The sequence below is a fragment of the Centropristis striata genome, chromosome 21, assembly GCF_030273125.1.
Source record: "Centropristis striata isolate RG_2023a ecotype Rhode Island chromosome 21, C.striata_1.0, whole genome shotgun sequence".
Lineage (NCBI taxonomy): Eukaryota > Metazoa > Chordata > Actinopteri > Perciformes > Serranidae > Centropristis > Centropristis striata.
The window spans coordinates 8987286-9054232 of NC_081537.1; the positions used below are offsets into that span (position 1 = coordinate 8987286).

The 66947-nt window shown below is 38.7% G+C and overlaps 3 protein-coding genes and 1 pseudogene across 4 annotated transcripts; 2 read left to right on the plus strand and 2 right to left on the minus strand.

Annotated features, from left to right (window-relative positions):
* Positions 1–609: 609 nt before the first annotated feature.
* neurl2 (neuralized E3 ubiquitin protein ligase 2) lies at positions 610–3513 on the minus strand. Its single transcript, XM_059324906.1, has 2 exons — positions 1521–3513; positions 610–725 (listed from the first exon to the last, which is right to left on the minus strand). Exons 1-2 carry the CDS (start codon positions 2296–2298, stop codon positions 610–612), a joined length of 894 nt encoding a protein of 297 aa, XP_059180889.1. The 5' UTR covers positions 2299–3513.
* A 2127-nt stretch (positions 3514–5640) lies between these two features.
* Positions 5641–24402, plus strand: tex2l (testis expressed 2, like). Of its 2 annotated transcripts, XM_059324004.1 has the most exons (13): positions 5641–5743; positions 9231–9333; positions 10446–11850; positions 14360–14560; positions 15019–15343; positions 16358–16635; positions 18155–18304; positions 18413–18512; positions 19111–19243; positions 20510–20647; positions 22068–22277; positions 23741–23861; positions 23955–24402. In XM_059324004.1, the coding sequence occupies exons 3-13, from the start codon at positions 10477–10479 to the stop codon at positions 24126–24128; spliced, it is 3204 nt and encodes a 1067-aa protein (XP_059179987.1). In that variant the 5' UTR covers positions 5641–5743; positions 9231–9333; positions 10446–10476; the 3' UTR covers positions 24129–24402. The 2 variants fall into 2 exon arrangements, with proteins under 2 accessions (XP_059179987.1, XP_059179986.1); XM_059324003.1 differs by lacking the exon at positions 9231–9333 and having other exon boundaries at positions 5646–5743.
* An 18658-nt stretch (positions 24403–43060) lies between these two features.
* LOC131959925 (NADPH oxidase organizer 1-like) lies at positions 43061–45638 on the plus strand (annotated as a pseudogene).
* A 7731-nt stretch (positions 45639–53369) lies between these two features.
* On the minus strand, positions 53370–55898 carry LOC131959926 (NADPH oxidase organizer 1-like). The gene is made up of 8 exons (XM_059325145.1): positions 55824–55898; positions 55636–55716; positions 55451–55523; positions 55075–55258; positions 54782–54984; positions 54571–54678; positions 54194–54311; positions 53370–54006 (listed from the first exon to the last, which is right to left on the minus strand). The coding sequence occupies exons 1-8, from the start codon at positions 55896–55898 to the stop codon at positions 53370–53372; spliced, it is 1479 nt and encodes a 492-aa protein (XP_059181128.1).
* Positions 55899–66947: the final 11049 nt, after the last annotated feature.

Here is a 66947-nt window from a genome sequence, read left to right on the forward strand (position 1 = left end):
GCTATATCTTAGATCAGGTTTTTAGGTTCAAGGAATCTTTTAAATAATTTTAATTGAATTACTCACTTTTTAGTGTACTGGTTTCGAGTATTATATCATGGCTTGTTTTACTCTAATTACTGTCATGATCTTTTATGCTGGTGTGACTTCAATTGGAAATTATTAAAAATTTTACAATACGAATAATTAAAACACTAACAAGCACTACGAGTAGTTTTACTATTTTTAAAAAAAGTTTTAATATTAATGTTTTGATATAAATATTGTTCCATGTGCCTGTTTTGATTTTTTACTTCAAGCACCTCTAAATTTCAATGCACAGCTCTGCCTAAAACTTACACTGTAAGGAGGAAGTTGATTGACACAGACAGACGACTTAACAAATACTCATTTATTTCAGTTCACAGTTGTCATCTCAGATGAATCATGTCAGTGTTATAACTGACTGGCTGACAGATCAAGGGCGTAACTGTCAAAACACAGCTTTATTTTGTAAATGAAAACATCATAAAAATAATTTTTCTCTGTAGAAACTGTGGGAGAGCTGAGACATTGTGTTTCTGTCCATTGCAGGTGTTTATCATTCATTCACTTGCAGTAGTTTTCATATTATTCATACTTGCAGTAGTGCTTCAGTGCTTCTGGCAGCTCGAGCCAGTCAATGGCCATCCTGTGGACTATGTGTTTCTGGACGGCTTTCCGACACAATGTCTGCAAAGACTCAACTGAAGCAATTTGGAGAGAGGACAGAAACAGAAACAATGCAGATTAGCAGAATAAAAGTGGTGAAGAAAAATGATGTAGACATTTTAAAGCATGGACGGATTTCTAAATGGGGCCATGGACCAGAACCTATGTATGCATGTAGTGACTGAGATGGAAAACAACCACAAAGAGACACAAAGCAACCACAGAGAGACGTGAAGCAACCACAATCCGAAGCAAAATGACAACGGAGACAGAGCAATCACAAAGAGGTACAAAATGGTCTCGGAGAGACTCAAAATGACAACAAATTGATAGAAAACAACCACAAAGGGAATCAAAAGGGCCACAGTCAAAACAACTACAAAGAGATGCAAAACGACCACAAAGAGGCACAAAACAACCACAGAGGGACTCAAAACAACTACAGAGGTACAATACAATGACAAAGGGACTCAAGATGACTACAAAGGGATATAAAAAAACCACAAAGAGGATCAAAAGGGCCACAGTGAAAACGACTACAAAGGGATGGAAAACAACCACAAAGAGGGACAATTCATCTACAAAGAGAGTCAAGAGGACTACAAAGGGATATAAAACCACCACAAAGAGACTCAAAACAACTAAAGAGATGCAAAGCAACCACAGAGTGAAACCACAATGAGGCACAAAATGACTACAGGCAACATCTCTGAGTAGTTTCTGTTTCTCTGTTGGTTTGCCTGCAGATTGTTGCACAGTAACATGCCTGTGCCCAAGGGATCTGTTTTTAATAATCCAACCATAATTAAAGGTATCACTGTGACACTCACATCCATACTCCACCTGGACAATTCGGACACACTTAGTAGCAGCAAAGATGTCCACCACAGCATGGGGAGGTGGGATTGTGGGGATCCCCTTTGCAGAAGCTCCCATGTCCTCACCATTGATGACAATGTGCATATCACCCAGGTTTTGCCCTTTTGGCACATACAGTACTCCTATCCGGCTACGTCTGGCTGTGGGAGGCAAGGCGTTGGTCTTGTACAAGTCATCCAAGATGTGGCTGAAGCATCCAGGCCTGCTCCGTCCGACCAGCTTGTCTCTTGGGATGCGAATATTCTCAATGTACAAGTGAGAGTCAGTGAAGAAAGTCTTTGGTTTGCTGTCTCCTCCTCCATCTCCCTCGCCTCCAGGTCTCTCTTCACCCTCCCCTCGTCCGAGCCTGTGGCCCCCAGCCAATCCTCCGTCTCCAGCCTCTTGACCGACTGCTCCAAGTTCCTCTATGATCTTATTGTGGTTGCGAGTGATTGCGAAAACCCAGCTGTCACCTAAATCTACCAGGTCTGGGATGGAGTATTCAGGTACCACCTCAAGGTTCCCGGGGTCCCTGGCAGTCAGGCCGACCCGGAGGTGGCCGCACCAACCAAGCTCCTTATCCTCGATCTCTATGAGAAAAATCTCCCCGGGCTTCAGGGGGTGTTTGCTGAAACACACTGCATTTGCAAAGCTCTCCACACGAGTGGCCTGGGTTCCTGAGTCGTCCAGTCGGACATTTGTACCATGGATCGGGTGGAATTCCATAAACTGGTCAGGAACTGGCTCCATTTTCAGTTGGACAGTTGTCAAAAAGCACAACAAACAAGACGGAATTACTGAAACTATCCAATCAAACAGTCTTGCAGTGGTTTCGCACTACTGCCCGCCAACACGTGGTCATGGTAAAGGCACAACAACTCTCACGGACAAGATCCCTGCTCTGCTTATCAGTGGGCCACTCAGAGAAGCTTCTGGTAGAGGGCTATTTTTGAACAGCTGCATATGTCAACAGATGGCAAGGTATGTGTGTGTGTGTTGGGGGGGTGGCCAACTTGCACATGCCCACAGTAGCACTCTCGTCACACTAGACATGCACTAAGATTGAGGTGGGGTTAGTGGGAGCAACAATCACCCCGGGCTCCGGCGCTCATTCAATTTCACAAACCCATGTAGTGAAGTAATAGCTGCGTAATTATCATAATACCATATGCCAGGGAGATATGTTAAACAGCAGGCCTTTTATAGCACCACTCTAAATATAGTCACGCAAATACAGCCTAGATTTGATTCTTATGTAAAGCAGCAATTTAAGTAATATACCAGGATAGAGAGCACTTGGAGATTTATCACGATAATGGAATGATAGCATAACAATATCAAAAGGAATTATATTTTAATAAGGAGATACTTTTTATAGTCATCATTAATGACTGAGAGTCAAGGCTCCTGCACACTGTTTTTATCAGGTCATATTAATTATACAGTGTGTTAATTAAGAGCTTCTCAATACCTGCTACAGGCCTCATCAGTTACATAACAAGTCTAATTTAAAGTAATTTGTAGATAGAAAATTAGTTCCTTGCAGGATTTGGGACCTAGATCACTGGCCAAGATTAGAGCTTTAAAGTGGCACTCCATAACTAACATAATAATAAGAAAATATGCTTTTTTTTTTTTTACTTAAAAATGAAAAGATATATTTGTGTGAGAGAAAAAAAAAACTAACTTCAATATACTCAGGAGTTTTGCTGCTGCAGCCTTACTTGGTCTCATATGACCAGTTAATTATGGTGTGACTGCTAGCAAATATAACACAAATACTGATACCAGTGCAGTATTATAAATTAATGGTTCATATTTTTTGGAACATAGTACAACACCTAAGAACCCCAGTTTAATGTGTTCGCACCACAAGCACTAGGAACAATCGTAGCTCTTAAATTGCTTTTTTAAGAGATGTTTTTGTAGCACCTATTTTTTCCAGAGTAGGCAAACTTCCAGCACAAGAGGAAGCTTGAGTGACGTAAGTGTATGGTGATTGGTTTACATTTTAATTGTTGGCTTACTAGCTAGCCACTAAATTAGCTATATATGACAACTTAATGTTTGATCCACAAACTTTTGTTCCAGTGTAGGAAAGTGCATTGCTATCACCAGATGACTACTTTGTTTAGCTCATTTTTTAACCAGTTCCACTTGAAAGCATGAGGGAATTAGCAAGCTAGCTAACTAGCCAGCTGTTTGCCAGTTAGCTAGCTAGCCTGGTGATTCGGATTCAACACGGGAGCTCCACCTCACTCCCTGCTGCTACTTTGCCTGGAGGAGAGCAGACGGCAGCTAACTACCCAGCTAACTATCCGGCAATCCGTCTCCAGACCTACTGTCTGCTCTCTTCAGGGCAAAGTAGTAGTACTGCCAGCTGTGGGGAGTGAGACAGAGGGATTGTGGGGTGTGCTAGCAAGCTAATTCTTGTCTAATTTGTGGTTTCATAAACAATAAATTAATGCAGCTATTGACTCAAGGTTTTTGGTTGTTGGGCATGGTTGTGGGTTGGTGTTTAAATTGGCTCTGCAAATGCAAACAGAAAAAAAGGCCTCCCCAGTCGGCATCTCCTGTCAGGGAGTCCCCAGAACTATTTGGTCCGAAAACATCTTCTGTTGTAGTTGTGTCCCTGCAAGGTCTAAGAAAGCTCCAGGGTTTTGATGTGCTAGTCTGCTTCCATCTTCTTGACCAGATTTACAAATAGATGCTGATCTCTCTGGTGTCGACAGCTCATCTTCATCCCTTTCTCAAGGTCACCAAGACACATGAGCCTGATGTATCTTGTCTCCTGAGTGTAGAAAATCAATCTAATAAACAAACTGCTCTGGGGTCTCAAAACCGCTGTTCTATATCCAGGGTCCAGCACATATTCTGTTGGTTGGCCAAGCACGTCAAAGTCCATCTCCCCCCAGGGTAGAATAGCCACTGCAGCTACCAGACCCAGAGACCACATGTCGATGGCCTCATTAAATGGAAAACGCTGCATGACCTCTGGTACTTTGGACCAGGTGGTCTGCCACACAGACACCAGGCTGAACACCAGTCACAGGACGTGCCAGGCCAAAGTCAATAAGTTTGACTTTCAGTGGCTGCTGCTGGCTGTCCAAAACCATAATGTTGTCATGTTTGAGGTCAGCATGTACAATTAGCATGGCCCTCTAGTGGGACAGAGCTGTGGTCAGCTGGTGTGTGATTGGCCACAGCTCTGTCCCAGACAGACCCTGGTTGTTTCTGTCCTCCATGTAACTGTCAGGCTTTGATCCAGGAATTTTATAAACTTTTTTGAGGATCCTCCCTGCTGGAACAAATAATACAATTAGAATAAAAGAGGCTGTTCTGTACATATACTGCATACATTTCCATAATATGTAGTCTTGGGTGATATTGTCAGTCATGCCTCTATCCAGCCAGGCTGTTCAGGACCACCTCCTCCAGTCAGTGATGGATGGGGGTTATTGTCTCTCACCCCAGCTGCAGCCTGCACACCACTCGCCCAGTTCTTCATATTGTCATTTCTAGGGCTCCTTGTGTGTTTTATATAGGTCAGAATGGAGGGAGGAGAAGAGAAAGAGATTGGGGGGATAAAATTCATTATTTTATCCTCTTTTTCCTGTCTTTATTGTCACAAGTTTTTTTTTAGTTTTTTAAATTTCACATTGGGCACATTAAGAAAGCTATTAGGAACAAAAAAAAAACACCTTCATTTTGGACACTTCTGCATTTGATTATTATTGATATACTTTTCATTTTAGTTTTGCATGTTTGCACACTATAACAGATTATAATACTGTATAACCCTGAGGCTGAACTTTAGCCGTCCATGTATTTAGTACAATTAAGACAGCATTTACACTCTGGATGCACAGTTGTGTGGGTGAGTTTTGTGTGTGTGTGTGTGCGTCTGTTGGGGCTGCAGGACTCTTAATCTGGATTATCATGCAGCGCGGCCATGCTTTTCATAATCAGTTGGGTGAGCTGTGATTCTCAGCAGCGCATGACACATCTGGATGCAGGCAGTCGGTGAAGGGGAGGTGTGTGTGTGTGTGTGTGTGACTATGTGTGAGAGAGAGAGAGAGAGCGCTGAGACTCCTCACTGCACAGTCCTTGCGCACACAAATGGAGAGGGAACCAGCAGAAGACATCCCTGAACGGCGAGTTTAGCCACATTCCAATGCACAGAATTATTTTTCATGTAAGTATGTATTTTTCATCTCATTATGTTGTTTGCAAAAAAAGTGTGCACTGATTGCATTCTGCAACATTTTCTCAGTTTAACTTCTGCTGTCGTGTCTGCATGCCACTCTTGTCTTGTGTATATGAGTTATCCACAAAGAGAGAGAGAGGAGGCGAAGATGGAAAATTCTCAATTCTGTGACCTGAATTTTAGTCGCGTATATACTGTTAATAAACACTGCACAAGTTGGGGACCATATGCTGTTTTGTGTGCATTCATATCTTATTATATGGTCATATTGTTTATGGATTGGTTGTTTGTTTTGTTTGTTGTCATATGTTTTGGTAGTTTTTAATATATTTGTTTTCAGTAACTTAGTGCTCAGTCTGCCCACAGTTTACCCATTCTGATGTAAGGGCTGCAACTAACAAGTATTTCCATTATGCATCAATATGTCAGTTATTTTTTAAATTAATATAATTATTTTGTCATTAACATGAAAAAAACGCTTGTTATAACTTCCCAGAACCCGTGCATGATATTTTATCTGCATGTTTTATTTGACTAAAAATTCAGTTAATCAATTTCTCTTATATATAACAAAGAAAAGCCGTATATTCTCACAGTTGAGAAACCAGCAATTGTTTGTTTTAAACATGACAGATTACACCTGATTAGCATAATAGTTGCAGATAAAAAAAAGTGTTATTTAATTAACTCCCTAATCGTTTAAACTTTGTTCAACTGATCCAAGCGCAGCTTCTACATGAGATGATATACAGTGCTTCAAGAAATCATTCAAGATGGAAATTACTTGATCCTGTGATTCTGGAAAATAATTGGTTGTTTTGATTTACCCGCTAGACCTAGCATGTGCTTTGATTTGCATTGACACTATAGGTTCTTATTACATACCCAGTATAAATTAAATGATTAGAGGGTGCAGACAGGGAACCTACAGGCTTATGTTATATGCCCATTTTATAATAGTATGTTATGAAAAAGGAGCCGAATTATATGTGGCCCTTTCACCTACACAAAAAAAAGAAGTAAAAAAATTCACACTATACAATATTACATACTTCTACTGTGCACATACAGGTGGAAAACTACAATACATCTCATTGATGTTCAGTGATAATGAAATAATACAGATGAGACTGACAGGTCTGAAAGAAGCCAATGTGGAAGTGCCTGTATTCTTTCTAATGGCCAGCAGGGGGCGACTCCACTGGATGCAAAAGGAAGTCATATTGTATGGGAGTCTATGAGATAATGATCCTATTTCTCACTTGATTTTTTACCTCCGTGAACAGTTTCCTAATGAGCTTGAGTTGATTCAAGTCAAGTTAAGGTCCATTTAGAGTAAAATAGACTATAAATCACAGCTAGCTTTAGGGCGAGGTAACATTTTGGTTGCCTGAAAATGCCAGACCCAGAGACCACATGTCATATATATATATATATATATATATATATACTTGCTAATACTTGTTTAGATATAGACATACACAGACATACAGTCTGTGCTAACTGACAACTGAGAGAAAGGGTTGCATTTTATTAGGGTTTAAAATCCCCCACAGGGGTTCCCATTGGTTAACATCTATTTTGAAACTCATCACTCAGTCAGTGACCTGCTGCACCCTGTTCCGAAGCATCTGCGTCTGACTTTAAGCATATGAATAAGAGCACTGATAGCGAGGGACTCTGAAGGATTGTGATGTTACTAATAACTACAATCAACACTGGGTCACGGAGATGAGCTAGCTTGGAAACACACCCCACCAAATGTTGGTTTAGCCCATAATCCGGCTGTGTGATTTGTCAGATTTCACAGTAAAACCCTGCATTAATGTTAATCTGAGATTGTTACTGTTCGTGTCTGATCAGAGGGTGGCACACAAACACAGACACACACACACACAGACACAGACACACACACATACACACACACGAGTCACAGATATTCTGTTAGGCTGATGCTTTCACTGGTTGGGAATGTAAAGGATTGATCAAACACGTTGCAGTTGCAGTGCTTTCAGAGCAGATGTGTGCTGTGTTTCGTGCTACAGTTGTCACATGATCACTCTGTGTATCACACGCAGCCTTATGGAGCAGTTAGGGGCTCTCCTTGTGTTGGAGTGTATCATGCTTTTTGGACCTGAAATGACTTCCCACTAGAAGCCCAGGCCACAGATGACAGGCTCTAGGAGGCGAAGCAGATATTAATAAAAATAAAAGCAATTACAGTACCGCCTTCACCTCGCTCTTCCTTCTGCTTTTGCCTCTGTTTGGTTGTCCTTGTCCTCCCCGAGTTTTAATCAGTACTACACAGTTAAACCAAACACCCAATGGAAAGAATGAGGGGAGTCAGCCGTGACAGGCACCCAGTTTGCAAGATGGGTTGGTTTTTTAACAATGTATATCCACTTAACCAGAGTAGTCAGTTATCATATACAGGACTGTAAGGTGAGTAAAAAAGGAGACAAAGCAAAATAAAGCATTCAGACATAAAAAGACCCCATAATAAAATAAAATTAAAAATAATAATAGAAAAAATAAAACAAAAACCCCACACTGGCATTTCCAAGACATAGAGTAACATGTATTTTAAAATTGGCTATTTATGCTGCCATAAGGGGGTGTCGTGATATACTGGTATTGACAATAAACACTTTTAAAACGGAGTGCCTGATTTATCGATAAGATAATTTTACTATCCACATTAATTGAATTCCAACTTAAAAAATACATATACAACATATCAGTAATTAGTGAATTTTACCCCCTCTAAAATCTAATGGAACAATCTCAAAAATACCATATCGGTCAGGCTGTAGGCTAATTTAAAGAATTAGATATTGATACCATGTTATTAATATTGTGTGTCGTATACGTCATCTTGAAAAATTCTGTTTCTTTCTGTTCTCATATTATGTGGTTATTGTTACACTCCCTCTCCACCTACCTACACCTAAGTGTAAATAATTTGCCGAAGAATAGTTAAAAAAACAAGAGACTTAGATTAATTTTCTTTTATTCTATAGCATGCTAATGTTAGTATTAAGCTCATAGCGCTGCTAGCATGGCTGTGGACTCTTATTTGATACTGTGTCACCGAACCAACATGTTGTAGTTTTAAACCCTCTTTACAGTGTTTTTTGTAACACTCAATGCACGAAAGATGAAGCTTAACTTGTTGATTTGGTCCTTACACTAGGAGGAAAGATTTATCTCATGACCAATTGCGATGATGCGATGCTATAATACTGACTTGGAGCTGTAGTGATTTGCTACATTTGGATTAGTTTAAAAAATAACCACACAGCAGCATCTGGAGTCCATATAAAGCAGCTTCCAAACTAGCTTGACAATATGGCAACATTGGCCTGTTCTGTTAGTGTTCCACAATTAGCTTGGACGAAACAATGCTAGCTTAACGGTGGTTTAGCCTGTCTGCTGTGCGTGTGAGTGCATGTGTGTGTTTTCTGGCACTTTGCAGGTCCGGGTCCCTGTCCCCACCCTTTGAAAAGCTGTGAGGAAGGTCTAATGCCGCCTGGCCGCATGTGTGTCTGTGAGGTTTATCTCCCCACCGTCCATTTTGGGTGAGAGCAGATTACTCAGAATCCACCAGCTGCTGTGGAATTGGTTGAAATTGTGCCACACAGCTCTGTAATACGGTTACGTAAATGGCACCAGTCAGAGGTAGGGGTTTAACTTGCATGAAGAGCAGGGCACTTGACCCAGAGAGACAGCGAATAAAAGGGTCGCCACTGGGGCTTTGTGCTGTTTCCCAGCTTGTGTCCAGTGATGCAGAGCTGCTCTTTTATCCCACTAAATGACAGCTGATAGCACACATCGCCTCTCTGTTCACTGTTAGATTTGGTGAGCATCATTTTGACAAGTCATTATGTGGTGGCTTTATAATGCTGCTGATGCATGAAAAACGCATGGAGGGAATGACAGAGGACATATTTGAGCTCCCCTCACTATTTCAGGGTTACATAAGTAACTCTTTTAACAGCTTGAGAAGACACCAGAAGGATGGCTGTGACTCAGCTGACAGTTAGCTCTGTTGGGGGTGAGACTGGCTGGTGAGACACTAGTTGTATCCTTAGGGTGATGGCGTGCTAAATACTTCTTTCGGGAGTGTGGTAATGCCTTTTTTTCATGAAAACATTGTGTTTGTCCAGAAATAACAGTTTCAACCAATCTTTGTGTTACACTGAAAAGCTGCATCTTCACCCTATGCCTTTTCATTTCATATTTATGTGTGCATAAAGCTCATAAATCAAATGAATTTTACATCCAATCAGCCCCAAAAGACATTAGATCCAAGCCTGAGCTGCCCTAGTTTGTGGAACATTTGGGGGGAAACAGACTGTCTTGTCTATTTTTGCATGCCTTCTAAAAACCCATTCGGTATGTGGAGCGACAGCTATGGGAGGGAGGTGCTTACTTGGATCTGATTCATGCTTGCTAGTCTTCAGATTAATGTAGATTTCCACAACTCTTCAGAGCTCAACTACGTGACATTCACACGTTAATGCGGAGTTGGCACTGGTAAGCAGTTCCTGTGAAAATGAGGCACAAGCATAGAAAAGATGCCAGTCCTCTCTCTCCATGGCTCATTCTCTCACTGCCTTTATTTGTTCCGCCTCCGAGGCTTAATAATGTAGCTGACCGGGTTCTTTATTTGTTCTCTTTCACTGACTAGGTGCCTTGGCTGTGTGATGTAAAGTCACGAAATGGCAGAGAGTGGAACAAATGGGGAAAGAAGAAGAGAGGATAAAGGGAGAGGAGGTGGTGGACCTCTGCAGGAGCAGGCTCCTGGCCTCGCCCCCGTCGCTGGGACCAAGAGGCATCTCCCTCGAGGGATTGTGATCCAGCTGACTGGGACAGAAGGAGAATGGGACAGCCTGGACGACAGTGAGCTTATCTTCTCCCTTGACCGCGATGACGACTACCCCTCTATATCTCTCTCCAGGGAGAGGCAGCTTTCTGTTGAGGATGACAGAAAGTTGCAGTCCCAGGCCTTCCACGTCCCCCTTTCCCCCTCGTCTCCTGGCTCTCTGGGCAACTGCTCCGCCACTGGCCCCAGCTTCCTCTCCCCAGGCCCTCCTTCACCCACCCACCGACCTCTTTCAAGCCTGGTCAAGTCTCTCTCCACAGAGCTGGAGCTCAAGGAAGGCTCCACCCTCAGACCGAAACCATTTCTCAGCCTCGTAAAGTCGATCTCCACCGAGATCTCCCGCTCAGAACCCGAGGTGTCGCAGTCAAAGTCGGACTCCCGCCTCAACCTTCACCTGTGGAAGCAGCTTACCCAATCCAAAACCCGCAGCAATGGGGACTCTCGCACTGCGCCCCCTTCCCCTAGCGCAATCTCCCCAAGTGGAGAGGGAAGAGGGGGCTTCTTCAAAATGGAGCTGGAGGACACCAAGAGGAAGCTGTCGGAGGCCGTGCAGGAGCCTCTGAGCAGCATGTTCAGTAAGATCAGGAGGGAGGAGAGCGTAGGCAGCCCCAAACTCCAGTGTAAGAGCCAGGGGGCTCATCAAGCCAGCTCCAGAGGCTTGGGCCGTGAAAGTAGCACAGACACGGTTCTCTCTGAGTCTCCTGTAAGGAACACTAGGAAAACGGACGCTGATATTTTGCCCGTGTTTGACTGGCCTTCTGTTAGACATCCTGGGAGAAGCCAGCGTGGCCCCTGCCCCTTGCATCACAACAGACACCACCGAAGGGACGAGGAGCTGGAAATATGTACCGATGGTGACGTGATGCAAGTATTAGCCACAGAGACTCCCAGGCAGACGAGGACATCACCCACCTTTGCAGCACCACGGGTTAGGTCAGCTCCCCTTTCTCAGCCACCTCATCCTCTGCCACGCATGAGTTTATTCTGTGTGGCAGTGCTGTCCTATGGCTATTTCATCCTACCTCTCAGTCCATACTTCTCTGGCCTGGCTCTGGGATTAGCGTTTGGCTTCCTCCTAGGACTGTTGCTCATTAGGATGGCTTCCCCCAGGTCTCGTTGCTCTGCTCCACCATACAGACCAGCACAGACTCTGTTGGGAGAGGGGATTCTAACAGGTGGCACTGCCTGCACTGAGCCTGACACCCTCAAGGTAAATCAGATGAATCATTGAAGGGCAATTTATACTTTCTATGTCTGTGAGGGTCCATGCAACCCCTATGTTGAAGTCCACATGCAGCCGAGTGTGCATGTGCAATTAAGGTTCCAGCTCTTGTTCCACACTCTAGTGTAGTCTAGTTGCACTGATATGCTTTTATCCGTCCCTGGTCTTATTCTCTTTAAGGGTCAGACATTATATTTTTTAATTTGGGCTCTTCTTGTTGTTCAGCCAGAAACATCAGACACAGACAAACTGGTCTTGATTTGTATGTATTCCTACTAAAAGTAATTTGTTTTAGGCCTAAACTTTTTTGGTGCCTAAACGGAACCAACCACTGTATAATAATGTTACCAAGTTGTTTAAAACACCTGTCATCATGCATCTAAAACAGCAACCATTGCGTTTCTTTAGAAACCCTGCTACTTCTTTAGAAACCCTGCTACTTCTTCCTCTATTTCATTCATTGCATTGCAGCCATCACCTAGAAGGAAGTATGGAAATGCTACCCTTAATTGTAGTATGAATGGATCCATGTCCAATAAGTCCACAGAAGTGCAGACACTGAACGTGGAAGTTGTGTCGAGCTTTAAGGAGGAAAGTGTCAGATTTTTGTTCTCTATGGTATTTTCAGCCATCTCAGTCTCTGTCCAATACTGTTTCATTTTCATTAGATAGTGGATTTTATATTTAGTGTAGTTCAACCAAATCCTTATCTGTTGTAGCCAATAGTTGGCATTTTTGGAAATACATTTATTTGCTTTATTGCAGTTGTACAAGAGGTTTGATACCACTCTCACGTCTGTCTGTTCAGAATGAAGTTACAGCCAGTTAGCTTAGCTTAGCACAAAGACGGCAAATTTAGTGAAACGGCTAGAGAAAGAATGAATGTGACTGATTTATGAATGCACTTTAAATAGCATGTTTATTCCAATTACAGCAACATTAGGACTTGTAAATAGTTTTCACCCATGCTACTTCGCTCTAAAAGAACAGTGTCAAGCCGGCGTGCCACTTTATCACCTCTGCTGACTGTTTCCTTCACAGAGAAAAGCTTCCAAAAGTGGCACAGTGCAAAGATGCCCAGAATGCAATTAAAATGTTCAATACTAAAAACCGCCTGAGCCGCTGTGGTAATTACTGTTCTCTTCCTGGCTGAGCCTGACACAGGGCAACTGGAGAGGACAGCTACCACCCAAACACTGTCAGTTCCAGAGGCAATTAGTGGGAATACAGGCAGGAGGAAGCTGTGATTTGTCAGGGGGGAAGCAGGTTGGGGAAGTGGAGTAGAAAGCGGTGGCGCTGGCTGGAAATAGGGGGGTTACTGTCTCAGTATTGAGATAATTGTCTTGTTTGGTCATTAGCAGGTTTGTTTTCAGTCTGATGGCTGTTGAAATGGGAAAGTCGGAGACTCGAAGTTTGTGAGGCGTCTGTTAATCAAACGGCAGACAGAACAGTTGACGTGTTTGATTGTGGGCAAACTTCTGAGACGAGGGCAGAGGCTGGCACTGCTTTGAATAAAGTTCAAATACAATTTCAGTATGAATAATGCATTGTTTATTAGTTAACCGGTTGGAGCATTAACAGGGAGCATCAAGCTCTCAAAAGTGATTTTTATAGGACATCTAGCTCACATCCATCCTAATGAACACTTCGGCATATATTCCAGAGCATGCAAAGTGTCGTAAAGCTTCTTAATTTTACTTATATTTCAAAGGATTTTAAAGCCAACACAGTAACACTACACTATGACATGTGCTATATTATGATACATTATTTACAGTAACCCAATGTAAGTCCCGATATTAATATTTCTTGACATTGAGAGAAGACTGATACCACTCTAAAGCTAGCTCATTTTTGCTTCTACAATTATGTGTCTAGACTGGTGGTTAACAGCTAGTTAGCTTAGCTTAACATAGCATGAAGAAACTGATTAGCTTGGCTGTCCAAAGATCCAAAATACACCTTACAGCACCTCCAAAGCACGCTCAGTGCATGGGTGGAATGTACATTCACTCAAGTACTGTACTTAAGTACAATTTTGAGGTACTTTTCAGGTCAAGATTTAACATGAAAAACATGATACATTTTAAGTGATTACACTTTTTTTTTAAAAATTAAACCTCATAACAGTATATTAAGTGGTTAACAATGATTCCTATCTTTACAAAATGTAAACGCTGCTTACATAAATGCATCAATACAAATAATTTTATAGTATATTTGGAATACATATAACAATCTGAGTGTGGACATTCTGTGTAACTACTCCTTTTACTTTTGATACTTTAAGTGCATTTTGAAGCTGATACTTTTGTGTTTTTACGTAAGTTTTGAATGCAGGACTTTTACTTGTAAGTAAGTAAGGGATCTGAATACTTTTTCCACCACTGATCTTGTTTCTTCTATTCGTGCACAATCAGAAATGTAAAAAAAACCTACTATCTTGAAACTTTGCATGGTGTTAATTGAAATTAACACTTACTTTCTGCCTTTTCAGGGCTGGATGAATGAGATACATGATTACGACCCAGAAACCTGCCATCCAGCAATGACTCACTCGGTGTTTGCCACCCTGGAGGGCTCCTGTCTCCGTCTGGACTCCCCGCGTAACAACATCAGCCGCAGGGCTGCGTACGATGAGAGAATACAGGAGGCTGCCTTTGTCAAGTCCCGCTGCTTTCAGCTTGCAAAGAGCAAAGTATGGTGACTAAGTTAAATGACTTATGGGATTTTTTTCGTTCTGTATTTGAGGCTGTTTTTCTTATTTAATGGGATGTACAAAGGAAAGTAAAGGCCTGATATATTTTGTTATTCTGGTGGTGGTCTTATACTGTATGTAGGGCAGAGCTGCAGTCAATTTCAAATTCAACTTTATGTGACAGTAAATGAATGCATTGGATTATTTGACTAATTAATGCATGGATGTCGGAGTTACATTTACATTTATTACAATGTCTGAAATTGCAAGCAATGCCTGAGAGAAAATAAACAAAGATTGAGGAAATAAGGTTTAATTGGGTTGTTATAAAGTTGTAATATTGGCTGAACTTGTTAGAATGAATTAATAATCCATAAATGGGTCATCTGACTCCTTTACCCATTTAACAGCTTTCTTTTTGCTTTGACACAACACAACTCTGTCGCTGTCCCCCAAAGGTATTCCTGCTGCCATCTGTGTTGGCTCGGAAGAGGATGTGGAACCCAAAGTATCCCATCTGCATCCAACTGGCGCAAGGAGCGAACTCCCAGGAGGATGAGGGAGAAAGGTCGGAGGAGAGTTGGGGAGAGGAACAGGGAGCCGAACCTGCAAGTCCAAAACAAAGCTCCTTCAAACACGACGTTCCCACCACTCTTTACCTCTTCGGCCGCACAGGCAGAGAGAAAGAAGAGTGGTTTCGTCATTTCCTGCTTGTGTCCATGGATACAGAGAGGGAGAAGGAGAGGGACAGACAGAAGCCTGGCAGATGTGTGTTCAGATCGGGTATGAGAGACGTTAATAATGCATTAGAGAAGAGAAGGCTTCCCGATAAGGCATCTATACAAATGCCGTATATGTGTGGATTATGGATTACATGCTCCAATTCTTTGCATTTCAAAGCCAATCCCTTTCGAGGGAACACACTGATGAGTTGTTTGGTGCCATGACAGGGCAAAGGCATCAGAATAAAACAGCTTTTAGTGTGTTTTGAAGACAATTACTGAGTGTGAATATATAATACAAATAGTATATTTAATAATAATATACTTAACAGTATATTAAGTGGTTAACAATGATTCCTATCTTTACAAAATGTAAACGCTGCTTACATAAATGCATCAATACAAATAATTTTATAGTATATTTGGAATACATATAACAATCTGAGTGTGGACATTCTGTGTAACGACTCCTTTTACTTTTGATACTTTAAGCGCATCTTGAAGCTGATACTTTTGTGTTTTTACGTAAGTTTTGAATGCAGGACTTTTACTTGTAAGTAAGTAAGGGATCTGAATACTTTTTCCACCACTGATCTGGTTTCTTCTATTCGTGCACAATCAGAAATGTAAAAAAAAATGAGGGAACACACTGATGAGTTGTTTGGTGCCATGACAGGGCAAAGGCATCAGAATAAAACAGCTTTTAGTGTGTTTTGAAGACAATTACTGAGTGTGAATATATAATACTAATTTGCATTTTATTTTCCAACACAAATTTGTTTTTTGATCCGTCATCTGTCACAGCTTATTTTGACACTCTTGGTTAATGCATTAATTAGGAGCTCAATATGAAAACAGATGCTCTGTCACACTCTTAAGAATTTTTGGAAGAGAAGAGGTTTTTGTTTAATGATTTTTAAGGAATAGTTTGACATTGTGGTTTGACATCTCATTAGATGAGAGGATTAATATTATTCTCAACAGGTTAATGTGGAGAATGGTGAAATGGCGAAATGGTGCATTTTGCCAGGAACGTCCTCTTAACCAACACTCAATGCTGCCTGTTTTCTCCCAGGTGATCCAGCACCGGCACAGAGTGTTAGTGTCCAAGGAAACGTCCCGACCAGCAGAGGCTCCAGCAGAGTGGGCAGCAGTGACGACGACGCCCCCTTCGCACCTCCGGTCCCCTGCATCCCTGCAGCTCCTGTCGGTCAGACCTCCAGTAGCACCAGAGGCCTTTCCCTGCTAGACTATCCCGGCTACATGGCTCGCCTTCTGGCCACAGAGGAGTTGACCCCCCTCTCCAGTCCTGGAGCCAGCAGCACAGAGACAAGCCCCACCATCAAAGGGAATGTAAGTCATGCTTGGAGATACAATTAAGTGAAGCGAATGAAGGAACATTCTAGAGCTGGATAGTTTCTATCGTGTGTGTCAAGAGGAAAGTGACACAGAAATGACTAGTAAAAAATGGCATTGTGGCATTTTCAGCATTTATGAAAATACTCTACTCTTCATTCTCTGTTTTTATGATAGACTGTAAATGACTATTGCTGCCATGGTGTTACCAATTAGTTTGTGGATTGTCTTTATGAAGCCTCGACTTTGGCATCTTGTTTTTCATTGGAGCCAGAAGTGACCATATTTGGACGAGTGGGTGGAGCTGGGGAGGAGCGCTCCAATACCCATACTTCCATGAGTACACTTAAACGCAGTACACTATCCGCACTTACTAAGTACGCAGATTTCAGCAGGTGAGTGTTGTTCCAAATCTAATACTCCATGGTGCACTTACCGGAAATTACGCTCGCCCCCACGAAAAACTTCCCGCTTTGAACGGCGAAAAAATGACCCTTTGTGTTGTTTAATCTTTACTTCTACAATCCGGCAATATGGCTCCATTAACGCAGCAAATGTGGAGAATGCGCCGGCGTCGTCCGCAACGTTACCTACTCCTCCTGATGTTGACAGACAATGCTCCGCTGTTGTTTCGGCCGCCATTACAAAAAATTTTTTCGAGCTGAGCGGCTCTGCCTGGCTCCGCCTCTTCAACTACATAGACAAGATGGCGGCCGTTGAGTGAGTATAGTGTACATCGTTCCACACTCAGCGTTTTGACCGTTATGAGGGCAACATCCGGGTCCTTTAGGTACACTTCTATTTGCCGCGATCGGAATCGGAACACTGTGCGTACTCAAACTAAGTATAGTAAGTACGGGAAGTATGGGTATTGGAACACAACATGAGTTTCCAGCTTACGCTAGCACTACCTAGCTAGGTTGGTTAGCAAGGTGGATCCATAATTCACGTTAAGAGTGATAATTTGGAAGCTAATTTTGGCTAGCAGAAAACAGGGTTGAAACAAAGTGTACTTACACTTACACTGCTTAAGTAAATGAACAGAAAACTCCTGAGAGTGACTTTTAGTGCAACTGAAAGCTAGCCAAAATGTTACATTTAACTTTCATGAACTGAAACTAAACAGAATAGTTAAGCTAAGGCAAAAATATGGACAACAACCAACCAAAGACATCATTTACAAAATTAACACCATGCACATTAGAGAAGACTTGAAGCAAGTGATTGAGAGCATAAACTCATTAGGAAAATTTTTTACTGAAGTCATAAATCAAGTGGGAAGTAGGGTCACTTTCTCTAAACTTCTATACAATCAGACTTCTTTTTGCATCCACTGGAGTCTCCCCCTGCTGGTCATTAAAAAGAACACAGGTGTAAGGCACTTCCTAATTGGCTTCACTTTTCAGACCTGAGGGCTACATTGATTTTTTCAAATCGTACCTGTACCAAATTGTACTATACATGCAGTTGTTTTGTCCTTGGTAAGCTGTTACTCGGGTGTGTTTTTTTTTTACAGTGTACCTGTGATCTAGCCGAGCAACCTGGGACGAGCCAGACTGCGTGGGCTAATGCTCTAATTGGTCGAATCTTCTGGGACTTCCTGCGAGAGAAGCACTGGGCCGATGTGGTTTCCTGCAAGATCCAAAAGAAGCTGAGCAAAATCAGAGTGCGAGCAGTTTTGTTAAAAGTTACTTTGTCATTTTCAAGACACAAAAAAGGAAAACGATACATGAGATGTATTGTATATTATTAAAACTATGATATTTTTTTACAGCTGCCTTACTTTATGAATGAGCTGACTCTGACTGAGTTGGATATGGGCTGCTCTATGCCACAAATCACCACTACCTCCAGACCAGAGGTCAACCACAGAGGCGAGTACAGACTGGAGATCATATATTTAAAAATTATATATAAACACTCCCAATATAATATACAAAAGATGATTGAGGAGATGACCTGTTGCTCCTGATTATAGCTGAGTACTACCAAGCATCAGATCAGACGCTGTTATCCTGTTGTAATCTCACAGAGCAGCAGAGCTATTACGCCACGGCCTTCAAAATTTAGAGCATATTGGCTTGTGTGTGTGAGAGAGAGTTTAAAATCAGGCAATCTGGCAGACGGCACTCTTAATGACGAGGGATTTTAAAGTGTGTCAGCATGCGTCTACGTGTGCAACCTCATGATTTTTTCCGTTTCTCTGCCCAATTCGCTTACACAACCGCCCGTCAACAAATTATCCCGTTTTCAGCTCTTAAAGGGGATTTATAATCCGTCGTAATTTGTTATAAATTTAATTTCAAGGCTTGATAATCACTGTAAAAGCTGGTTAATCTGCCCAGTAAGCAGTGTGCGTGTCCGAATTGAGGTGTGTGTGTGTGTGTGTGTGTGTGTGTGTGTGTGTGTGTGTGTGAGGTTTGTCTTGATTTTGGTAGGCTGTCGTTGACCTCTATCTGCTGCCCTCTGCAGGCCTGTGGGTGGAGCTGCAGCTGGTCTACACCGGTGCCCTGCAGATGACCCTGCAGACTAAGTTCAATCTGTCCAAGCTGGGTAAAGAGGGCGGTCACGAAGCAGACTGTACGACTGAAACCGGTAGCCCACGGTCAGCACTATGCACACAAACACACACACACACCCTGTCAACTTTTACATACTCTTCTGTATAGTTTTTAATATATATATATGCAGCATTTTGTGATTTCCCAACTGGTATGTATCTCCTCGTGTGTATAAAATAAAATGAAGGTGATATTGGCATTTTCTGTCACATATGCCAGTTCATTTGTATATATACTGTGATTTTTACATTTACTGGAAATTTAATTGTGAAAGAGCTTATGGACAAAACAGGTTGACGTCCATTGACAAAAACATGGACATGGTGGCAACATGTCACAAAGTATACCCCATAACCTAAAGCCTACCCTGCTTTATCGTCTATTTTACTTTAAATGGTAATTTACATAATAATTTACAAAAGGAATTTATATTAGCAATTGAGACTCGTTAGGAAAATGTTTACTGAGGTAGTTAATCAATTGAGAATTAGGGTCATTTTCTCATAGACTTCAATACAATCTGACTTCTTTGTGCAGTCACTGTAGTTGCCCCCTGCTGGAGGTTAGACAGAATGCAGCTTTAAGAAACTTCTGCATTTGTTTAAGTTTTCAGGCCCAAAGGCATATCCACTTCTTTTATAGAGTCTGTGGTATAAGTAAAACAAGCCTCCAATCCCCATCATGCAACACATTAGTGCCTTAAGTTAGACCTTACCCACCTGATGTCTTCACCAGGTGTAATTTCTCTCCATACACCAAGAAAGACATCATGTGGCTGTTTGTACAGGTTAAGTAGTTCCCCCTGTGATGAATACAATTTGTGTAGTACCCCTTTAAGAAATCATTTTCTATCATCTTGATGTGTATTTTGGCATATTGCCCAGGCCATGTAGCCCACCTAGCAATAAACCCTGTATTTTCATTCTTATCATAGTGCACACACACACCTACACACCTCTCTTTTTATCCCTTTATCCCCGTAGCCTCTGATCTACAGAGCAGAGCTCCACATTACATTGATTAGCGTAGCCATGCCTGTCATAGACCTGCAGTGGAAGGGATTAGAGTCCAGGAAAAGCTTTATATTAGCTCTCTGCGGTTCATCGGAAGCTTTATGCAGAGATAGAAAACTTGTTTGTTGAAGTTATCAAGCCACAAAGACACTTTGTTTGTTTTCTTGTACATGCATCTGTCCATAAGTCAGTCTGTATTGCCAAGATTCACATTTCAATGTCAGAAAATGATGAATATTCTGTAGTATTGAGGCACATCCACCCACTCCTAACTCGTCTGTCCGTGCGTCCTCCCAGCTGCAGGCCCATCTTCAGCGTGTTGGCGGACAGTGATGAGGAGTCCTCCAGCGCTGGTTCATCTGATGAGGAGGAGCTGCTTCTCTCTGAGCCTCAGGGTCCAGTGGGAGATAAGGGATCCACACCAGCTACTGATGGGTAAATACTGAGATATATATATATATATATATATATATATATATATATATATATATATATATATATATATATATATATATATACACACAGTACAGGCCAAAAGTTTGGACACACACCTTCTCATTCAATGCGTTTTCTTTATTTTCATGACTATTTACATTGTAGATTCTCACTGAAGGCATCAAAACTATGAATGAACACATATGGAATTATGTACTTAACAAAAAAGTGTGAAATAACTGAAAACAGGTCTTGTATTTTAGATTCCTCAAAGTAGCCACCCTTTGCTTACTAGAATATAAGACATGTTTTCAGTTATTTCACACTTTTTTGTTAAGCACATATTTCCACATGTGTTCATTAATAGTTTTGATGAATCTACAATGTAAATAGTCATGAAAATAAAGGAAACGCATTGAATGAGAAGGTGTGTCCAAACTTTTGGCCTGTACTGTATATGTGTATATATATATATATATATATATATATATATATATATATATATATATATATATATATGGTGTAGTATCAAACAAAAATACTGCCTATTTGTGTGTACATGTTTACTTAGTTCATGACTATTTCCATTCAACACAAAAATATGTTCAAGGTAGGTTGTGTTAATGAAAGAATATTAAGGTTCCATCAACTGCAACTGTGGTTTGAAACTTAAGTCAAAACACATTTGCATAAATAGCTACGTAAAAAGGAAGAAAGTGTGACTTTAAGTGTGATTTCCACCCGTCTGGGTTGTGAATGCTCTTTATTCTAAAGCTGCAAATAAACTGCAGTGACATCACAGTCCAGATGGCTGTGATTTTCTTTTCATTGACATTCTATGGAAGACCATTTCCGCCAATGTGATGAAGAAGAAAATTTTGTCTTTATAATGAGAAACTCTTGAGGAAAAAAATACTGAATATCATATCCTGAATTTAAATAAAAAAGAAATATCAATAAAGCAAACAAAATAATTACTTAAAATATTTAAGTTTTATTTTGATGATTTAAATGTTTTTTTTTAATATATAGTATTCTAAAATAACAACTCAGTATCTTTTTTAGAAGGTTACTAATTATTTTCAGATATGTCATGATTTTTGAAAAGTTTCTCATTATTTTGTGAAAGTTTGATATTTTTTACCATATGAACTCATTACTTTGAAATATTAAATCATTATTTCCAAGTTATAATTTTATAGATAGCAAATCATTATTTTCTCATTATTTCGAAAATATTTTTCATTATAATCACTTAAACAATCTTTTTTCCTACATCACAAGGCTCAGATTTCATCTCATTTTTCTCTTTAACTGGCAGAAATGGACTTCTATACAGTTTTCCGACTCCCAGCTCTCCTCAAACTTTGACTTCAGCATCTGCACACTAAATCTCCTCTCCTCTAATCCTCTCTTACAGGACAGGGGGCGGAAAGACTGGAAGGAAGATTTTGAGATTTGTGGACAAAATCGCTAAATCCAAGTATTTCCAGAAGGCGACAGAGAACGAGTTCATTAAAAAGAAGTTTGAGGAGATGTCCAACACGCCCCTGCTGCTCACAGTGGAGGTTCAAGAGCTGACAGGGACTTTAGTCGTCAACATCCCGGCGCCCCCTACAGACAGGATATGGTAAATCCTGAGCCATTAGAGCATATATATATATATATATATATATATATATATATATATATACAGTACAGGCCAAAAGTTTGGACACACCTTCTCATTCAATGCGTTTCCTTTATTTTCATGATTATTGACGTTGTAAATTCATCAAAACTATTAATGAACACATGTGGAATTATGTACTTAACAATAAAGTGTGAAATAACTGAAAACATGTCTTATATTCTAGTAAGCAAAGGGTGGTTTCTTTGAGGAATCTAAAATACAAGACATGTTTTCAGTTATTTCACACTTTTTTTGTTAAGTACATAATTCCATATGTGTTCATTCATAGTTTTGATGCCTTCAGTGAGAATCTACAATGTAAATAGTCATGAAAATAAAGAAAAACGCATTGAATGAGAAGGTGTGTCCAAACTTTTGGCCTGTACTGTATATATACATACTGGAGGTTGTGGCTTTAACTGGAAGACTGCAATCAGTAACTTCTGAAACTTAATTTAGTTTGAAGTTGTGTGTAAAAAATAAATTATTTTAGAGGTTGATTTCAGAATTTAATCATCAAATATTTGCTCTGTTTAGAATAACTCCTTTGTTTACCCAGTTTTTGAAACCCAAACCCAATATTTTATTTTACAATATGATGTTTACATTTTTCACATTATGTATTTTATACTATATTATATTTCTTCTTAAACAATATATTCTATTTTTCTTTAGCTTTGGAATATAACAAACAGTCACTGAATTGTTGTAAGACCAGATTGAAATTTGGGAGTTTTAAAAATATCTAATAATGATATATCAATATATCAAACAATATCATTTATATATAATTTTATTTCATAAAGAGACATATTTAGTAGGATATTTTGATATTTCTGTATTTCTTTCTCTGGTTGACAGACTATGTAATGGTCCTACTTTAAATGTCCTTAAACCTATTTTTGCATTTACGTACTTATTACTTATTAAGTGATTTTTTTTTTAAAGAATCAATTTCACTCTGATATATCAGTAACTGCATGTCATAAATGCACTGCACAAAACTACTCAAATGCTGATTCAAATCTAAATCTGTTCGCTGTCTTCAGCAACATGTCGTGTGTGTGACTCACTTTTTGCACCTCATCTCGAACATTTTAGTTGAGCACTTTTTAAGCTCGAAGACAGCATGAGACTGAAATGTGGCTTAAAAAAAGCGATTCAATGTAGATGTGATTCTGCCATTTTAAATCAAATCAAATAGTCTTTATTGTCATTATATAGTTCACTATACAACAAAATTGAAAGCGCCACTGCATAAGGTGCATAGTTATGACAATCATAACACAAAACAACATGAGTAAACATTTAAAAAACAAGGACAAAAACAAGAGCAAGGACATGTGATGTAATAAATAAGTATAAAAATAAATAAATGGCTACTTAAAATGCTATAATTTATACATGATTATTTTCTGTAGGTACAGCTTCTGTGTGCCCCCCAAGCTGGACCTGCATGTCCGTCCCAAACTAGGAGAGAGGGAGGTGACTTTTTGTCATGTGACCGAGTGGATTGAAAAGAAACTGCAGGACGAGTTCCAGGTATGCAAAAAAATAACAAAAAAACAGCACTTACTATGTACAATGCTGTTATTTTTACAGCTTTCCTCACAACCATGTTTTTTCTTCTACTAGAAAGTGTTTGTATTGCCAAACATGGATGACATCTACTTACCCCTGATGCACTCTGGGGTCGACAGCCCTCAAGCCTCCCAGCACCTGTTCTCTCAGTCCCAACGGTCTCAGAGCTCCTCCACAGAATCCATAGAGAGGATCCCAGCTGAGGTCTCTGGGGCAGAGTCTGACTAGTGCCTCATGACGATGATCTTATTTACAGAGAGGAAAAGGGGAAGAAACAGAAGAACGAGAACATGAAGTTCGAAAGGTCTGACGTTTAACGCTGTGGGTGGCAGATGGAGAGTTTGTAACAGATTACTGTACAACAAAGTGATACCTTTTCAAATGTTTACATGTGAATGATCCCTATGAGATTATATATAAATATATGTTTTTGCTGCTTTGACAATTACAGATCACTTTGGACATAAGATGATGGACATTATTAAATAAAAGTTAGAAAACACTTGCCAGTTTTGTTCTCAAATGCGTGGCGTAAATATGAAACTTTCATCACACAAAAAGCACATACTTTCTATAAATGTTACATTTTAACCTTTTATATAGATGCAGAAAATATGTTTGTGAATCTTTTAAGAGACCTTTTTTTCAGTTCCTGCACATACTTGAATGAACTTACATGTTTTATGGATAACCATATGTCTCAGAAAGTCACTTAAACATCATATTGTGATGTATTAAAAGATTTCATTAATAGCGTAAGTGTAGCTCTTGAAAATAAAGTAGGAATAAACTGATTTTATTTCATTTTTTAGGCTGCATTTAGTTTCTTTTGCTAATTATCCTCATGGTCCTGTCTTAACTATGCATTTTAGATGAGCAAAAGCTAGGCGATGGTGATGATACTTTTGCAGGGAGGCAAACCAGGAAATGCCTTAAGCTGCATTCTACCAAAAAGTCCAGCAGGGGATGCTGACAGCGGCTGCATGGTCCATTCATTTCAATACAAAATGAGAAAACTTCTCACTTGATTTATTACCTCTGAATTTTTTTAGGACAACACTATGGTCTCAATCGGAAGTAAAAAAAATTCAATACGGGATTTAGAAGAAAATAGAAGATAAAGAATCGTATTATTTGGGGCGTGGCTACCTTTGACTGTCAGGTCACTAACAAGCCCAAGCCCAAAGCAATGTGTGTCCAGTATAGACATAATAAAGATTAATATATTTATTATGTCTACGGTATCCAGCCGTGAACTTGTTTGTCATTGTCCGTGTTTCCGTCCGGTTTTAATTTAATGACAGTTTATTGGAACATTTTGTTCAGTGAAAAATGTCTTGTTCAGTGTTTGGTTGGACTAACAGACACTCCAAGGAGTCGCTGCTCATTTTTCCTTAGGTAAGTAACTTACATTTTGTTTTTGTTTTTTGCTAGCCAAAACTAACATACGGAAGCGCATTGCATTCACTGGATAAAAAAAAAAAATAGACACCTTATCTCATAATTATGAGATCAGGATCTCATAATTACGAGAAAAGATCTCGTAATTACGAGATCCTGATCTCATAATTACAAGATCTTTTCTCATAATTACAAGATCTTTTCTCATAATTACAAGATCTTTTCTTATGAGATCAGGATATCATAATTACGAGAAAAGATCTCGTAATTATGAGATCAGGATCTCGTAATTACAAGAAAAGGTGTCTATTTTTTTTTTATCCAGTGAATGCAATGCGCTTCCGTACTAACATCCCAGTTAATGCTCCAGTTAATTCTAACATGAATTAGCAGCAGCTTCTCTCAGTCAGGTTGAAGTGTAGAGAGGCGTGTAGTCAGTGATCAGATCAAAACAGAAAACAAGATGGCGACGAGTGTAACGCTGAACTTGATGCCTCATACGGTCAGTCCACAAACCAACGGCTGACATCACGGTGACTACGTCCATTATTTAGACAATCTATGGTTGTATCACAGATAAGAAGGAGAAAATAACTGCCCCCTAGAGGCTGGAGTGAGCACTGTCCTGCAGGCCACAAGGCAAAGCGTAATCCCCCTGCAAACATACTCTGATGAACAGAAAGTGTTTTTTCTGGTTTGTTTGGGATAAGTAGAAAAAGATCATTCCTTCGTGTCACAATACCTGAATGATCAAGTGACTTGTAACGGTCCGACTGGCCAGGATTCTGCTAAGATATTGGAAATGTAGCAATAAAGGACTCCTTAAAGAAGACACAAGCAAGATCAGTGACACACAGAATGCACAGATTCAAATTCAAAAACACAACAGAAAATGGTGGAAAAAAGAGCCTGTACAAAATGCAAAGTCCTTATGCATAAAATTAAATCACATGGGAAACAAGTGTGATAGTGTGTGGGTGGGTGTGTGAACATGTCGTTCTGCGGGACGCTGCTGAGTTATTTGTAGTACGGTTCATTAGACAGGCCCTAGGTCTGTGTTTCAAACTCTTATGAGATGCAAATTCATTGCTGCAGTGGGTGTAATTATTCCACAGCAGAAATAATCTACATGAAGTCATTAATTGTAACTATGAACAACATGCATGTAGGAAAATGTGCACTTGAATCCCTTCTTGCACCCTGCAGAGTGCTGGAAGGCTGTAGTTTTGTGTCTACGCTGGCTTCTTTTTCTTTCTTTCACAAAACATTCGCACCAATCGGTGCTGACGGGCGAGCATAGGAGTGTTTCGTGCATTCATAATGTTGTTGCCTCATTGTGAATTAACATCAAAAACATTTTGGAGGGGCAGCGTTTCCTTGTGGCAAATGACAACACGAGTTAAAATCTTCTCTTCAGCCATGATAAAGAGGCAGTAAGTGAGACTTGGTGTAATTGAGATAATAGTACGGTGTATCTGCAGGGGTTGCTGATCCGAACCAATCAGTGTATTTACATAAAAATGCTCAACAAAGAACATTTTGAAAAAGTAAACACATTTGAATATGAATCAGTGTGTTTACATACGTTAAGTCACATGTAAACACACTGATTCTGTAGTTTTTTCCCCCTTTAGGGACAGCAATGTCCGTCTATTGGTCAGTTGGTCGTTGCACACATATGGGATGGATTGCCATGCAATTTACAGATATTCATGATGTCTGTAAATTCACATTCAGATGAATTGGCACAAACGTAACATTCAAGGTCTCCAGATGATATATCCTAATGGCTTTTCATCTAGTGCAGACCTGGGCATTGGGCGGCCCGCGGGCCACATCCGGCCCGTTGGCTGTCCTTGTCCGGCCCGTGTGAGGTTACCCAGAAATTAGAAATCAATATAACCGCAGTGCTTTTATTTTGAAAAAAATAGCAAACATTATCATTAGCACTAGAGCTAACAAGCACTTTTACTATAGTTAAGACAACAAATATGGCCACTAATATGTATGACAGAATAAAATAAACCCTAACAAACCTTGTGTCCTGTCAGTCAGCCACTATAGAAGCCTTTTTGATACTTTATATCAACTTTATATGAATTACGACGCACTCGTTATTATTTACCGTTCGTTTTTTCATTTAACCGTTCTACCGGTTATTTCCTGTCACTACCTTTCAAAACTAAAGCACCCGTTTTACACCGGACGACACCTTTTCAAAATAAAAGCATCACAACATTGTAAAACACCTTGAAAATGTACAGACATGAAAAAACAAGCTATATAATACAAAAACATAAATAGGAACCTTGCTAAAGGTCATTTACAGTTGTGTTTAAAACAAATGGAAAAGTGATACAGTGATTGGAGTATTTACTACTTTTTACTGCTATATTTGATTTACTCCACATTAACAGTCTCATCATAACACGTGTTCCTATCAGTAGCAGCTCAAAACCAGATAATTTACTATATTTTATAAAGCGATTACATTAATATTGAGCAGAATTTAGTTCCGAGTTTTGGTCCAGCCCCCGCAACCTTCGTGGTATTGGTCATGTGGCCCCTTGGGAAAATTAATTGCCCACCCCTGATCTAGTGCCACCATGAAGTTGACATCTGTGGTTTAGATTGAAATATTTTAAAGAGTATTAGATGGATCGCCTGAAATTTGGTAACAGCATTCATTTACCCCACACGATGAAGTGAAATAATCTTAGCTTTTTATGTAGCGCCATCACCAGGTCAAACTTTGAAATATTTTGCGTTTATGACAAAATCACAGCAAAACTAAGAGCAATCCCACCATTCTAAATTGTATTTTTAGCACTAATTTGCTCTAACCTTGCCTGAAAGGCCACAGTTTGTCAGGGTTTAGTAAACCAAATCCCTAACAAACTGTGAGCTTTCACAACCTTAATGAGGTGTTTAAAATGACGACTAGTGTTAGGATGTGTTGCTCTCCTGCAACAAGATCTCCAACCTAAACGACAGAATAGGTGTGTAAAGTGGAGGAGAGCATTCTAAAAATAGCGAACACGTCATTATATATACACGTATGGTTTGCGCTTGTTTTGGATTTAGGCTACAAACCACTGATCTAGGTTTCTGGTAAGGTGTTATAAAAGACAGTTTGAACAGTAAATAAATGTGTGTAAATGCAGGAAGTAAAGTAGTTATGAGGATCACGTGACTACGTACCAGAAGTGACTAAGTTAAGTAAAAATGTAATGCATAAAACATGGTCCTTTTTGTTGGCTATACAAATTACCTATGGGGTAATTTTGGTGGGAGACCAGTCATTCTCATTGTACTTTTGGAAACGCTCCTGTAGGTCATATTTTAGGGTCCGAAAAACAACATGATGTTCTTCCGGTTTGTAGGTCTTGTTACCTTGATAATCTTGACAGTTTTCCCCATTTGTAAATCATAAAAATCTTTTGTGAAATATTTATTTATGTGCCATATGCAGTTAAAGTGTTATAATTATCCTAAAATTAACAATCAGCTTGTGAAGTTAATAAGTTAGTAGCTTCTGTGTGCATGCAAGTCTGTGTGTACCTCCTTCTTCAGGCTGTATGGTTCGCTATAAAAGACATAAAACATGCACTGATCATACACCATGTGGAGTCCACAGGCAGACATTAGAGGGCAGCATCTGTTCATCATTTAGCAGCTCTCCTGTACATGCCAACAGCATGACTTTTTTTTTACTATCTCATTCTCATCTTCAAGGATACATGTTCATAGTTTTCCAAAATCTATCTCAATCCAGCACCCACATGCCTTAATGTACATCAAAAATATGTTTATTTTGTCCACAAAGAAATCCCGTATTAAAGCATTTTCAAGGGAAGGCATTGTGGACGAAACTGCTCTTTTAATGCTAAAAAAAAAAAAAGGCAGCACTGTAATAATACTTTGTAATTTTTTTATTTTTTTTTGCTGTAGTTTATATTTGAAGTTTAGGCTTCCCGGAGTTGCTTCAGTTTCTGTCAGTTTATGTACTGTATGTAGACAAAGCATGTCCAGTAAATTGTGAGTGTAATAGGTTTGTACTGTAATTACTGTAATTATACAAGCAAGTCATGTGACAAACAGGACATCAGGTCAATTTGAACAAGAGCCAATTAGAAAAACGTGACTGACAAGAGTCCAAGTGTTTCATTTATGAGTTTTGCATCACTGTACATCATGTATTCCAGTAGACAGACAAACCACTTGTTATGTGTGCAGGCTGATTTACTTTTCAGACGTTTTTTTTCTTTCAGAAAAGTTGTAACTGACTGAATTTGAAACCATGTTTTTCTCAAGCATTACAATGTGTTATTTTGGCCTATTGTATTTGAAGATTTCTGAATATTGGGATCCTTTAACAGTCTTTTGAATTGCGTAAATTGGGTGTAACTAGTACGAGCCAATGTGGTCAATCTGCTTGTATGACTCCACATGTTTCATTCATGATTGTTGGCATTGCATTACAGAAGACAGACAAACCACTTGTTATGTAAGTCTGTTAGTTTTGGAAGTGAAAACATCTTTCCTTCCTCCTTCTATCTTATTCCTGAAAACGCTTTTGATTGTGGTGTCATAGCAACCACAAACAATTTTAGAACTTTGAAGATAAATAAAAATTTGCTTGGCCTGCTAATACAATAAAACAACAGCAAAAATAAATCAATAAATAAAACTTTTATACTATTTGCCTTTATTTATGCATCTTAGATTAGTTCACCATATGTTATTTATTATTTACTGAACATTATTACTATTTTTAAAAAAATGTCAAAACATTATTAAAAACATATTATAAAGTGCTGCAGGGATGACTTGTCTCTGTAAACCCACTGGACGTTAGCATCATATTTTTCCATTGGATTTCAGATTATTACAGAAAATGTATGATACTTTTTCCACTGAAAATGAAAATAGGACTGAGCAGTATATTGGTATTATATCAATATTGTGATATATTTTGTGACATTTTTCTTTTTCTTTTGAAGGCTGTAGCCGACCATGTTTTTGTCATGCATTAAAATGTGTTATTATTACATAAAAAATTGGAATATTGCTGCATGGGGTCCTTTGACAGCATTTTCATTGCATACATTGGGTATGACTGGAAAGCTGAGACTTTTGTGGATTCAATGAGCCCAATTTAATGTGATGAGAGTGATGAGTGATGATGTTAGCCGTTTCATTGTAGTGCAAACCAGTCAAACTGACTGTATGACTCCACATATTTCATTCATGATTTTTGGCAGTGCATCACTGTACATCATGAACTTCAGGAAACAGAAAAAAACTTGTTATGTAAGTCTGTTAGTTTTGGAAGTGAAAAACATCTTTCCCCCTACTTCTATCTTCTTCCTGAAAATGCCTTTTGATTTTGGTGTCATAGTAACCATCAACAAGTTTAAAACTTTGAAGATAAATACAAATTACTGGACCTGCTAATACTATAAACCACTTGTTATGTAAGTCTGTTAGTTTTGGAAGTGAAAACATCTTTCCTTCCTCCTTCTATCTTATTTCTGAAAACGCCTTTTGATTGTGGTGTCATAGCAACCACAAACAATTTTAGAACTTTGAAGATAAATAAAAATTGGCTTGGCCTGCTAATACAATAAAACAACAGCAAAAATAAATCAATAAATACAACTTTTATACTATTTGCCTTTATTTATGCATCTTAGATTAGGTCACCATATTTTATTTTATTTATTATTTACTGAACATTATTATTTATTTATTTATTTATTTATTTATTTATTTATTTATTTATTTATTTTCAAAGCATTATTAAAAACATATTACAAAGTGCTGCAGGGATGACTTGTCTCTGTAAACCCACTGGACGTTAGCATCATATTTTTCCATTGGATTTCAGATTATTACAGAAAGTGATGTCATGTGTGAGCATTGTGCTGTCAGTCGTTTCACTGATGCCTGTGCCTGTACTTGATTGTAGAATCCTATGGTTTTGAATCTAGAATCCAGAAGTGTTGAAAGCGTCAGCGCTGTTTGGTTCTCCGACTCCGTAGTGTCAAACTTGTTTAGCATCAGTGACACCAAGTTCTGTCCCAGTAGTTTAGCCGTGTTGTAACAAATTTTTCCCATCGTGTCATACAAGTATAACATCAACATTTTTGTCATTGGAATAACCTTTGACCCTGACACCCTCTTCTCCTCTGACAATTCCAGTGTTGCCTGGTAAAAGGGGGCCAGCTATTGCAGACATGCAGCAGCTGTTTCATCGTCCTCAGAGGACAGAGGTCTCACGTCCGTTCTCAGCGCTGCAAGAGCTGCCCCCACACTGCAAAAAAGCCAACTTGTATTTTTTGGCCTAAAACAGTGATTTAAGTTGGTAAAACTTGGAAATATAAATTATTGACATTTAGGGCAACAATGTAAGTTAGCACAACAAAGGAAGCCAGTTGTCTGCTCAAAAACAAGTTTGTGAGTTGTTGTTACTTATATCTTTAAGTTGGGGTTCACAACAAGGGACAATAGTTCTGCTAACTCTTATTTCTTTGTTGTGAAATTCGGTCATTAGCGAAAGCTAGCTGCTAACTGATGCTAGCGGTTAACTGATGCTAGCAGCTAACTGATGCTAGCGGTTAACTGATGCTAGCGGCTAACTGATGCTAGCGGCGCTGCTTGTTACAGCTACAAGAGTATCCATTAGCGTATCAATGCTAACTCAAAATTGTGGTCGCAACATTAGCTGACATTTCAAAGCGCCGTTACAATTGTGCCAATTCAGCACATTGCAGAAGTTAGCAGAAGTCAGGATTAAAGGTTATTAAAATGTAAAATTATAAGTTAGTACAACTTACAGTTGAGTTGACAAAAATCAGAAATCAGAGTTGAGCAAACTCAAAAACAAAACTTTTAATATTTAGTTTAATTGTCCAACTTAAAATTTTATCGAAGTTTGTTGCCTTGAAATTTTGAGTTCACCCAACTTTTCTTTTTTTGCAGTGTAGCAGTAAGGCTCACAGCCTCAACCCTCTGCATGACAGCCTTGGCCTGGGTCTTCTCCTCCTCATATCTCTATATGGACCACCATGTTCTTCAGAGCCTGTCTGGATGGAAGACTGTATGTGGGATTAATCAATGCCACAAACTCCTTGAAGCCACAATCATCCACGATGGAAAAAGGTTGCAAGTCTTTCACCACCATGTTCACCAGAGCTTCATCTAGCTCTCGCTTCCGGTCCACTAAGATAAAGAAATAAAGACATAAATAAATAAAAAGAAAATGATTAATAGAAAATAAAGATTTATGTGAAACTGCATTTATATGAAGCAGGCCAATGAGCCATGGGATACAATCATGTATTGTGTTAGGGTGTCTAGTTAACAATAATGATAATAATAATATAATATATAAAGCCTACCTTGATTTGTGTTTCCCTGGTTACCAGCAGCTCCATGCTTGGCAGTGAAGTGCCTAATCATGGAGGAATTTTCCCATGATACTTCAGCTCAGTTGAACACACCAAGCACCGGACCTGTAGAGAAGGCCATTTGTAAAAAAAAAAATACCCCAAATAATAATAATGATAAAATAAAAATGCAATTTGAGTCTATAAAGCTATAGCCCAATAGCTACACTATTTATGTACATAATATTACTGTAATGCTAGTTTATATAGACTTGAGATAGACCATAGCTATAGTACTGTACTGAAAGTTACTGTGTGATATGTAACGCAATACCAACAACTCAACAGCAATAACGCACCTACTACAACCAACGACAATCAATAAAGTGTTGAGGCGCTCAAATTCAAATCTGTCTCAACCTGTCACCTGTCAGAATCGAGACGAGGCAGCACCAGAGAATCCCCTGATTGGACCACGAACCAATCAGGTGAGGATACATGTTCATAGTTTTCCGAAATCTATCTCAATCCAGCACCCACATGCCTTAATGTACATCAAAACCATGTTTATTTTGTCCACAAAGAAATCCCTTATTAAAGCATTTTCAAGAGAAGGCATTGTGGACGAAACTGCTCTTTTAATGCTATAAAAAAAAAAGGCAGCACCGTAATAATACTTTGTAATTTTTTTTTTCATATACATGCTTGCTGTAGTTTATATTTGAAGTTTAGGCTTCCCGGAGTTGCTTCAGTTTCTGTCAGTTTATGTACTGTATGTAGACAAAGCATGTCCAGTAAATTGTGAGTGTAATAGGTTTGTACTGTAATTACTGTAATTATACAAGCAAGTCATGTGATAAACAGGACATCAGGTCAATTTGAACAAGAGCCAATTACAAAAACGTGACTGACAAGAGTCCAAGTGTTTCATTTATGAGTTTTGCATCACTGTACATCATGTATTCCAGTAGACAGACAAACCACTTGTTATGTGTGCAGGCTGATTTACTTTTCGGACGTTTTTTTTCTTTCAGAAAAGTTGTAACTGACTGAATTTGAAACCATGTTTTTCTCAAGCATTACAATGTGTTATTTTGTGTTATTTTTATTTTTGAGACGAGGCAGCACCAGAGAATCCCCTGATTGGACCACGAACCAATCAGGTGATTCATTCAGGCAACGAAGCAGTTGCTGCTTCAGACGTCATATGTCATGCGATTTTTTTTACTCCACAGCAAGCTTTGAAGCAGTGGTTCTATGGAATCATAGTTCAGGATTCGAAGCACGTATCGAAGCTTCAGTGTCGCACTGCCATCACTAGCTAACGGTTGAATAGTTTGTTATAGCTTAACATTAGCTTTTTACTTCTGGAGGCTGCATTAATGCTTCAAACATCATAAAAGTGGCGATCATTTGTGAAGATTATCCTGCTGAACAAAACACCAAAGCATCAGAAACATGTGTTTGCCACAGAGCTAATCCAATAGGTGAATTCTCAAAAGGACCCTATGGCGATGCTAACTCTCAGGTTGCCCTTCCCAAAATGCGTCATTTAATCTGCTCTCTATAGTAGTTGTTTCAGTGTACTGCAAACCAATGACGTCAATCTGACTGTATGACTGTACTGTCTCACATTTCATTCATAACTTTTGGCGGTGCATCACTGTACATCCTATGTGTACATCATGTACTCCAGGAAACAGGAAAGACCACTTGTTGCTAAATGGGACTACAGTGGTTGTCAGGGACATTAAACGTCATCACGCCAAACATGGACGGGAAATTTTTTCATTAGTCCTTCTTGCAGCCTCTAGTTGTATTTTTCTGTGTTCTTGCAAACTCTTGTAGATGGTATATTAGGTTAATAAACATTTTATACTTCTATCGTTTTGCTAGCTTGTCAAAACCGCTCGTTAGCTTGTTGGTGAGCGTCTGACAGAAGTGACGTTCAAGTCCTCTGATCATTGAGTAGTTCGTTATAGCACAACATTAGCTTTCTGTCGGCTGCATTAACACTTCAAACATCATAAAAGTGGTGATCATTTGTGAAGATTATCCTGCTGAACAAAATGCATTAGCATCAGAAACATGTGTTTTCCACAGAGCTTACTTTTTACAATCATCCAAAATCCGATGCAACAATCCCATAGGTGAATTCTCAAAAGGACCCCATGGCGATGCTAACTTCCCGGTTGCCTTTAAAAAATGCATGATTTAATTTGCTCTCTATAGTAGCCGTTTCAGTGTAGTGCGAGCCAATGACAATCTGACTTTATGACTCCACACATTTGTTTCATAACTTTTGGCGGTGCATCACTGTACATCATGGACTCAGGAAACAGGAAAAACCACTTGTTGTGTAAGTTCTGAAGCCTTCTATCTTCTTCTCGAAACTACCTTTTGAAGCCTATGTTTATTTATATAACTGGGTTCCAGTGCTCTGTGCTGACTCATTGTCTCACCTTCAGAGGCAGTGAGAGCATCTCCCCTTTCATGCATTCAGAGATTATTCCTTAAGATGGTTCTTTCTTTTCTCATGCATTACAATGTGTTATTTTGGCTTACTGGATTTGAATATTTCTTCATACTGGGATCCTTTAATAGTCTTTTGTCTTGCGTAAATTGGGTATGACTAGTACAAGCCAATGTGGTCAATCTGACTGTATGACTCAACATGTTTCATTCATGATTGTTGGCATTGCATGGCAGAAGACAGACAAACCAATTGTTTTGTAAGTCTGTTAGTTTTGGAAGTGAATTTTTTTCCCTTCCTCCTATCTTCTTGAAAATCCCTTCCAATTGTGGTGTCATAGTAACCATAAACATGTTTAAAACTTGACTCAAAACTAAAAACAAGATGGACCTGCTAAGGCTGTAAAACATAACAGACAAAAAAAAAGAAACAAAAGAGAGACCTATCTGACAACAAGGCCACCACCCAAAAAAAAATAAAAAAAACACAGACAGACAAAAAAAAAGTCTATGATACTTGCATTCACTATTCCACTGAGAAGGAAAATATGGCTAGCCTGTACATTGATAATATATTGATTTTCTGATATTAGATATTGTTTGAGATGTTGGACATGGTAGTATGCTAATATTATCTTTATCTTTTTTTGGTTTTAAACCAGACTGTTCTAGACTTCTGAGGGTGTGGCACACTCAGTTTTAAACCATATTTTTTTATTACAATTGTTATTTTGGCATACTGTATTTGAATATTTCTGCATACTGGGGATCCTAAACGACCTTTTGAATTGCATAAAACTGACTGACTTGCATGACTGAAAAGCTAAGACTGGATTTAATGAGCCCAATTTTATTCATGTGTGATGATGTTAGCCCCCGTAGCAGCTGTTTCAGTGTAGGGAGAGCATTTCTTGAAACTTGAGCTCCCTGTATAAAATGAGGCAAAAGTTTTAGAATACCCCAATTTTTCCAGTTTTTTACTGAAATTCAAGAAGTTCAAGTCAAATGAACAGCTTGAAAGGGTACAAAGGTAAGTGGTAAACTGCCAGAGGTAAATAAAAAAAGGTAAGGTTAACAAAAACTGAAAAATAATGTACATTTCAGAATTGTACAAGAAGGCCTTTTTCAGGGAACAAGAAATGGGTTAATAACTTAACTCTGTGGAGTCTTGGGCTATTTTGTCCATTTTTTAATTCTTTTCATGTCTTTGTAAGTCATTTTGTGTCTTTTGGTGTCTTTTTTTGTCATTTTGTGTCTTTTTTTTAGTCCTTTAGTCCAACATAAAATGTGATTTTGAATCTTTTTTTTACTTTCAAAACACTATCATGCTCAATAAAGAATTTAAAATGTTGCAAATGTGCATTAATTTTAGATTACACTGAGACATTAAACTGCATAATTTTCAATTAAATTCTGGAAAAGTTGGTGTGTTCTAAAACTTTTGACCAGTAGTGTACGTCAATTGACAATAAAAGGGTTTCTCAGCAATTTACAGAACAAAAGTGCTCACCATCCAATCGCTTTTTCAAAACCAGATCAGTGTTTTTTTTTCTATGTTGCTCCAAAGGTCTTGGTGTCTTACATCACCTTATTTCTATCCATCACAATACAATTCCCGCACTCCTGCGTAGTCAACGTATCAACATTACAGCTATAATTAAACTTACTGTTATGTGTAAAGAAGAGCCTTTTTTCCCTGTTCAATATGAATGTGATTCCTTTAAGGAAGCACATTGAACACGCTGCAGGAAAAAAAAATCTCTTTGAGCAAATTAATTCTCAGAACAAACACATGCAGTCAACCATGCAATCAACCATGCAATCAACCAGTCAACCATGCAGTCAACCATACATGGTGAAGGAATTGTTCTCTTTATGTGGAACCAGTTTCCCCAGCAGATGAACATCATGTTCTTTATTTGCACTCGGAAAATTGTTGCACATTAAAAATAGATTTGCTCGAAATACAACCAGTGGGAGTGTTTCTGCTCCATAGTTTTAGTGGAAATGAAAGTGATGGCAGTGTGATCTGTGTGCCTAATACACTCACATGAACATTCTTTGCATTCGTGACCAGAAATATATCTTATGTCACTTCCTGAAAGTTTCCGGCTACTGTATGACACACACACACACACACACACACACACACACACACACACACACACATTCAGTCATCATGTCATTATGTACTGGCGATTGTAAACAGTGTCTTCAGTCTAACCTGAGGGCATCTTTTCCCATCAGCAGCACATTACTCATTTTTCACCTCAGGCTTCCTTGTCCAGCTCTTTAAAGGCAATAAACCCTTTTATTGTCACCGGAATTGTCCCTCCCTTAAGTAAACATAGAAATTACCGTGATTGCTCTTGAGATTAATGCTCCCGATCTATTTCCTTATACCCACGAATGAGCATAAAAGTCACATTTATTGTCTTATTTCAGTGTTTCTTGCCACATTTCATCGAGCAACACGATGTCATAAAATGATAAAGTTGCTGACGAATTTGGCAGTCATAAAAAAAATGGAATTCTGTGGAAATAGAGCCACAGTTCAGTTCACAGGTCACAGGGTTCGTGAGTCTATATCACTTCTACAGAGATGTTTTTAATGTGTTTATTTAGTGCAGACAATCACTCAAACAATCGGCTGCATGAGCTCACTTCTTATCTCTGATGAAAGCCGGACATGCCCAAAGCGCCATGTTCTACCAGCAGCTGAATCACACGCTTAAATATTTTCTCTGTGTCAAACGTAATCTAACATGCATTGTGTTGACTGATAAATCAGGGCACAGGTTTCAAGGGGCACTAGGTCACCCTGTATTGACTCTAGTGTGGCTCTTTCTTCCATTATTGCACAAGTTTGAAACAAGACGAACAGGTGTACAGCTCACGTTTCAGCTCAGAGTCTTTGCTCCACTTTTGAAATCTCAGAAATTCCTCTTAGGTCACTGTTTCTATACGACATTTGGCAACAGGAATGTTTGCAAACCTGCCTGACAACTTAATGCAGACATTTCAAATACTGTTAATGTAAAGATCATATTCAAATTTGTATGTGAAAAGACAGTCCTCCCTCTTTTTTATATACACGGTCGCCCATAAAGTTGGAATAAAATATATTTTCTTACCTTTCCATGAAATGATTGTAACAATGTGATTTATTCTTGACAGATAAAGTGTATATCTTCTCAAAACGTTATAAAATCAATCTCTTCCAAACATATCACAATAAAACTGAAACCACATTTTACAGAAGATTGTCTCTGAAAATGATTCCGACTTTATGGGCGACCACGTATCATTTTGCCAACTTTTTTTAATAAGAGAATTCTATTCATCTATGTCTCAGTCTCAGTCTTTTTACCATTGGGTTTTTCTCTTTTTTCTCTCATTTATTGTGTTGCCGAATCATTTCCAACATTATTGACTGAATTCTATTCTTTAATTTTTTTCAAGTCTCGTTTAGGATATTTTCTGTGAAGCTGTACATGGACCCAGTGGTGTTTTGAATGCTAAATGCTAACTTTAGTGTTAGTTTACCAGTTTTTCAGTTCAGTATGCTGACATTTGCTTTCTTTGCTTAGTAGGGCTGAGACTGATGGGAACGTTCCTGTTCAAATATTAATGTGATTCCTTTAAGAAAGTATGTTGACATGTTCCAATAAAATCTTTTTTATGTCATCAGCAATTACAGGGTTGACTGCATGTGTTGCAGAGGTTCAGTTGTTTCATAGCTGTTTTTCACACAATGAAGGAATAATTCACTTGTTGTAAAATGTGAACAACATTCCAAACCACAAATGTCAATATGATTCATCGGATGGTACAATGGGTGTTCCAACCAAAAATGTAGATATTTCAATGTGGACTAACTGGTGAGTGTCGTGCTAGTGTGGTTTAAAAAACAAACAAAAAAGTCAATTACACCAAATCTGACTTACTGCCTCTAAATATGTCCAAAACCCTCAAATGTTTTTGATGTTAATTCAGATGCAAAAACATTATGAATACATAAAACACCCCTGTACTTGTATCTCAGCACTAATTGGTGTGAATGATTTGTGAAAGAGAAGCACAGGGTCCAGCATAAACACAAAGCCACTTCCTCCCGGCTACAGAGTGCAAGAAGGGATTAAACATTCACTTAATTTGCTTCTTTTCCTGATGATTGCACTGTGAATAAAGATTGCAGGGGTCTTTTAGGGGCAAGTCAAGTCAGGTTTATTCATTTAACCCAATCGTGCATGACACCCTCTGTCTTTACACCCTTGCTGTGGATCAGGAAACACTCTCCAAAAATAGCTTGACTGAGGAAAACAATGGCTTTAGGAAGATTAACAGAGAAGCTATGACTCTCCTTTGACTCATGTTCTAATTGAAAAATGAAAGTGATATCATTAAAATGTGCACAGATTTAGATAGATATGAACATGTTCATTTGCCTTTGCACACTTCATAATTATATCTACATTACTGATGATGATGATCTATCAAAGCCCTTTTATGATCTGAGGGACTGCTGGCAGGCCGATTAACTTTTCGGCCGTTTCTTTTTTTTTCATGTTCCGTTTCCATGTTTTTCTCATCCATTACAATGTGTTATTTTGGCCTACTGGATTTGAATATTTCTTCATACTGGGATCCATTAACAGTCTTTTGAATTGCATAAATTGGGTATGACTGGTACGAGCCAATGTGGTCAATCTGCCTGTATGACTCCATGTTTCACTCATGATTGTTGGCATTGCATTACAGAAGACAACCAGACAAACCACTTGTTATGTAAGTCTGTTAGTTTTGGAAGTGAAAACATCTTTCCTTCCTTCTATCTTCTCAAAAATGTCTTTTGATTGTGGTGTCATAGTAACCATCAACAAGTTTAAAACTTTGAAGACAGATAAAAATCAGCTGGACCTGCTAATGCTGTAAAACAACAGCAAAAATAAATTCTAATTCTATTCTAATTGAAAAATGAAAGTGATATCATTAAATTGTGCACAGATTTAAATAAATATGAACATGTTTAAGTTTCAGTGTCAATGGATGCCTATAACAAGCTGGAATTAACAGGCATGCTGCTTTTGCAGATCTATTCTGAAAAGAAATAGGTTACTCTATAAGCACTATTGGAATTGGGTCAGGGAGTATCACCTGAACATACTATGGACTGAGTCACAGCTTAAAGCTTTCCTGGCCTGGAAAACAAATTCAAATGGTTTTTGGGTGGAAAACTGTATTTTCCCCTGTCATGCAACACTGTAGGGACATTGACTAAATGGAAGTTTGGTTCAGTTTCATATTTTTTCGCAGGGGCCAAAATTCTGTAAAATGTAAATACTACTTAAAAATCGTTGTTAATATTTTGTAGGAAAGAAGAAAAACATTAATATAACAGGTGTTTACAAAGTTTTGAGCAGTTGTGTAACTGAACTTACCTTGTGAACTCCCTGCAGCTTTGTTCTCGGTACTAAATCATTTTTGTGGTTCTGTTTTACAGTGTCAGGCGCTCACTGTGATTACCATGTTTTTCCATCTCTGTTCTCCCTGGTCTTGTTCTCCTTCATTCCGTTCTTACTGTCATAACACATTTATTCCTTTGTATACATGTTGGAGTGCATGTCTGCACTTGTGAGCGCTGGTGGACTCAGGGTGCTCTAATGTTTGGGGGGGGGGGGGGAGAAAAAAAGGGTTTAAAGTGCCCTCTTGGATGGCCCAGTGGTAGATAAAACATAATGAAGGGCCCCCCAGGCGCCATTTTTATTATTTACAACCTGAGACGGCAAGAGTGGGTTAGTGTCAAAATACTGACAGAAAAAAACACACAGACTTTCTGCACTATCAAATACATAATATCTAATAATATCTAAAAAAAAAGGTAAAAAAAATTGGTTTAAAAGCATTTCTTTCCATTGTGAAGCTTCTGGTTTGAGACCGGAGCAGAATGCTACGGGTACTTTACGGTATGTCATCAGGGTGTGAGCAATGCTCTTTATTATTAACATTAAACAATGTTATCAGACCAATCACAAATCATGAAACAAATTCATGGTTGAAGAGAAACATAAAGCTGAACCGTTTTGACAAGAATCATCTGATCAACAGTCAGTCTTAATAAAGACAAGCCATGTTTGATGTTGCCAAAAATAAACATGTACCCGACCTGTTCTGTCCTCAGTTCAACCAATGCTGCTTGGCTACTTAAATTGGCACGTAGTTATTAAAACTTTGAGAGCACTAGTTAAGCTAATGCTAAATATGGCACAGCTAGCTAGTCTGTTTTCTTAGCTAAACATGAAGAGAGGAAGCAAATGCAGCAACCACCAACCAGCATCTTTAAAGCTCTCTAATGAACACTGTATTATACGGAGCCCCCCAGGGGACACGGGGGGGAAAAAAAGATGGGTGAAAAAAAAAAAAAATGATGGGTGAAAAAAAAAAATGATGGGTGAAAAAAAAAAAAAGGACGGACTTTTGCGAGATCCTGAGATACTTTTGCGAGATCCCGAGATAGTTTTGCTAAAGGAATAGCACATAAAGGATGTGGGGAATCCACAATGAATTCATGAACACATCAGAAGTGGTTTGGTGTTGATATCTATAAAAACAAGAGAGCTATTACAAAATAAAAGGCTTAAATATTGTACACATTGAATAAAAGGAATTGAAAAGGTGTGTATTGAAAATAAAGGGTGTGGGAAGTCCACAGTGAGTTCATGAACACATCAGAAGTCGTTTGGTGTTTATTAGATGAATTTCCACTGAGTTATTAAAAATAGAAAAGAAAGACGTTGCACTTTTGCGACGGTCCCTAAGCACTCTGGCTGCCGTTGGGCATTAGGACGTATATTCGGCCCGGTTACTTTAATCTTTCGCCAGACTCGCTGATTTTGGGGAGTTGATCAAGCCTGTGAAATGTCAGTCTTAGTTTTCTGTACAAAATAAAACCATCCTGGGGGAAATTGGTGCGGTTTTCGTGACGCTATTCCAGTTAGAACGCCGGAAAATAGGCGAATATCGCTCCTCCATTGCTCCTCTTCTTTCGTCAGTATCTCGGGATCTCGCAAAAGTATCTCAGGATCTCGCAAAAGTATCTCGGGATCTCGCAAAAGTATCTCAGGATCTCGCAAAACTATCTGGGGATCTCGCAAAACTATCTCGGGATCTCGCAAAAGTATCTCAGGATCTCGCAAAAGTCCGTCCTTTTTTTTTTTTCACCCATCATTTTTTTTTTCACCCATCATTTTTTTTTTTTTCACCCATCTTTTTTTTCCCCCGTGTCCCCTGGGGGGCTCCCTAGTATTATGCTTCTGTTATATGTAAAGAAAGAAAAGAAAAAAACGAGGTTGAAAAGAAAACTTATATGAGTGGCAGGCATCCATGTGTTAGCTAAGATTAGCTCAACTAAGAGTAGGGATAATTTACAGCTATTGTCGGTAATTTGTCAATTTGTCAGAAATGTTTCTGAATGGATTTAAGCCAACCAATAGGCCTACAATATCCAACAATTTATAATAACTATTATATTTGCCTACCATAACAGGTTACTATGGGGAAGGATATAGGAAAAATGTGGTATACTTATACTTTTTGCAAGAAATATAGCCTAACTTCCTTATTTCTAGGCTATATTATGAGTCATGCAATGCTAAAAGTAGTGTAGTCAGTCCCTGTTATTGTAAAACCTAGTCTTGCAAATTTTTTTTTTGCATGCAAGCAATATTTTTTTCCACAAGAGGTACTACTGTAGCTGAACATCCAGCTCGACCTGTCTTAGCAAGCATCCTTTCCTCCAGCCCTCAGGTGGTTTTCAGTCAGACTCCGCCTCCGTTATGTGAGGCCTATATCTACTGCAGCAGAGTGTGAGATCTGACAGAGCAGCAGAGGCAGGTCAGACTGAAGGGCAATAAAGCAGCTATTCATCCTGAGCGCTGACACTCAAACAATGGCAGGAGAACAACGCTTTGCAATCAGTGCTCGCATTATCGGAGCCGTCCACAGGGACACACCAAAACTCAAGGTGAGTTAAAACCTCAGGCGTTATTTGTTTAAAGTGTTGAATATATTTGCTGTATTTTATGTGTAAAGGTTTTGGTCTCTCATCCTTTATTTTTTCTCCACAGATGTTCATGATATCTGTCTTATGGTCTGATGAGACTGAAGTTATTGTCTACAGGTCCTTCCAAGATTTCAAGAAATTCCATGTAAGTCCAAAAAAAGAAAAAGAAAATATAAATAAATGCCACTTAGTGTACTACATGTGCTTTTTGTACCGTGGGATTTAAAATGAATACAAATGTTTTATTTCTCAAACAGAGGGAGCTGAAAAAGAGGTTTCCTCACATGAACCCTTTGAAGAAAAAGGACAGAGTGATCCCCAAATTTAATGGTAAGATTATTTTTGTGTATTTCTTTATGATGCAACTATGTATCTGCAGTAAGTTAATCGAGGAATAACCAATTATAACAGTTTAATATGTCTACAGACATGGTTTATTTAGCTTGCATGTCCTCTAAGAAGAATGCTTTACAAATATAGTTCTTATTCTCATCTTGAAAGTGCTTCCTCTCCTCTCTGCAGGGCAGGCCAGGAGGAGCAGCCTCCAGCAGAAAGGATCCAAGCGATCCATCCAACGCATGAAGTTCCTGGAGAGCTACTGCGACAAGCTGCTAAAGTGCGAGCAAACTGTGACTCAGAGCTCACAGGTCACACAGTTCTTCATGCCCAAAGACCAGGACCTGCAGCCAGACTTCACCAAGAACAGGTTGGCTGTCCTGTCAGTGTGTTTAGTTCACGTTACGCCAGAGGCAGATTGAATTCCTGCATATTAAACGACTGACTTCTCTCTCACACAGCGTCATGATCCTGCTGTCTGATGATCTGCCCGATGGCTCAGGAGGAGGGGATGTGACCCGCCTGCAGGGGAGCGGCATCACTCACCCGTTTGTCACCCAGACTTACCGCTGCGTGGCTGCTTACGAGACAAAGGACACCAAGAATCGTCCGTTTAAGGTCGCTGTGGACGAGAAGCTGGACGTGCTGATCAAAGATCCTGCAGGTCAGACTCCAGCTTCCATACAGCTGCTTACTGAAAATCACCAAAAACTTTTTATTTCCACTCTTTTCTGTGATGCTGAAAGTGTGTTTTATTTTCTCTCCAGGTTGGTGGCTGGTGGAGAACGAGAATAACGTCTTGGCTTGGTTTCCTGCTCCCTACCTGGAGTTATGTGAAGGAGAGGACGATGAGGACGCTGGATTCCAGCTTGCAGGTGAGAACTGATATCAAGCTTGATTTTACAACTGTATTTTTGTAACCTGACAATGGTATGAGCTGTGGCTTCATTTAGTGCCAATAAAGCATGCCAGAGGCTCATACTCAGCATTTTTCTGTGAAGCCTTGTTGTTACAAAAGCCCACCACCAGAGGGTGCTCTTAACCATTAAAAGTTAACGTGGATCTATTCCCTTAAACAAAACTCTTCAGCTGTTGAGCACTTCCTGAGCTTCTCGTCCTGTTTGTCACCTTTAGGTGCCCTGTACTGTGCCGTGAGGAGTTTCTCCTCTAAGAAGGAGGACGAGGTGTCTGTGCCCATCGGCTCTGTGGTGGAGGTGCTGAGGAAGTCTGACAACGGCTGGTGGCTCATCAGGTATCCCAATCTTATCTGTCTGCACTGCAAACAATAGAGAACAGGAATAAGGAGCACATTAAAGAGGCTGTGGTGAAGCATTCATGAATGCATCTTCTTTGTCTGCACATGCAACAAAGGTTACATTGTCTTTGTAGAGAGTCAGAAAGGTGGTTTTAATCCCTTTTCTTGGCAATCTTCTCTTCAGATTCAATGGCAAGGGAGGTTACGTCCCCTCCATGAACCTCCAGCCATACAACAACCCGCGAGCGGGCCTTTTCAGCCTGCAGAGGAAGCTGCACAGCTCCACTCTGAACCTGGCAACCAGCAGGGACCCTCAGGCTTCTCATCCAACCAGCATCAACCAAGACATTTCAGCAGCTCAGTCCAGAGGAGAGCCCAGTGTGCCCGGGCGTCTCCACAAGGCCCGCTCTCTAGACATCCTCTCTGAGACCTGGTCCCAGACACAGGTGGAGAGGGAGGCCTCAGCCTCAGACGGCCGCGCACGCAGCATGAGCAACACGAGCACCGAGAGCTTCTCCGGCTTCTCCACAGGCAGCGAATCCTCCTCCAGCTTAAGAGAGAGTCCTGCAGCCTCGCCCCAGCCCAGTGTCAGCGGGAGCCCTGATCTCAGCCTCTCCGACCGCCGCGACTCCAACATCAGCTCTGACAGCTCTGGATCTGTCAGCTCCAAAGGCAGTGAGACCAGCTCAATCGCTCCCAGAGTGCCCCCCAGACCCAGAACAGAGGAGATCCTGACCCGCTGCACCACCATGACCCGCAAGGCAGCCCTGGCCACCAAGACCCGGCTTCAGGTTCAGCCAGAGTCCAGCCACAGCCGCTAAAGAATCATTATTAAGTAACCTGTCTAATGTGTTTTGTGCAGCATTGTTCATGTCTCAGTTTGAAATCCTTGTCAAACCAAAGGTTGAAGAGATAGCGAGATAAATGTACGCTGAACACTACAAGATGTCTAAATATTTCCATTTGATTAAATGGAACAGGGCATCTTAAGTTTGAATATTTCACTCAGTCTAAAATAATAATGTAGCTTCAATGAAGCGTCAGAAGGAGCAAGTACAAGAAAGTGTATGTGACATTGTCATACAGTCGTCAACTAATATTTTCTCTAGTTTTGATGCCACTTAATAGGAAATTGAAATGTTTTTTTCTTATTCTTAACTGTATTTTATGTATTGCTCTTTACTGTTTATCATCATTTTTAACACATAGAAGTCAGTTCTGAACTGTTTAATGATAGAAAACATATTCATATTATTAATAAATTATTGTGCACTTTTCTATTTGTTTTCTCATTTACAACATTATCCTATGTTATATTTTATAATCTTATATACTGTATGTAGTACATATATAACGTATTAATGTTGTTAATTGTATGAATATTTACATTGTTGTCCCTTTATGTGCAGTATGGGCTGCAGAAAAACGTGTTCCCAATAAATGTCATCATCAAAATCATGTCAATAAAATCTAATTGTCACAAAAGTAACAAGATGTCCTTCATCCATTATAATAATGAGTGTTAACGGAATATAGAGAAGACTATTTTGCTAACCTTTCAGACATTTCTACATTAAATATGCACCAATGAATCACACCAGAATAATGCATGAGATGAGTATAAAAAAATCACTCAACATATGAAATAAGCATCTTGATGAAAGTGTTTAAAAATAGGTTTTAAGACACAGAGCTAGAAAACCATGAATGGGTTTGTAAATATGATGCTTAACCTCTTACCATCCAAAGTCCTAAATAAAAAAATAAAATAAAAAATGAATGCCACATACAAGTGGTGAACATCATTTGAAAGCTGTGAAACACCTGAAGATTAATTTGGGATACTCAGCTCAGCACTGTGTGTCAAGTTGTTCAAAAACATCTAATAAACATGACTCAATTCATTAATTAATTAAACCTATTGAGGTGTACAAGGGTTCAGAACAGGGCCGGGTCTAGGCAGGGGCAAGAGGGGGCCTGGCCCCCTCAAATAAATGTTGTGCCCCCTCAAACTAAATCCCCCAAAATATATTATATTTCATATATTTTTATTATCTCATGCCTCTCTCCTCCGCTCCACTTCTTAATGTCTTAATGTCTTGCTTGCCCCCTCAAATATAAAATATATCAAGTTGTTTCTTGTGTCATGTTTCTCGCCTCCGCTCCATCTCCCCTTTTCGCTCTGCTCAGTGTATCGGCCTGCTGCCGGCTCGCTGTGAGGGATAGCTGTCTGCCCAACTTCCAATCACCCTTCAGTATGCAAATGAGCCAGTGTCAGGTTTCTAATAGCAGCTTGCAGCAGTAAACTGCGAATGCGAAGCAAAGGAGCTCTGTTAAACTCGTTCATAGTGTTTTGTGTAGTGACATACTTAACCCTTGTGTTCTGTTCATATTTTTGTTACTCAGCCAGTGTTTGCGGGTCTGGTGGACCCGCTGCATTTTTTGGTTTTTAATTCAACACAATCAAACAATTTTATGTTAAAATACTCTACAGATGTTTACTTCATCCCAATTACAAGCAATATAAACAGCATACATGATTAATATTTGCCCCTTGCCTTTGTTAGATCATATTTTTGCATTAAAGTGCTACTCGTTTTTGTTTGTTTTTTTAAGAAAAATGTAATTTAAAAAAGAGAGTTGAAAACATTCAACAAATTTACAATTTTATTTTAGTTATATTAGAGATTTAACCCTTTCAGGTCATGTCAAATGTCCTGCACGAGTAATTGCCATCTGTGTTGGCTGTTTTTGCATTCTTATCACATTGGAAGCCATGCATGGTGGATCATTTCTTGGGCAAAAAGACCATTCCATTTTTTGACATCCAAATTTCTTCACTTGCTAGCTGCTGACTGGGGCTCACCACTGCTCACTGTTTGGTGCCGGGGTTGCTAGCCTTGTGGTTTGTCTTCATTTTGCAACTAGCTGATGCTAAATCTCATCATCTTCTTCAAAATCACTGTCCGACTCTGACTTTTCAGAAATGTGATCCTCATATTCTGTATCCTCTTCCTCTACATCATCATGAAAAGCTTCTCTGGCCTCCTGTACGGAGAATCTTTTGCCCATTTTGAGCAATTGTATTGTATCAGTTGTCACTGGCAAAGCTCCATTTATTGTGCCCCAGCCCAAATTTGCAGCTAGGATAGAGTAGCCTATGTGGAAAAAAGTAATTTGTATTATAAAAAAAAAAAAATAATAGTAATAATAAAAAAATAAAAAAAATAGTAATAGTAATTTGTATTATAAAAAAAAAAAATACAAAAAAAAAAAAAAAAAAAAAAAAAAACATCCTCCTGAGGGATTGCCACCTTATCGTGGTCAGGAGGTTTGAGTGTCTCAGTGACCCTAAGGGCTAACCCAACAGAAGCTAGTCTTCATAGGGCAGGTCTTAGGGTAGAGGCCTGACAAAGTGCAGTCAGTTTAGGTTGAGGGTAGGACATACAACTAACAGCAACCCAAGTTCATATATTGTTAGTGTAACAACAATAACTACAATAAAATAAGTGTGTTAAGCATTTGAGACCACAGTACTTTACAAGGCACTTGTTCAGTGTACCTGCATCCGAGTGAGTGAATTTGTCAGTTAGACATGGTAAAAGGTGCTGGAGCACAATGCCCCCTCAAGATTTGTGGCTGCCTCCTCATACATGCCTGTCTAGACCCGGCCCTGGTTCAGAACATTAATATATGCCCCTTTGAAATCCATCTCCATGTTCAACTATGTCCCATTAGTAGTTGTAGCAATTTTTGGGTTGATACCATTTGTTACATACATTTGGTGCTGAATTATGCAATTTTTTCCATATTGACAATGGATGAAATGGTAAAAAATAAATAAATAAAAACCTCCAGAATATTACATCAATATACAAAATTATCTGAGTTGATCACAGTTGGTGAATTTAAATTTATTCTAAATGATAAAGAAATAATTTCCCTTGGTCAGTGTGACTGCTCCATATAAGTCTCTACTGAGGCTCCTTCACTGTTGTTGTGATGGCTGTATTTGTATTTAATTGTATTTAATTGTTTATGTTAACTGTGTTTAAATGTTGTGACTTGTCACTTTTTATGCTGCTTTCTTGGCCAGGTCTCTGTTGGAAAAGAGATTTTTTTAATCTCAACGAGACTTTTACCTGGTTTAATGAAGGATCTATATATAAATATATAATTGCCCCTGCTACAGCCTCCGCAAGAAAATAAAAATGGTGAAAATAGGGACGGCCCGCCTGTGGGATAGTATTGAAATAATACACAATGGGAACATTGAGGAGGAAGTATTTGGCTGTTAGACTCCATCGTGATGTCATATTTTAAGTGGTAGGGATTACATGAGCTGTCCGGGAATATTCAAGAATATTCTACACACACACACACACACACACACACACACACATTCTTGTACTTCTATCTTTGTGAGGACCCTCATTGTAATAGTGGATTCCCTTGCAAGGTTATAATAGTTTGGGTTTTCATCAGTTTTAGTTTTAATTTTGTTGTGAATTTTTGTTTTTAAATCCAGTTAGTTTTAATTAGTTTTTAGAGTGAGGTTGCTAGTTTTAGTTTAGTTTTTTGTTAGTTTTAGTTTTTTGTAATGGGGTATTTGTTGGGTGGGAGATTAAAAGAGGTCATGGTAAATTTTGCCTTTATTTCCTTTGTCTTATCCATCTTTATTATGTATGAAAAAAGTTGACAAAGATGAAAATGAAGGACATTTTCACTATAATTTTAGTTAGTTTTGTAACCACACAATCCAGTTTCAGTTAATTATCATTTTTTGTAACCTTAACCTTAGAACAAAGTCTGAAATCTCAAAAAAGCCTTTTAAGAAGTGAGGACCGGCCGAAATGTCCTCACTTTGCAAAAATGTCCTCACTCTGTTGGTTAAAAACGTGTTCTGGTCCTCACTATGTAGGAAGTTCAAGAACGCACACACACACACACACACACACACTAATATTTAAGGCCTCTGTCAGTCACAGGTCCATATTATTTTTAATATCATTGTCAATAATATGCACTCACACTTGTATGTGCAGACGTGCATGTGAATGTATAACACAATTCAGCCTCTTCACCAGTGAAAGAAGTATTCAGATCCCTTAGTGGAAAAGCACATATACGACACTCCAAAAAGACTCCACAACAAGTAAAAGTCCTGCATTCAAAATTTACTTGAGTAAAAGTACAGAAGTAGTTTGTTAGTTTCAAAAGTAAAATGACCCACTCAGATTGTTTAATATATTCCAAATATATTATTAGATTATTTGTATTCATGCATTTATGTAAGCTGCATTTCAATTTTCTCAAGGTAGGGCTCATTTTAACTACTTACTATATTGTTATGAGTGTTAATTTAAAAAGCACTGTGTCATGTTTTTAATATTAAATCTCGACCTGAAAAGTAACTTAAGCTGTCTGATAAATGTAGTTGAGTAACAAGTACAAATGTAGTGAAGTATAAAGTTACATAAAATAGAAATACTTAAGTAAAGTACCTCAAAATTGTACTTAAGTGCAGTATTTGAGTAAATATACTACAGAGTTAGTGCTCTCTCTGCAACAATTTATAAAAATCTGGGCATTGTGCACAAAAACACTGAAGTATTTTAGGTGATACAACATACATACATTTAATTTCTTATAAGTTGAGGCAATTTTTTTCTAAATATTTTCTCATCAAACTCTGCTGTTGCTGCTCAGGAAACTGTGTCTCAATATGATGTTACCTACTAAAACATCAGACTCCTTGATTTAGTTCCATGTGCATTGCTCCTGACATTGGCACGATTGTAACGCCGCTATGAAATGTCAGCTAATGTTGCGACCACAATTTTGAGTTAGCATTGATACGCTATTGAATACTCTTGCATAGACATAGACATATACATATATATACATATATATATATAGATGTCTATGTACTCTTGTAGTAACAAGCAGCGCCGCTGGCATCAGTTAGCCGCTAGCATCAGTTAGCCGCTAGCTTTCGCTAATGACTGAATTTCACAACAAAGAAATAAGAGTTAGCAGAACTATTGTCCCTTGTTTTGAACCCCAACTTAAAGATATAAGTAACAACAATTCACAAACTTGTTTTTGAGCAGACAACTGGCTTCCTTTGTTGTGCTAACTTACATTATTGCCTAAATGTCAATCATTTATATTTCCAAGTTTTACCAACTTAAATCACTGTTTTAGGCCAAAAAATACAAGTTGGCTTTTTTGCAGTGTATGCCCTGAAACTATTAAATAGTTTTTAATTTTTACAACTCATACTTGTGTATTTTCCCTCATTCTATTCCGATGGTAGGGCTTAATTGGTGCCTGTGTAATTTCAAGTTTTACATAAGCATTCTTGTGTTATTACTTGACTGAGTTTAATGTGTGTTGCTTTATACAAGGCCTAGACGAATTGATGCTGGTTTGAATTTGATTTGATTCAGATTTTTCTTCTGTTCACTCACTTTGTTCACACACACCTGCCTAAAACTTTTGCACAGTACTGTATGTACGTCAAAAAGTGAAATGTGGTCAGTAAAAACAAATTTAATGTTTTGTTATGGTGACCTGAGTGCAAAGCCACGTTTTGATATTCATTAAACAGTAGACACAGGAAAGTATTGCAAAAGCCTTTATGCAGTTTAGGAATAAATGATAAATAAGGTAATTATCTCTTCAAGAACGCTGATATCTTCTAACGTTCTGAACCCATATACACCTTAATAGGTTTAATTAAATAAAGAATTAAGTCATTATTAGATATTTTTGAACAACTTGACATACATTGCTGAGGTGTATCTCTGGAGTCCATCAATTTATTGAAAATACACATGTTTTATTTACAGCAATGACTTTATATATATATGATATGTAGACAAGCTGAGAAAGCCAGTTAAAAGTTCAATCATAGGAGCTTTCCCAGTGTGACATTTATGTTTCTATTTTTTTTTTTACCATTTTTAAAATGTGAATTTTCTTTCTACAATGAAAACTATTACTATTTTTAATTTACGTGCAAATAGACGGTTTTGTAGTTTTATTATTTATTTATTTTTTTCTGCTGTTTTTGTGTGTATACATTTTTTTTTTTAATGGTACATTTCCATAGACACCTTTGTCTTTTGTTTGTATTTTCTGTTCCTGGCAGCTTTATATTTGTTAATTAAAATAGAATTAAAAATCTGACTGATAGCCAAGTAAGAGGTAAGGACAGACTGAAAGATGCTAAACAGAGACAGAATGCATAGGAAGTTGACAAATTTGAACCAAAATCTCCTGGACTTCAGAGGTTTAATCTTCAGGTTCACAGCTTTCAGATAATGTTCACCACTTCGATGTGGCATTTATTTTTGACCTGCTATCTCCTGGTAAACATCCACTGCCCACAACCCCAAATTCTCAATAAAAAGGACTTTGGATGGTAAGAGGTTAAGCATCATCTGAGCATCTCTGTCCGTGCAGTCCATCCTGATTGAACGAGACATTTGGACATACTTGTAAACTTGGACCTAACTTTGAGTAGACAAAGGACAGGGTTGTGCAAATTAGGAATATTTCATGAAAAAGATCTAGACCGCTGATATCATCTACATTCTTTCAACACGTTATACTCATGTCATAGCCAAAATATAATTTCCAAACCCATTCATGGTCTTAGGCTAGCTAGCTCTGTATCTTTTTTAAATCATTTTTGGAAAACCTATTACTCATTAATGAAGGACATCTTGTTCCTTTAGTGACAATTAGATTTTATTGACATGTTCTTGTTCAACACATTATGAAGCTGCACTGGGAAAAGCACACACTGTACAAGCAGAAACAGCAATATAAATATTCATTACAACAGAAATATAAGGTAATGATTAATTAAATTATGTGTTCTGACAGGAAGCTGCCTGGAAGGAAACTTGTTCACCACATCTGTTTCTTAACAGTGGCTGAATAAGCACAGAGTAACGTGTTCTTTGCTGCTGGAGACCACATGCTCATTTCTATTAGGAGAAGCTGTTTACATACAGTATATAAGATGATGAAATATAACATAGAACATTGTAAATGATAAAAACAAATAAAAAGGTGCACAATAATTTATCAATGATATAATAATTTAGTGATAAACTATATATTCTATCATTGAACAGTTAAAAACTGACTTTTATGTGTTAAAAATTATGATGAAAAGTAAAAAGCAATACTTAAAATACAGTTAAGAATAAGAAAAAAACATTTCAATTTCCTATTAAGTGGCATCAAAACTAGAGAAAATATTAGTTTACGACTGTATGACAATGTCACATACACTTTCTTGTACTTGCTCCTTCTGACGCTTCATTGAAGCTACATTATTATTTTAGACTGAGTGAAATATTCAAACTTATGATGCCCTGTTCCATTTAATCAAATGGAAATATTTAGACATCTTGTAGTGTTCAGCGTACATTTATCTTGATATCTCTTCAACCTTTGGTTTGACAAGGATTTCAAACTGAGACATGAACAATGCTGCACAAAACACATTAGACAGGTTACTTAATAATGATTCTTTAGCGGCTGTGGCTGGACTCTGGCTGAACCTGAAGCCGGGTCTTGGTGGCCAGGGCTGCCTTGCGGGTCATGGTGGTGCAGCGGGTCAGGATCTCCTCTGTTCTGGGTCTGGGGGGCACTCTGGGAGCGATTGAGGTGGTCTCACTGCCTTTGGAGCTGACAGATCCAGAGCTGTCAGAGCTGATGTTGGAGTCGCGGCGGTCGGAGAGGCTGAGATCAGGGCTCCCGCTGACACTGGGCTGGGGCGAGGCTGCAGGACTCTCTCTTAAGCTGGAGGAGGATTCGCTGCCTGTGGAGAAGCCGGAGAAGCTCTCGGTGCTCGTGTTGCTCATGCTGCGTGCGCGGCCGTCTGAGGCTGAGGCCTCCCTCTCCACCTGTGTCTGGGACCAGGTCTCAGAGAGGATGTCTAGAGAGCGGGCCTTGTGGAGACGCCCGGGCACACTGGGCTCTCCTCTGGACTGAGCTGCTGAAATGTCTTGGTTGATGCTGGTTGGATGAGAAGCCTGAGGGTCCCTGCTGGTTGCCAGGTTCAGAGTGGAGCTGTGCAGCTTCCTCTGCAGGCTGAAAAGGCCCGCTCGCGGGTTGTTGTACGGCTGGAGGTTCATGGAGGGGACGTAACCTCCCTTGCCATTGAATCTGAAGAGAAGATTGCCAAGAAAAGGGATTAAAACCACCTTTCTGACTCTCTACAAAGACAATGTAACCTTTGTTGCATGTGCAGACAAAGAAGATGCATTCATGAATGCTTCACCACAGCCTCTTTAATGTGCTCCTTATTCCTGTTCTCTATTGTTTGCAATGCAGACAGATAAGATTGGGATACCTGATGAGCCACCAGCCGTTGTCAGACTTCCTCAGCACCTCCACCACAGAGCCGATGGGCACAGACACCTCGTCCTCCTTCTTAGAGGAGAAACTCCTCACGGCACAGTACAGGGCACCTAAAGGTGACAAACAGGACCAGAAGCTCAGGAAGTGCTCAACAGCTGAAGAGTTTTGTTTAAGGGAATAGATCCACGTTAACTTTTAATGGTTAAGAGCACCCTCTGGTGTTGGGCTTTTGTAACAACAAGGCTTCACAGAAAAATGCTGAGTATGAGCCTCTGGCATGCTTTATTGGCACTAAATGAAGCCACAGCTCATACCATTGTCAGCTTACAAAAATACAGTTGTAAAATCAAGCTTGATATCAGTTCTCACCTGCAAGCTGGAATCCAGCGTCCTCATCGTCCTCTCCTTCACATAACTCCAGGTAGGGAGCAGGAAACCAAGCCAAAACGTTATTCTCGTTCTCCACCAGCCACCAACCTGGAGAGAAAATAAAACATACTTTCAGCATCACAGAAAAGAGTGTAAATAAAAAGTTTTTGGCTATTTTCAGTAAGCAGCTGTATGGAAGCTGGAGTCTGACCTGCAGGATCTTTGATCAGCACGTCCAGCTTCTCGTCCACAGCGACCTTAAACGGACGATTCTTGGTGTCCTTTGTCTCGTAAGCAGCCACGCAGCGGTAAGTCTGGGTGACAAACGGGTGAGTGATGCCGCTCCCCTGCAGGCGGGTCACATCCCCTCCTCCTGAGCCATCGGGCAGATCATCAGACAGCAGGATCATGACGCTGTGTGAGAGAGAGTCAGTCGTTTAATATGCAGGAATTCAATCTGCCTCTGGCGTAACGTGAACTAAACACACTGACAGGACAGCCAACCTGTTCTTGGTGAAGTCTGGCTGCAGGTCCTGGTCTTTGGGCATGAAGAACTGTGTGACCTGTGAGCTCTGAGTCACAGTTTGCTCGCACTTTAGCAGCTTGTCGCAGTAGCTCTCCAGGAACTTCATGCGTTGGATGGATCGCTTGGATCCTTTCTGCTGGAGGCTGCTCCTCCTGGCCTGCCCTGCAGAGAGGAGAGGAAGCACTTTCAAGATGAGAATAAGAACTATATTTGTAAAGCATTCTTCTTAGAAGACATGCAAGCTAAATAAACCATGTCTGTAGACATATTAAACTGTTTTAATTGTTTTTTCCTCGATTAACTTACTGCAGATACATAGTTGCATCATAAAGAAATACACAAAAATAATCTTACCATTAAATTTGGGGATCACTCTGTCCTTTTTCTTCAAAGGGTTCATGTGAGGAAACCTCTTTTTCAGCTCCCTCTGTTTGAGAAATAAAACATTTGTATTCATTTTAAATCCCACAGTACAAAAAGCACATGTAGTACACTAAGTGGCATTTATTTATATTTTCTTTTTCTTTTTTTGGACTTACATGGAATTTCTTGAAATCTTGGAAGGACCTGTAGACAATAACTTCAGTCTCATCAGACCATAAGACAGATATCATGAACATCTGTGGAGAGAGAAAAAATAAAGGATGAGAGACCAAAAACTTTACACATAAAATACAGCAAATATATTCAACACTTTAAACAAATAACGCCTGAGGTTTTAACTCACCTTTAGTTTTGGTGTGTCCCTGTGGACGGCTCCGATAAGTCGAGCACTGATTGCAAAGCGTTGTTCTCCTGCCATTGTTTGAGTGTCAGCGCTCAGGATGAATAGCTGCTTTATTGCCCTTCAGTCTGACCTGCCTCTGCTGCTCTGTCAGATCTCACACTCTGCTGCAGTAGATATAGGCCTCACATAACGGAGGCGGAGTCTGACTGAAAACCACCTGAGGGCTGGAGGAAAGGATGCTCACATGCAGAGGTGTGCCCAGACAGGTGGAGCTGGATGTTAGGCCACACTAATGAGTGTCACAGACATCATGTAGGAGAATGTTGTAAAGCTCTTCTGAGAAGAATACCTGCATGTGGAAAGAAAAATCCCCTGTTTAATTGCTGGATTCAGTTCTACAATAACATTATGTTCACAAATGACTCACTTTACCTGAACTAATAGCAATGTATTACTGATCATGTTATGCAGTGATGTGTTAATTAGCTTTTGTCCTAATGCACATTCTCTGGGTGTCAACGGTTTCTCTGTCTCCTTTATCAGAGAATCAACTAAGCCAACTTGTTATTTAGCCTGTTGTTTTCTTCTTCACTGGTTGAAATTATATAAAAGTATAAAACTCTTTGAGACAATGATTCTACTTCTCACTTGATTTTTTGCCTCAGAAAACGTTTTCCTACTGAGTTTATGGTCTTAATTGCTAGTGTTGATCTTCTTCAATATAGTATAATGCTTATTTTGTAAATAAAAAACATTTAAAGTAAAATAGACGATAAAGCATGATATATTTTAGGGCGTGGTTATCCTGTGATAAACAAGTCACTACCAAGGCAAACTTTGATGCTTTCAGTTCATGAAAGTTATTTTTTTTATTGTTTTAGTCACTTACTACATTTGGTTGGATTAAAAAACCAAAGAAGTCAACTGTTCATTTGAAATGGAAGATGAACCTTGTTAACAAAGTTAGCTAGGTAGCGCTAGCTGATAATTTAGTATCCTTTCAGCTCCTGATTCATTCTGTGTATTTGCTGGTTCCAAAAAACAAGAGAGTGAGAGCCAAAATGACGTCACATGTTATATACACTCTAAGGCAGCTATTCTCAACCTTGGGGTCGGGACCCCAATTGGGGTCGCAAGATGATTTCTGGGGGTCGCCAAATCATTTTGGAAGTCAGCTCTGTCTCCACTTTTTGGGTAATTTTATGTTTTTGTTTTATTCATTTTGTGTCTTTTTTGGTCATTTTGTTTCTTTTTAGGGCCATTTTGTGTCCTTTTTTTTGGCCATTTTGTGTCTTTTTTTGGTCATTTTGTGGGTTTTTTGTGGTCATTTTTTGTCATTTTGTGGTCAATTTGAGTCGTTTTTTGCTTAATTTTATGTATTTTTTTGGTCATTTTGGGCAGAGAGATGTTTTAGTTGTTGTCTGCTTCATTATTTGTCCAAAATTCGTCGTATCATGAGTTTGTATGATCTGAACTGTGTGTGTGAGATTCTGTTCAATGAGCAGGGGTCGTGGACAGCATGCATTTTAAATCGGGGGTCGTGACTCAAAAAGGTTGAGAACTACTGCTCTAAGGTACAGACGTTAGCTGTACCGTTAAGCTAGTTTAGCCATGAATCCAGTCAGCCTCTGAACTGCTCTTGGTCCAAAAGTCCAGCATAACCCCTTGTAAAACCACAATGCATACTTTCTAAACTTTAATTTTTGTATGAATTAAACCTACAAAACCTGTAATTTAGCTAGCGTTACGAGAGCCGGTAAACAGATTATGTTACCTTTTGGCAAAGCCTGCTAGCTGTTTTCCCATTTCCAGTCTTAATGCTAAGCTAAGTTAACATTGTCATAAGATATTTGTCTTGTGAGTCTCTGCAAGAAGTTAAGTAAGTCTCTTTCCTAAAACAATTATTTTTTTATTAGATGCTCCATGATAGGAATATTTTTTCTCATAATACAGGTACATTTTTCAACTTTTAATTTGACACAAAAGCATTTCTTTGATGCACGCAAACATGTTATTACTTTTGCAAGAATTTATTACATAAGCTGCTGTCTTCCTCAATCGCTTCCTGTCATCTTGTGCATCCCCGACTCCCATAATTAAAACTTTTTTGCACGTGCAGCCACTTCACGCCTGTCATCTGGCAGCAATATCCCTTATCAGGAACTACTGTGGAGAGGTCTGTGTGTTTGTGTGTGTGTGTGTGTGTGTGTGTGTGTGTGTGTGAGAGAGAGAGAGAGAGAGAGAGAGAGAGAGAGAGAGAGAGAGCACAGGTGTTTCTTCAAAGTGAGGACTGCATGAGATGGAGGGGGTTATCCCAACCACTCATCAGATGGACGTGGGTGTGGAGTCCTTGACTGAAGTGGCGCCAGGATTTTATCACACACACTCACCCAAACACACACACTCACACAGTGTTATGGTGTAAAAGGTCAGGACTGTCCAGCTTTGTGTACGACCTGACGAGATGTCAGCACCTGTGTGTAAAGCCACATGAGGTTTCCCACAATGAAGACCATGAAACTGGATTTTTTGGGCATCTGTTGATGACACAATAAACAATACAAAATGTGTTGTTTAGTCCTAAAACAACTGTTTATGGACAAAATCGCACAACTGCTTGCATTCTGTGGGAAAAATAGTATTAGCTTCTTGATATTTAAACAATAAACAGAGCACAAGAGCACAGTGAATTAAAATCATGTCTCATGAACAAATGGGCAGACAAGCTTACTGAAGTATCTATGGTTCCCAATCCATGTTTCTATTGTTTCTTTTAAGTTTCCCTCACTACTTTGCAATGTCTGGTTCCTGTATGCTAACTCACTTAAATAAGTCTAAATCACTTCATCATGTAACGTCCTCCTGTTCTTTGATCATGTAAGGCTGACACTCTGTATATAAGGAAGAAAGTTTACTTTTTCGAGAGAGATTGCTGAGACTCTCTCCGTGTACAAGTAACTAAAGGCTTTGTTTGACCACACCGGCTTGCTGCATTTTTCCTTCAGACTTAGAAACATTCTCAATATTTATATATATTATAAGAAACTGCAACTACACTGCAAAAAAAGAAAAGTTGGGTGAACTCATAATCTAAAGGCAACAAACTTCGATACAATTTTAAGTTGGACAATTAAACTAAATATTTTAAGTTTTGTTTTTGAGTTTGCTCAACTCAATTGAGATGAATTCAGATTTTTGTCAACTCAACTGTAAGTTGTACTAATTTATAATTTTACATTGTAATAACTTTTAATCCTTACTTCTGCTAACTTCCGCAATGTGCTGAATTGGCACGATTGTAACGCCGCTATGAAATGTCAGCTAATGTTGCGACCACAATTTTGAGTTAGCATTGATACGCTAATGGCTACTCTTGTAGCTGTAACAAGCAGTGCCGCTAGCATCAGTTAGCCGCTAGCATCAATTAGCCGCTAGCATCAGTTAGCCGCTAGCTTTCGCTAATGAATTTCACAGATTTCCTGCATTTCACAACAAAGAAATAAGAGTTAGCAGAGCTATTGTCCCTTGTTGTGAACCTCAACTTAAAGATATAAGTAACAACAACTTGCTAACTTACATTATTGCCCTAAATGTCAATCATTTATATTTCCAAGTTTTACCAACTTAAATCACTGTTTAAGGCCAAAAAATACAAGTTGGCTTTTTTGCAGTGTACAATTCTCACAAAGCACATTTTCATATTATAAAAAGTGAATTGTTGGATGGCTCACAGTGCCAGTTGTTTAATATTTTACTATTTTCAGAATAATAATGTAATGATATGATCATTCTTGTATGGGATTTTGTCACTCGTTTAACATGTATGTCTAGGATTTGAGAAAAGGTAAACACCATTATTAGTAATTATTAAGAAAGAAAAAATATTTAAGGTGAGACACTACGGGCAAAACCACTTTCTTTTTCATGTACTGGTCAATTTTGATTTTTTTTCCCTATTTTCCACCCATAACAAGTGTTCTTTCAGACCACTGGAAAGAAAATACATTTTTAACCAGTTGGCATTCAAAGGGGTTTGGGTTAAAAAACGTTGGTCATTCTGGAGAGTCTCAGCTTTCAAGTGATACCCAGTATAGGTTATTTAAAACCTGTTTAGGAACCCCATTATGCACAAATATTCAAATACAGTAGGCGGAAATAGCAAATTTGTACTACATGAAAAAGACTATTTAGTTTTTTTTTCCTTAATTTTAAAAAAAAAGAGAGCCAGAGGGCCTATTTTCATTGAGATAGCATGACGTCAGAGGCTGTGAAAATTAACATTCCCGTGTCTATAGATTTGTGAACCTGGTCTCACAGGAATCCGTGAAATAGCCACGGATTCACTTAACTCAAAATCCGTGGAATAGCCACGGAATCACTCAAATTTCCATGAAATTGACACGGATTTCGCTACAATGCAAGTTAATGACAGTCATATCCCGTGGCTATTCCATGGATATTTCTTCCTATTGGTTTGTTCCAAGTCACGTGACTTTCAAGGTCCCGGCTGTCAGAACAAAAAACATGGTGGACAGTTCTCTCATTTTTAGTGAAAAAATCAATATTTTGACTTAGTTTCTGCATAAAAATGGATTTTGATCACATTTCTAGCGAGAAATATATGTTTTATTTTCTAAATATTCACTCAGTGAATGTACGTAATCACTTTGTATGTTGGAATAGCCACGGGATATGACTGTCATTAACTTGCATTGTAGCGAAATCCGTGTCAGTTTCACGGAAATTTGAGTGATTCCGTGGCTATTCCACGGATTTTGAGTTAAGCAAATCCTTGGCTATTTCACGGATTCCTGTGAGACCATGTTGAGATTTGTATAGATTATATATCTTCTAGTTTAATATGACACCAGTATCTCCAGTATATTCCTAATATGAGCCCACCAAAGCCTCCGGAAAGAAAAGAAAAAAACGGTGAAAATATTGACAATGAGTATTGACCAGTTCTTCAACAGGTTTTACTGAGGCTCCCCTAGTACTACAGGCGGTCATTTCTTGCTTACAGCCATCAGACTGTACGACTCTGCAGATACAGGTTGATGCTAACAGTTGCATTTGTAACCTCAATCAATGGGGCAGGTTTCATGGTAATATCTATAAGTAAATATATTCGTTACCCTATTCAACTGTAGGGTCTTGCAAAATGTATGGAATTTTACAATATATACAGTACAGGCCAAAAGTTTGGACACACCTTCTCATTCAATGTGTTTCCTTTATTTTCATGACTATGTACATTGTAGATTCATCAAAACTATTAATGAACACATGTGGAATTATGTACTTAACAAAAAAGTGTGAAATAACTGAAAACATGTCTTATATTCTAGTAAGCAAAGGGTGGCTACTTTGAGGAATCTAAAATACAAGACATGTTTTCAGTTATTTCACACTTTTTTGTTAAGTACATAATTCCATATGTGTTCATTCATAGTTTTGATGCCTTTAGTGAGAATCTACAATGTAAATAGTCATGAAAATAAAGAAAACGCATTGAAAAAGAAGGTGTGTGTCCAAACGTTTGGCCTGTACTCTATCTTTCTCATACTCTGAGCCAGAAATCTCCACTTCAGGAGCATTAACATGCATCAGACTTTCCAGTTTTATTCATATTTCTATTCAGGGCTACAAAGGGCTTTGTTCATATATCATTCATAGTCTCTTTTATTGAGAATTAACTCCTAGAAACAAGAAGAAAAAAAAGTTTTTTTTATAAGGCTGTTAACAATAGTTTCTGATTTATGGAACAAGAGATATCCTAACTTCCCTCTTCAGAAACGATTGACCCTAATACGTCAACAAGTTGAAACAAAAACTTGGTTTTAAAGGACCAGTGGAGGTGTAGGTAAAGTGAGTGAAACCAGTTGTTCAACAGGTTTGACCCAGGCTCCACCACTACTACAGGCGGTCATTCCTGCTTACAGCCATCTAATGCTGCAGGACTAAACCTGGACTAATACTGCACCTAAACACAAACTTCCCTCTTCAGAAACATTTGATTCTAATATGTCAATAAGTTGAAACAAAAAAATTGAACCTGGCATGTTCAGATTTCTGTTCTTGAAAATTATACAAATCAGCACGTATTTAATAAGATAAAGCCTCATTTGCACATTTATTTAAAAACCTTTAAAACAAAAAGTAATTATCCACCCCTTCAAAGCTATGCTGCAAAACTAACAAGTACTTTAAAATCTTCACGTAATACAGTCATAAGTACAATTTATTTGTTGTTGATGTTTCCAAAAACAAAAAGTACAGATAGTAGAAATATGTACTTGAGTACAGTCCTTATATGAATGTATTTTAATATGGGCCTGCCCTGCTAATTACTGATAAGGAGAAGGAAGCAAAAATATTTTCTTTTCTTGCAAGGAAGGAAGCAACCGTGTTTAATCAAATATGGCCACATAGTACTGGTTAACCTCCTAGTTAACCACAAACCAAACAAGAGAGGACGTGACATGAAGCATGCACCTTTGCCCCTTGACAAACATTGCCAAATTCTTCAGAGTGTAAAAAAGAAAGCACTGCTAAAGTTTTTATCTTTTGGAGAAATATATGCATTAATATAATTTCTAAAAAGCTAACATTTGTCCTCTTACTTATATTGGAGAAGACTGATTACTCTGTATGCATAAAAATTTGATCTTTTTATTTCATCTGTAGTAAAAAAATTAAAAAATAAACAGAATTTGCCTCCAGCCAATGAAATAAAGATTAGCATACAACAGTGTGATCTTTATAACTATTTTATTGACTCATAGAGGATAGCACCTGTATGTTGAGGTATTTTTTACCCAATTAACCCGTAGAGATTCCCCTCCAAAACACAGCACCCCAGAAAAATGAGAATGTGTTCCTGTGCGTCCCTCAGGGCATCAGCACAGAAGAGAATCTTTTGCAGGCTGTTAGATAATAGCATAATAAGCAGTAAGAGTTTACCTAGGCAGTGGATCAGTGTGTGCCTGCCAATCTTTTTTTAGCTATGATTAATAGCTCTGTCATCAAAAAGATCTTCCTTCCTGTCTTTAAAAAAACACAATTTTCTTTCATCCGGATTTTCCACATAGCACCACAGAGCATCATCTTGTTTGATTTGGACTTGCTTCACAATCAGGTCTTTGTCTTGGTGTCCTCAAAACTGACAATGGAAATGTGAGAGAAAAAGTCCAGGTGCATGGCTCATAACTTTCATTTCTCTCTATCTCTACTTGATATTTACACCAATATGAGTGTTAACATCTGCAAAAATTCATTCGTTGGAAACAAAAACTTGCACATACTAACCTGACAGAGTCCTTCGCATCTTTAAAAATATGAATAGATGCCAAACACTACAGATTAGGAGTTATAAAGTTATAAAGGACCAATTATCAACAGCAGCAGAAAGAAAGTCAGCGATGCAGCCTTTGTCAGTTATGCTCCCAGACTATGGACATGCTGCCTATAGATATCAGAGAAATCAGCTTGCTAGATATTTTCTTAAAAAAAGCTTAGAATATATCTCTTTACTCAAGTATTCAAATGGCTTTGCATTTGTTCTCTGCAGCACTTTTTAATACTGATTTTTACATTTTTATGATCTGTTAGAGCGTAAAGCTTTTACAGCTTCTACCTCTCACCCGGGTTCTTTTTTCTAAACTTGGTTTTACAAAACACTCAATGACACAAATTAATAAAGTCAACCATTTATTGAAAGAATCATAGCCAAATGCAATGCTCAGCGCTGGACTCTGCCAAGTGACCCCGATGGCACCACAGGACGGAGTGATTACAAAAAACCTTAATGTTACACACAGCTTCTTGGATTTTGGCGAAATCCCGGACAATGGGCAACATGGTCTCACAGAAATCCGTGAAATAGCCACGGATTTCGCTTAACTCAAAATCCGTGGAATAGCCACGGAATCGCTCAAATTTCCGTGAAACTGACACGGATTTCGCTACAATGCAAGTTAATGACAGTCATATTTTTCTGGCGAGATCTTCACCACAAAGTGATTATGTACATTCACTGAGTGAATATTTAGGAAATAAAACATATATTTCTCGCTAGACATGTGATCAAAATCCATTTTTATGCAGAAACAAAGTCAAAATATAATTTTTTTCACTAAAAATGAGATGATGTTTTTTGTTCTGACCGCCGGAACCTTGAAAGTCACGTGACTTGGAACAAACCAATAGGAAAAAATATCCATGGAGTAGCCACGGGATATGACTGTCTTTAACTTGCATTGTAGCGAAATCCGTGTCTATTCCACGGATTTTGAGTTAAGCGAAATCTGTGGCTATTTCACGGATTTCTGTGAGACCAGGTTCCAATGGGTGGGCTCTTTAACGCAATTGGTCAATTTGTAAATTATATGCTCTGGTCACCACCCCTTAACCAAGCATCTGGGGACTGAACATCTCACTGATCTTTCAAACTTTATGTGCGTGTGTTGTTGTTTGCTGAAGCTTCACATCCCATCCTCTGCTCCCCCATGCATACCTTTCCCTGAACTCTGACCTCTCCTAACCGTAAATGACCAGTCCTGTCAGTAAATGACCCAGGTCAGGTCAGAATTTTAAGTCTCTGATTTTAAGATTTTAAGTCTCTGCCCAAATGGTCAGGTCCTTTAAATCAGGACTAAAAACACTATTGTTTACTGCAGCGTACTCTTAACTTTAACACTTATCTGCTCTACTCTACTGCCCTTACTTTTTAACTACACAATGTTTGACTTGTGCTTTTTATTATTTTATCTCTTTTTTTCTATCCTGCTGTATCTTACTCATTTATCCTATTTATACTTTTATTTCTATTTCCCTGTTTTAATTGACTGTTTTTACTGTTTTCAATTGTGTCTTGCTGTTTTTAATGTGTATGTGAAGCACTTTGAATTACCTTGTGTTGAATTGTGCTATACAAATAAACTTGCCTTGCCTTGCCTTGCCTTTAAAATACAGTTTGACTTGCAATTGGTGGGTTTGGGCTGTAATAGTCCGAGCATGTTTTATTCTGGAACCAACCAAATGGAGCAACCTGTGAGTCTAATCTATGGGAAGACTTTTTCGGGTGAATAATTACAATGTCCATTTTCTTTTGAAATAACCAGCCAAGGAAATAAAGATTAGATAAAAAAACAGCGTTATCTTAATAGTAATTTTATTGACTTATAAAAGATAGCACCCTGTAAGTTAATATTAACATGTAGGCTTTCCCCTTAGATACCATAGAAACACAACACTGACACGATTACAATCGTGTTGATAATAACTATTTTATTAAGCTGTAAAGGATCATCATTTCAAAGCTTTATTACAAGGAAGCTGCAGGTATGAATTTCACACTAAACTTGCAGCATTGTGGTGAATACACCAATCAATAGTGAGACGTGGCTGGAGCTTGTCCAGCAGTTGGCACAGGAGAAGGTGGGGTCAGTGGTTTCTGAGAAGTGTTATCAGTAGAAGGAAGTGTGCCCTACTGAAGAAAACAGTGACTGTAACTGCAGGGGCAGTGCTGGGAAACCAGGTCCACAGAGACCAAACACACGTGTAGGTAGAGCAACACCCAATGCAAAACTGAAGTGAACCGCCCTCTAGGGAACATGAGTCACCCGAAATATGATAGGCAATGCTAAAATTACTCAGGTGATTCAAAGTTACTGTAAATGTTTTATCGATAATTTGTTTATTTTTTTCTCATATATTTTCTGGTATGAGAGATTCTGCACGTATACACCTCTGCCAAGCCAGTGTGTGTGTGTGTGTGTGTGTGTGTGTACTTGTATTTCCTACATAGTAAGGACCGGAACACTTTTTTAACCAACAGAGTGAGGACATTTTTGTGAAGTGAGGACATTTCGGAAGGTACTCACTTCTTTAAAGGCTTGTTTGAGAGTTCAGACTTTGTTTTAGGGTTAAGGTTACAATTAGGTTTATGTTAGGGTTAGGGTTGGGCATTTAGTTGTGTGTGTTTTCTTGTACTTCCTACACTACATAGTGAGGACCAGAACATGTTTTTAACAGAGTGAGGGCATTTTTGCAAAGTGAGGACATTTCGGCCGGTCCTCACTTCTTTAAAGGTTTTTTTGAGATTTCAGACTTTGTTTTAAGGGTTAAAGGTTACATGATGATGATAATTATTTGAAACTGTATTGTGTGGTTACAACACTAACTAAAATTATAGTGAAAATGTCCTTCGTTTTCGTCTTTGTCAACTTTTTTCATACATAATGAAGATGGATAAGACAAAGGAAATAAAGGCAAAATTTACTGTGACCTCTTTTAATCTCCCACCCAACAAATACCCCATTACAAAAAACTAAAACTAACACTAAAACTAATAAAAAAAACTAAACTAAAACTTAAGCATTTAAAAAAATAATAACAATAAACTAAAACTAGCAAACTCGCTCTAAAAACTAATTAAAACTAACTGAATTTCAAAACAAAAATTCACAACCCAATTAAAAATGAAACTCATGAAAAAAAACCAAAACTATTATAACCTTGCAAGGGAATTTACTATTACAATGAGGGCCCTCACAAAGATAGAAGTACAAGAATGTGTGTGTGTGTGTGTGTGTGTGTGTGTGTGTGTGTATGATGCAACTGGTGTTCTTTCTTTTGTGCAGTTATGAATTTGTCCATAATGACTAACTCATGCAACTAACTCGCCCATTACTGGATACAACCAGATTTGGCTCTGACTGGTGCGTGTTTTCCTATAACTGCACAGCGTATTTTGCATTTATGTAATAATGCAATATGTTTTTTAACATCTTTTGAATAAGTTCAACTTGGAAAATTGTTAAGATTGTGCCAAAAGAGAGGGCTGGGCAGTCAATAGGAGAAAACCATGTTGTTTGAATTTTGAATGTGGTATGTCTAGTGTTACTTTCTTCATCAAAAATGTTGTTTTGTCTCCATTCAGTCAGGAATGAGTGATTTTACTGTTGTGCTGAAGAATTATTGCTACATTAACAGATCACGTATGTCACACAGACTTTCTTTTTGCTGATGTTGCAATAAACTGGCACACTCACTTCCACTAGGCATAGATTTACCTGTTTGTCTTGAACTTTAGGTTCAAGAGAGTTTGGTTTCATTGAAGGA

Excerpts from the sequence above, each read along its gene's own strand:
- neurl2 (XM_059324906.1), bottom strand. The coding sequence starts at position 2,298 with ATGGAGCCAGTTCCTGACCAGTTTATGGAATTCCACCCGATCCATGGT. Across the intron at positions 726-1,520 it reads TGTCCAGGTGGAGTATGGAT|TTGAGTCTTTGCAGACATTG; the intron begins GTGAGTGTCACA and ends AAATTGCTTCAG.
- tex2l (XM_059324004.1), top strand. The coding sequence starts at position 10,477 with ATGGCAGAGAGTGGAACAAATGGGGAAAGAAGAAGAGAGGATAAAGGG. Across the intron at positions 18,305-18,412 it reads AGAAGCTGAGCAAAATCAGA|CTGCCTTACTTTATGAATGA; the intron begins GTGCGAGCAGTT and ends ATTTTTTTACAG. Across the intron at positions 22,278-23,740 it reads CCCCCTACAGACAGGATATG|GTACAGCTTCTGTGTGCCCC; the intron begins GTAAATCCTGAG and ends TATTTTCTGTAG.
- LOC131959926 (XM_059325145.1), bottom strand. The coding sequence starts at position 55,898 with ATGGCAGGAGAACAACGCTTTGCAATCAGTGCTCGACTTATCGGAGCC. Across the intron at positions 55,717-55,823 it reads GGGACACACCAAAACTAAAG|ATGTTCATGATATCTGTCTT; the intron begins GTGAGTTAAAAC and ends CTCTCTCCACAG. Across the intron at positions 55,524-55,635 it reads AAGATTTCAAGAAATTCCAT|AGGGAGCTGAAAAAGAGGTT; the intron begins GTAAGTCCAAAA and ends TTTCTCAAACAG.